Here is a 72,089-nt window from a genome sequence, read left to right as displayed (position 1 = left end):
CTGAATTATATTTACATAGAAGCAATTGTTAATCCTCAAGGGTAGTTTTTGTAATCCAAAATGAATTAATTCGCTAAGGAGAGGAGGTGATTAATAATATGTCCGTGCCTACCAATACTTATTATGCGTAGTGTATTGTTATATGCACTACTTCATTGAACCCTGTGCAGATACTTTCATCTTGACTGTACTCCAATGTCAATAGGGGTGGAGTTGTAACGAATTACAGTGATTATCTAAAAAAAAAAAAAAGTACTGGGACAATTAAATGATTCCTTTGCCTACCAAAGACCTGGCTGTGACCTCATGTTTCAGTACAGGAATGCTAAGGACAGTATTTTGAGCCTGGATTTAAAAAAAATGGCTAGCTTGATGAAAACATTTACTAATTTATCATACAAGATTATCTTAAAGCTCCAAATAATCTATATTTTACTAAAAAATACTTGTCAATGCAAAACTCCCTCCCCCCACCCCTCTTTCCCAGCCTCCCAATTATATAAACCCAGGGATCATTATGCCAACCATTGGCTCAATATCTACATTACTGACTGCGACCATGTGATCAGTCATTATCCATCCAACTAAAGGACATCCCCTCGTTTCTTAACCTTGTTCTAGATTTCACACATGTACTGATAGAAACAATTCTGATAAGGATTCAAGGATACCTCCACCACACACAGAATTCAAGGGTACTTCCACAGCACACAGGATTCTAGGGTACCTCCGCCACACACAAGATTCAAGGGTACCTCCGCCACACACAAGATTCAAGGGTACCTCCACCGCACACAGGATTCTAGGGTACCTCCACCGCACACAAGATTCAAGGGTTACTCCCCCGCACAGAAGATTCAAGGGTACCTCTACCGCACACAGGATTCAAGGATACCTCCACCACACACCACAAGGGTACCTCGCCGCACACAAGATTCAAGGGTACCTCCCCCGCACAGAAGATTCAAGGGTACCTCCACCGCACACAGGATTCAAGGGTACCTCCACAGCACACAGGATTCAAGGGTACCTCCACCATACACAAGATTCAAGGGTACCTCCAATGCACACAGGATTCAAGTGTACCTCCACCGTACACAGGATTCAAGGGTACATCCACCGCACACAGGATTCAAGGGTACCTCCACAGCACACAGGATTCTAGGGTACCTTGCCACACACAAGATTCAAGGGTACCTGCACCGCACACAAGATTGAAGGGTACCTCCCCCGCACAAAAGATTCAAGGGTACTTCCACTGCACGCAGGATTCAAGGGTACCTCCTCCACACACAGGATTAAAGGGTACCTCGCCACACACAAGATTCAAGGGTACCTCCCCCGCACAAAAGATTCAAGGGTACTTCCACTGCACGCAGGATTCAAGGGTACCTCCACCACACACAGGATTCAAGGGTACCTCCACCACACACAGGATTCAAGGGTACTTCCACCGCACACAAGATTCAAGGGTACCTCAACCGTACACAAGATTCAAGGGTACCTCCGCCGCACACAAGATTTAAGGGTACCTCCACCACACACAGGATTCAAGGGTACCTCCACCGCACACAGGATTCAAGGGAACCTCCACCACACACAGGATTCAAGGGTACCTCCACCGCACACAGGATTCAAGGGTACCTCCACCACACAGGATTCAAGGGTACCTCCACCATACACAAGATTCAAGGGTACCTCCAATGCACACAGGATTCAAGGGTACCTCCGCCGCACACAAGATTTAAGGGTACCTCCACCGCACACAGGATTCAAGGGAACCTCCACCACACACAGGATTCAAGGGAACCTCCACCACACACAGGATTCAAGGGTATCTCACCGCACACAAGATTCAAGGGTACCTCAACCGTACACAAGATTCAAGGGTACCTCCGCCGCACACAAGATTCAAGGGCACCTCCACCACACACAGGATTCAAGGGTACCTCCACCGCACATAGGATTCAAGGGTACCTCCGCCGCACACAAGATTTAAGGGTACCTCCACCGCACACAGGATTCAAGGGTACCTCCACCACACACAGAATTCAAGGGTACCTCCAAAGCACACAGGATTCAAGGGTACCTCCACCACACACAGAATTCAAGGGTACCTCCACCGCACACAGGATTCTAGGGTACCTAGCCACACACAAGATTCAAGGGTACCTGCACCGCACACAGGATTCTAGGGTACCTCCACCGCACACAGGATTAAAGGGTACCTCACCACACACAAGATTCAAGGGTACCTCCCCCGCACAGAAGATTCAAGGGTACTTCCACTGCACGCAGGATTCAAGGGTACCTCCCCCGCACAGAAGATTCAAGGGTACCTCCACCACAAACAGGATTCAAGGGTACTTCCACAGCACACAAGATTCAAGGGTACCTCAACCGTACACAAGATTCAAGGGTATCTCCGCCGCACACAAGATTCAAGGGCACCTCCACCGTACACAAGATTCAAGGGTACCTCAACCGTACACAAGATTCAAGGGTACCTCCGCCGCACACAAGATTCAAGGGCACCTCCACCACACACAGGATTCAAGGGTACCTCCACCGCACATAGGATTCAAGGGTACCTCCGCCGCACACAAGATTTAAGGGTACCTCCACCGCACACAGGATTCAAGGGTACCTCCACCACACACAGAATTCAAGGGTACCTCCACCATACACAAGATTCAAGGGTACCTCCAATGCACACAGGATTCAAGTGTACCTCCACCGCACACAGGATTCAAGGGTACCTCACCGCACACAAGATTCAAGCTTACCTCCACCGCGCACAGGATTCAAGGGTACTTCCACCGCACACAAGATTCAAGCTTACCTCCACCGCACACAGGATTCTAGGGTACCTCCACCGCACACAGGATTCAAGGGTACCTCCACAGCACACAGGATTCTAGGGTACCTCCACCGCACACAGGATTCTAGGGTACCTCCACCGCACACAGGATTCAAGGGTACCTCCACAGCACACAGGATTCTAGGGTACCTAGCCACACACAAGATTCAAGGGTACCTGCACCGCACACAGGATTCTAGTGTACCTCACCGCACACAGGATTAAAGGGTACCTCGCCACACACAGGAATCAAGGGTACTTCCACCGCACACAAGATTCAAGGGCACCTGAACCGTACACAAGATTCAAGGGTACTTCCACTGCACGCAGGATTCAAGGGTACCTCCACCACACACATGATTCAAGGGTACCTCCACCATACACATGATTCAAGGGTACTTCCACCGCACACAAGATTCAAGGGTACCTCAACCGTACACAAGATTCAAGGGTACCTCAACCATACACAAGATTCAAGGGTACCTCCACCACACACAGGATTCAAGGGTACCTCCACCGCACACAGGATTCAAGGGTACATCCACCGCACACAGGATTCAAGGGTACCTCCGCCGCACACAAGATTTAAGGGTACCTCCACCGCACACAGGATTCAAGGGAACCACCACCAAACACAGGATTCAAGGGTACCTCCACCGCACACAGGATTCAAGGGTACCTCCACCACACAGGATTCAAGGGTACCTCACCGCACACAAGATTCAAGGGTACCTCCACCGCACACAAAATTCAAGGGTACCTCCACCGCACACAGGATTCAATAACTAATCATTTTAATGTTGTCATCTTTTTATTTGAAGGCCAACAATTAGGGCACAATGTGTCTGGGGAGGCTGCATTTGATGAAGGGATAATTCCCTTAAATTATCGTTCCTTAATTGTACTTAATTTTGATAATCTCTGTAATTCATTACAACAGTTCCACCCCCTTTGTCGGCAGGTTTAATAATAATCTCCTGATTGGTGCTAAGATTTCTGATTGTTTTTCTTTCATTAACCAAAATATTTGGCTGTAGTCTACAATGTTTTATTGCTGTCAGTAACCGCATAAGAGCTTTGATTTATTGTGGGGGGGGAAATGCTTTTAGTTTAGGTTGTCTTTGGAGTTTATATAGATCTATATTCAACTCAAAAGAATTGTGTCCAGTCATTCCTACGTCTCACCTGTCTCCCCTACAATCTATCCTAAATGGAACTCAGGCCTAGAGATGGGCAATTTATTTGGGGTATTTGGATTCGCAGCGGACCGTCCGGTTCCTTTAGTCCATGGATTTCAGCGGATCAATGTCAAAAAGGGCGATTCGCATTTTGCGGATTTGTTGTTATTTTCACCAATACACCCCGCGGATCCTGCACCCCGCGGATCCTGCAACCCGCGGATCCTGCAACCCGTGGATCCTGCACCCCGCGGATCCTGCAACCCGCGGATCCTGCACCCCGTGGATCCTGCACCCCGCGGATCCTGCACCCCGCGGATCCTGCACCCAGCGGATCCTGCAACCCGCGGATCCTGCACCCCGCGGATCCTGCAACCCGTGGATGAATTTGTAGAATCCAATCCGCGGATACAGCAAGATTCTTAAGGAACCGCCAACAGATTGCTGAATCCGTGGATTGGACCCTACAAAGCCGTCCACGGGTTGTATCTAATGGCGGATTTTGATGAATCCACGTGGATTGAAACCGACCAAATCCGTTTGCGGATTTTACACCACGAAACGGACTTTGGGGGTAACATCAGCGAAAATCCAGGAAACTTACTTGGGCGGATTCCCCCATCTCTACAAGAATATAGAGGGGTTACATAGCAAACATTTAAAAATCCATAATACACTGAGATTTGATCAAATGTGTTTCTGTTTCTGGATAAATTAGATGTTATTTTATTAGAATGAGCTACTGTATTAGAAAGGATTATCCTGAAGATGTAATGTTTGAGTCGTTTTTCTCTTTAACAAAACCTTGCCTTTTTACTGTGTAACAGACAGGCATTTATAAACTGTGTCGCCTGCTGTGCAGCCAAATTGCTATAATTAAACAAATAATATGCAAGGTCCATTTTGGCATGACTCAATTCTCCCATCGACTAAAATTCAAACTCTACTAAAGTTTAGCAAGCAATAATAGATTGTTCAGTTATCAGAACAGAAGTGACATTTATCCTTCACCTACAGTACTTGCTTTACCTTCTATTCAATGGTATAATTCCATGTGAAACATACTCACAAAACCTAAGATTAATTCTTTAAAATGCCAACAAAGAATACATAACAATGAATACAAAATATAAAGCTGCAGTCACAAATATATTGAATTGCAACGGAGAACATTAGCATTGCAAAGAGTAAGCCCGAAGATTGACTGTTCATTAATACTAAATATGTTTTGGTACTGATCTACATCTCAGTAACAGTTATACAAAGAAAGCTGCAATTTATAAGCACTACTCTTCTGGAACCAGGATCACATGTGGGATGTGAGAGAGTCCAGTGGTTTAAACTCATCCCCTTTTGAGAGCACACAGAGTCCTTTTATTTTCTTCAACTTTAATGGGGAACTCAAAAACAAATATAAAGGGTACTTGCAGATGGTAATGTGTGGTGGGAGAGGGCTTCTCTATGTGAAGGTGCTCTGTTACGGGGGGACGGTAAAAAAGGATGGCCTTGCAGGGGTGTAATGGAGGAAGCATGTACCTGTACTCACTAAGCCAGCTAGTTAGATCTAAAAGCACATGTTTCTGTCACTGGCAGGAAGGGTCTAAGGACCAAAATAACTGCTGTAAAGGCAGGGGAGCAAGCTGGACTAAACCACCTTTCTAGCTAAAGAGATTGGAAGGTTGCCAGGACTTGTCACTGTCGCACACTGCACATGTCATAGCTTCTTTACAATCTTTGGCTAGATGGGTTGTGGAAGCGCAGCACTTAAAGCAAACTCCAAACTCTCTGAGTAGGTTCTTGCGTTCCTCTATGGACTTCATCCTCAACCCAAAGCACTTGTTAAGTGGGTGTGGCTTCTTGTGTATGGGGCATTTCCTGCTTGGTTCCCCTGTCTCCCTGCTTTGAGCGGTAGAATGATTGGGTCGTGTAGATGTTTCAGGGGACATGTCTGTCCTGTAGACTGAGATAGGCGTTCTGGTGCTGCCGTTTCTTGTCACCGGTCCTTCATTCTTTAGACTGCTTGCGCTGGGTACAGTTGATGTTGATGTGCCTAGGATGAAGTTGGGATCGTTTCTCGTTCTTGCTGGACTAAACCACCTTTCTAGCTAAGGAGATTGGAATGTTGCCAGGGCAACCAACTAAGGCTGTGTAAGGGACATATGTGGCAATAATGTTGCCTTTACACATACAGCTAGATGCTGGAACAGGAGAATTAGAGGCAGCTGAACAAGGGAGACAGGAATAGTCAAAACTGCAAAGTGAGACAGAAAATGTGCAATCATGTTTGTATTAAAAAGGATTATCCTGAAGATGTAATGTTTGAGTCGTTTTTCTCTTTAACTAAACCTTGCCTTTTTACTGTGTAACAGACAGGCATTTATAAACTATGTCGCCTGCTGTGCAGCCAAATTGCTATAATTAAACAAATAATATGCAAGGTCCATTTTGGCATGACTCAATTCTCCCATCGACTAAAATTCAAACTCTACTAAAGTTTAGCAAGCAATAATAGATTGTTCAGTTATCAGAACAGAAGTGACATTTATCCTTCACCTACAGTACTTGCTTTACCTTCTATTCAATGGTATAATTCCATGTGAAACATACTCACAAAACCTAAGACTAATCCTTTAAAATGCCAATAAAGAATATATAACAATGAATACAAAAATATAAAGCTGCAGTCACAAATATATTGAATTGCAACGGAGAACATTAGCATTGCAAAGAGTAAGCCCGAAGATTGACTGTTCATTAATACTAAATATGTTTTGGTACTGATCTACATCTCAGTAACGGTTGTACAAAGAAAGCTGCAATTTATAAGCACTACATTACAATCTTAATCAAAATAATTTTCAGCCACTCTTTGTTCTTTATTTTTCTTTCCTTTCCAAAAACAATGGTTCATTGTTGTTGCTGCCACTTAACTTTTTTCATTAGTGAAATATGAATAGAAATAACTACTGTATTTACCAGAAGAATATGACATCCCGAAGTCCGGGTATTTCAGTCTGCTTACTCCCTGACCATTATTTGTTCAGTAAGCTTCATTCATTTACATTGTTCTTTTTTTCTTTTCATGAGCTCATTTTCAATGTCACTTTCTGCAAATCTGACAGATACTGTATAACAACAAACTGTGACTAAATGCTATTATTTGATGCCTTCACCATTTCACTCAGAGACTATTTATGTACAGAGCCACACTGAATGTTCCAGTCACTTCTGGAATGCTTGAACAATATTTGTGGACCTTCTGACCTCTGCCGAATGAATAGTTCTGTGTTAATTTTTAATATTAGAGTGAGAATTGCTAAATGACAATGGGAATACCGCTGAGTTCTCATATAAAAAGCCAAGGATTAGACATCTCCCATTCTCTTGTACAATTAATAGCTAACTTCATTTAATTAGATGTTTACAGAATTATAATTGTCACATACTTCTACTTTTCTCGTCACAGCAATAGCATAGTATGTATATGTGTTAAAAACATCCAGTTATTTGTAGAAATCGGCAACACTGGGTTTGTGAAATCAAAAGCTACCAGAGCCTTGCATTTCAAATCCAAAACCCTTCATATTGCTAAACCATCAGCAAAACATTATTTAGAAGCAAAACCAGAACACCAGCCAAGTATTCATCCTTAGGTTTTTTATTGATTGTTTTTAGTTATTTGAAGTTTTTTAGGTACTATACATTATTTTAGTTTCCTAATAAAATTTTTTTATGATTTTATACCTGTACAGTATTAAGCATTTTCATGCTTTATTGTGCTAATTTAGCATTTTCGTGCTTATTTTGAGTTTTCCAGAAGTTGATCCATGGATTGGCAAAATCAGAATCAAACACACAAAAAAATCCATTAGTGTATAATGCATGCAAGTCCATAGGACACATAGGACGATTGGTAAAAACAGCAAGGTAGACAATGAATGACAAAATTGATGGCGATTAAACCCCTCTGCTGCTGGTGACGCTTCCCCACCAGCAAAGGTGTTCAAACTAGTAAACCAAAATTAAAAAAAAGTTGTGTGTCCTGAGCACGCGCATTTTAAGTGACACTTCTTTATCTTTGGTCACTGTTTTGTAACAGGAAGAGGAGGATGGCAGAGAATGGCCGGGGCAAAGTCAGAGTCTGACCTGGAAATCAGTGAAGACATCCGGTGTCTACCACCCGCCAGGAAGGACCAAGGTGAGCAGAGAATAAGAGAGGAGGAGGGAGGAGAGGGAATTAGAGCGGGCAGAGAATGAAAGAGGGGGTGGGAGAGAGAGAATGGGGAGAGGTGGGGGAGAGAGAGGGAAAGAGAAATGGAGGAGGGGATGGGAGAGAGAGTGGGGGGAGGGAGAGAGAAAAACTTGGAAAGGGGAGTGTGCGAGGGAGATAGGAGGTAGTGTGTGCGAGCGAGAGAGGGGAAGAAAATGAGAGAGGAGGGGGGAGAGAGAATGAGAGAGGAAAAGGGAGAGAGAATGAGAGAGGAAGAGAAGGGGATGAGAGAATGAGAGAGGAGGAGAAGGGGATGAGAGAATGAGAGAGGATGGGGCAGAGAGAATGAGAGATGGAGGAGGGAGAGAGAGAATGAAAAGGGGGATTGGGGAGATGTAATGAGAGGGTGAGTGGGAGAAAATGGGAGATGGGTGGGGGAGAGAGAATGGGGACGGGGTGAGAGGGAGAGAGTGGAAAAAAATGGGGAAAGGGGGGAGACAGAGAATGAAAGAATGGTGGGGGAGAGAGAGATAATGGGGAGAGTGAAAATGGGGGAGAATGGAGGGGGTGAGGGAGAGAGTGAGGGAGAATGAGAGAGGCGGGAGGGGGCTGAGAGAGAATGAGGGAGGAGGAATGGGAGAAAGAATGAGACAGGGGGAGCAGAGAAACAATGTGAGAGGGGAAGGGAGAATGAAAGAAGGAGAATGAAAGAGAGGGAAGAGAGAGATTGGGGGAGGATGGCAAAGAGAGAATTGGGGTAGGTGGAGAGAAAAAAAGGGGAAGTGGGGCCGTGTAGTTTGAGGGAGAGAGGGGTGAGTGTGTGTGAGGGAGAGAGAGGGGTAGTGTGTGGTGGGGAGAGAGGGGGGAGTGTTTGTGGGGGGGAGAGAGGGAATGGGAGGGAGAGTGAAGGGGGTTGGGGGGGGAGAGACGGGGGAGGGGTGTGAGGGAGAGAAGGGGAGTGTGAGAGAAAGAGGGAGGAATGAGTGTGAGGGAGAGGGGGGAGTTTGTGAGGGAGAGAGTGTGTGGGGGGAGAGAGGGGGAGTTGGTGTGAGGAACAAAGAGGGGGAGTGTGTGTGAGGAAAAGAGAGGGGGATTGTGTGTGAGGGAGAGAGGGAGAGTGTGTGGGGGAGAGAGAGGGGCAGTGGGTGGAGGTAGAGAGAGGGGAGTATGTGTGGAGAGAGAGGGGGAGTGTGTGGGGGGAGAGAGAGGGGGAGTGTGTGTGAGGGAAAGAGAGGGGGAGTGTGTGAGGGAGAGAGGGGGAGTATGAGGGGGGAGTGTGTGAGGAGAGAGAGGGGGAGTGTGTGTGAAGGAGAGAGGGGGGAGCATGTGTGAGGGAGAGAGGGGTGGAGAGAGAGGGGGAGTTGGTGGAGGTAGAGAGAGGGGGAGTGTGTGTGAAGGGGAGAGGGGGAGTGTGTTTGAGGGAGAGAGGGGGGAGTGTGTTTGAGGGAGAGACGGGTGAGTGTGGTTGAGGGAGAAACGGGGGAGTGTGTGTGAGGGAGAGAGAGGGAGCGTGAGGGGGGAGTGTCAGGCGGGAGTGTGTGGGGAGAGAGAGGGGGAGTGGATGGAGGTAGAGAGAGGGGGAGTGTGTGTGAAGGAGAGAGGGGGGAGTGTGTGAGGAAGAGAGGGGAAGTGTGTGGGGGAAGAGAGAGGGGGAGTGGGTGGAGGTAGATAGAGGGGGAGTCTGTGTGAAGGGGAGAGAGCTTAGTATGTGTGAGGGAGAGAGGGGGTGTGGGTGTGAGGGAGAGATGGGGGTGTGGGTGTGAGGGAGAGATGGGGGTGTGGGTGTGAGGGAGAGAGGGGGGTGTGGGTGTGAGGGAGAGATGGGGGAATGTCGGGGCGGGGCAAGTCCTACCAACGTACAACAAATTCAAAAATACAGTTACTAATGACAGAATTGTTTTGCCTTTTTTTCTATAAATTGGGGAAGGGGTTGGTGGAACTTGATGTGTATTGTGTAATTGTGTGTAACAATGCATGACATATACGCCACTCATACATATTTCATTTGTTATACACAGAAAAAAATCTATTCGGTATAAGATTTACATTTTTCAGTTTACGTGGCATCACGGTAGATACATTCGCCCCCTGTAAGTTTAATGTGTAATTTCTTCATGAAAAAGATGTTGACGCACACACGACACATATAAAAATTGATTTTATACTTTGAAGCACAAAGACACACTAAGTTGTCATTCTCCTGCGCATCTTTTTAACAACAAAATCTAAACGTAATAGCTACTCTTTATACAAAGCTCCCAATGGTGGGGTCAGGCCAATTCCGTAGTAAATTAGTATTTTAGACCACGTTCTAATATATTATAAAATATTAATACTATTTCTATAAAGTACTACTATTATCAGGCATTGTTTCTTTGCATCATTCTTACAACTGTTTTCCTTTGAAATAAAACAGAGCTGGAATATCTCATGCTTGAAAACTATTAGGCAAAAGCCCAAAGGATATATATCACAAATGAAAAATTTGATGAAAATGTGCTAACACAGGAAAGTAAAAACGAGAATCTAAGGTGTGTGAAGCATATAAAATTACTTTACATGTGTCCTTCAAAAAAAGTGTAATACATAGTCAGGTCACATTGGTGCATATCAAATTCTCCAGGTCTCTAGCTGCCAGTAGCAATTACTTGTAAAAGAACATGTTTTCCCTAATGACTAGCTATAGGGAATTTTTGAGTATACCTAAGCATAGCCTTTAGCAAAACTCATAAGATGCACATAGAGCATACATTAATGCATTTGGATCTAATATTAACACAATCAATGCAATTGTTTTTTGTACGTGTCTGTTGTTTCCATCCACTAAATTTGTGTATATTTTTCCAGTGAATAACCAGTAAATATTTCTAGTTTTCACTTTGTTTAGCACGCCGTTACTGGTTAGACCAAAGGTAGCCAACTCCAGTCCTCAAGGGCCACCAACAGGTCAGGTGTTCAGGATATTCCAGTTTCAGCACAGGTGGTGCAGTCTTTGACTGAGCCACTGATTGAGCCACCTGTGCTGAAGCAGGGATATCCTGAAAGCCTGGCCTGTTGGTGACCCTTGAGGACTGGAGTTGACCGCCCTTGGGTTAGATCATTAGTATCATGTGGAGGAAACTATTGGTTTGCATAGAGATAGTATAGAATAATAGTCCATGAATATCACCGAAACGAAAAAATACTACACTGAATTAAACTTGAATATTTGTGGAGCATTCATAATAAACTATTGAAGTTTAAAGAAGTACGTTCTAGTCACGTTGCCAAAAAGTTCGCCAGCTGCTGTTTAAAACCAATTCAGAAAAACAAAACCTATTAAGGTGTTCTGAAAATATTTGTGACAGCTTCAGTGACATTTTGTTTCCAGTTTAAGAGAGGTTCTGTACACGCACTTTTGATGAATTTATAGTTTGGTGAACTGTGATAAATATTCACACTACAAGGTAGACCCCGAGTTGCATTATAAATTGTGTATACAGACATTGGGGCTTATTTAATAAAGAGCGCCAGTGCCATTTCAGCACTCCTGCACGGAAAGAAACATTCACGTCAATGGCACTTTCAGAGCGTTATTGCACCAGCACAGAATTGTATAAGTCCCATTATGGTAAATTATTGTAGCATGAATAGACTATCCTATTTAGTGTAGCAATTGAACAAAATGACATGATTATGATTGCCTGACTGGCTGTAAGCAGGAACTACTTTAAACAAGCAGCGCAAAATATTTAATTACTTTATTGCCACAGGTAAAGTCAGCAGCATCACAGGATGACACCACAACAAAGACTCTGCACTCCCGGATATCAGGGTGTGTGCTATAGGCACTGTGAATGGCACACCATGCTGCCCCCACTCTGGCCCAGCAAGTCTGATAAGGAATAAGAAGGTTCAGCTTCTCCTATTGTTAGGCTAAGCATTCGCGGTCTGTAAACTGTGCCCTGTTGCTTTCATTATTTCCGTTGACTTTTTCAAACCTAAATCTAAACCTGTCTCACCCGAATGAAAGAAAATAGAAACGGCGATCACCTGCAGGATGATGGCAGTGGCAGTACGCGAGTGTCCCCAAGATACATTGCAGTGTTTGGGCTTCAGGCAAAGAGGCAGGAAAACAATCAATTGCTTGCAAAACACATTGCATATTTACACAGTAAAACAGTATTTTAGTCCTGAAAACCCTTCATCGGGGATGCAAACCTGATCGCCTGTTCTAAATGAATTATGTGTTGGCTAGTAAACTCAAGAGAAAGAGAAGATTTATTTTGGTGAAAGCTCAGCTTTTTGTAAAACTTTTATTTTGTCATCACAGTAAAAGTTATTTTTTGTTTTCTCTCGGTGTTGACGCACCTTAATACAACAAAAGACAAAAGTGCCCAATGCTACATCCAATGTGACAGAAAATACATAGTAAAATACTAAAATGATTGTATTCTCATATGTAAGGGTCATTTAGTTTAACCCTTTGGCCACACATAGGATGTTGTGGGTGCTGGGGTTAGAGCCTGCAGGCGTTGTGTGTTCATTGATGCACCATCCCAAAATACTGGGAAATTCTGTGACAGCGCATGGTGCTAATGAATGCAATAAAGACACATAATACAGGGTATCCTTTGTCAGCTGTTACAAAAGACGCGGTATTGCACAAATGTATGTAACCCCCATTCTGGGATTTAATATATTAAAGTAAGGGGTTACAGAGGATTTAAGGAGTTAACTCTGAGTAATGCCCCATTTGACAGTATGTTGCGAAGGGGCCTGATTACTGGATTGGTCACATGGTTCAGGATGACTCAGCAGAGACTAAGCTCCGCCCCGGTTCTGCCCAGAGACAAGGAGGTAGAAGAGAAGTTATAAATAGGAGTGGATTAGAATGTATCCTCAGATCAGAGGAGGGGAGGCAGAGGAGGGGAGGCAGAGGAGGGGAGGCAGAGGAGGGGAGGCAGAGGAGGGGAGGCAGAGGAGGGGAGGCAGAGGAGTGGTCTCACCTGTAAATATGCAAGTAGGCTATGTACTTAGTTAGAATAGGGTAAGAGCCTTTTATTGTTTTATAAGATAGGGAAGTGCCCTTGTAGTCAGGCCACCTAGAAATATAGGGACCTAAGTACAGGCTCTCAGATGGGAGATATGTCCCCAAGGAGTTCCCCAACATGTAGCTCTGGGACTCTGATATACTGGTACTCTGATATACTCTGGTATTCTGATAGAGAAGAAGGCAAACACCTGAAGGCCTGTGTCTGTGGTGAGCATCCCCAAGGGAATGAGGAGGGCCAGGATATCCCTGTGATGAGCACTTGATGAGTGAGCGAGTGTAAGTGGACCATGATCTATGTTACCCCATTCAGGAAACATAGCAGAGAGAGTAGAATAATGCAGAGTGCAAGAAGTCAATTATCTACAGACAGGATAAGCATGGTAGCCCAAGTTGGGGCCCTGAAAGAAGTGGGAATACAGCAGCTAAACTAAAGCAATCACAAATGTATTGTTTGTGTAACCTGTCAAAGGATCTGCCTCTTCAGGGATGCAGCAATGCACCTTGAAAATAAGTTGTAATCAATGAATTATCAATAAAGCCTGTCCTGTTTACAACTACAAAGTTCCAGGCACCCATCTTTAACATCTACATATACGCTAAGCCTGCAGAGTTCAGCACCCCTGAACAAAAGGTAATGCACCCCGAGTATCCTACATCACAGGCAACCATGTAAAGTCCCTTATAGCCAGGCAGGGAGGGTTACATACTGTATAGATTCCAAAGCTGATGTCAAAGACATGCAGTGTTCAGAACCAGAAACAAGTAAGTGTTCCAGCAAGGAAGCAAGCCGGTGAGAGGCAAGAATGGTTAAAGAAAAAAGCACAAGACGGGTATCTTCAGGTACATGGCAGGGAATTTAACAGGTGAATGTTGTCACACAACTGGCTCTTGTATTTTCAGGGATGAAGAACGAGTCCTCAAATGCAGGCATGACCCATGAGAGCTAATAAGAAAGCAGCAGGGGTAAGTATTTATGTATAATATCCCTGCAGTAGTAACCGCCAGGGGACTCCGTATCTGATTTGTAGTTATAAAACCTCAGGTTGACATTCCTGCTAAACTATAATTAAAGGAAATACTGTAGATAAATGGTTGTTCTACAATTCCAATGAGTAAGATAGCTATATGCTGTGTTGGGGATTTAGGGAAGTAGCACAGTAGGTCTTAGAAGAATGTAACAATTTTATGAGATTTTATTCTATTCAGATATTTACTGTCCCTTGCTATTGTGAGAGAAATATTTGGGACCAGATCTTCTAGTATATTTTATGGCCCATGCTCCATCCTCTTGAGGTGCGCTAAGGTTGGGTTTAACAGAGAAAGAAGCACCAATCCCTTGCACAGAAGGAAATAAGAGAGGGTTATAGGAAGCGAATGTAGCAGCAGCCCGAAGCATTACAACATTGGGCAGAAAGATAGCTTAGTGGTAAGAACTAGAAATGTGTGTAATTATGTTTTTATTTGCTGAAACTATCCAAAATGCAGTCACAAAGACCAATAGGCTCATTTTTTTTTGCAAAGATTGCACTGTTTAGTAGAGTACTAGTTGACGTATACTGTATACACGTAGCTCCCAAAACACTTCTCTATGTGACACATACTGTAGAGCAGAGGAGTAGCTATATCCCGGGCTCTTGTGGGGAGGCCCGCGGACAGGAGCAGAGAGCCGGGACATTTGGCCCAGCTATGATCAAACCCTGAAATCAGGGCCCCTTCCTCCTTCTGGCCTCTTAACAACCGCCTGGCGGTGACTTAGCTTCAGTCGGTGATCAAAGCTGGACCGGGAACGAAGAGGGGGGATGTTGCAGAGAGCAGGAAGCAGAGGCTGGGGAGGGGGATTGCAGAGAGCAGGCAGCAGAGGTTGGGTGGGAGGGGAGGTTGCAGAGAGCAGGCAGCAGAGGCTGGGGGGCGAGGTTGCAGAGAGCAGGCAGCAGAGGCTGGGGGCAGAACTGAGTCAGAGAGCTGCAGAGCGCTGCCCGCCCCTGCTCTCCATCACATCAGGGAGAGGAGTTACTATGTGCTGCTGTGGGAAGGTATGCTGTGTGTATTTGTGTGTCAGTTTGCTGTATGTGTATTTGTGTGTCAGTTTGCTGTGTGTGTCTCAGTGCCTGTCAGTGTGTGCCTCAGTGACTGTCAGTGTGCTGGAGGGGAGGAGGGGCAGCTGGTGAAACTTGCCATAGGTGCAAAAACACCATGTTACTCCCCCCATTTACATATATTTACATTATCAGACAGCAGCAGCTCGGTCAGACGTCCACTCCTCAGATGCACAGTCAGAACCTAACTCTGCTCCTCAGCTGCTCCCCCCCCCTCCCCACTCCTCCTCCCAGTCAGACGCCCCCTCAGGGGGCTATTGCAGTGTGCATGTGTGTGGGGGGGGTTATTTTTAGTGTGGGGGGTTTATTGTAGTGTGTGTGTGGCTATTGTATTGTGGGGGGGAAGGTTATTGTAGTGTGCATGTGGAGGGTAGGTTATTGTAGTGTGTGGGGGAGGAAGGTTATTGTAGTGTGCGTGTGGGGGGAAGGTTATTGTAGTGTGTGTGGCGGGGAGGTTATTGTAGTGTGCGGGTGTGGGGGGGAGGTTATTGTAGTGTGCATGTAGGTGGTTATTCTAACTTGTGTATTGTGGGGGGGTTCTGTATTGTAGGGGGAGGAGGGGAGGATTGAGGGTGCTGGATTGAGTATGGAGGGGGGTTACTGAGTTATAGCGAAAGGGGGGGTGAGAGTGTGAGGGAAAAAGGAGGGAGTGAGGGGGTGAGAAATACATGAGGAGGTGTAAAAGAGGGGGGATCGCACGGGCATAGGCATAAGCAGTCTGACAACAAAACAAAGGCAAGGGAGGAACAGGAAACAGGAAATTTAAGGACAGAGGACAGGAGCAACAAGAGGAGACAAACAGACAGAGGAACCCCAGAGCAGACAGAAACCAACAGCACACCCGGTGGACAGAGAAAGGAACTATGGCTAGGAGCAGGATGTCTAGGAGACCCTGACAGAAAGAGAGAGACAATTAGAGTATTCTTCCTTCTTTATATACGCCTGCAATAATGAATTTCTTCAATACTGTAAGGAATCGGGGGCCACGACCCTTGCGGCGTGACCCCTCCTTACCAACTACCAGTACTGCAGCGGCTGCTGCCCCTGCCCCCCGTCGCTACCCATCCCGCCGCCCAGCGCATACCTTGAACTCTGCCGCGGCCGCCATCTCGGATTCTGGCACTGGTGTTACAGACTCTCAGCTGTGCTCTACTACTTCCTGGTCTCTAAGCCATTCACGAGCAGCTCCTTGACACACCCCCGTCATGCCCCTCGTCCGGATTGGTCACTGTCGCTTTAAATATCCTGCTTTGCCTTCACTTCCTTGATCTGCATAGCGCCTTGCTACCTGTGTTGCCTGGAACCTGTGTCGTGCTCGCTTGTGTTTATTCCTTACAGCTACTGACCCAGCTCGTCTGTATACCCCCTCTGTCTCCTGAACTCGGCTTTCCTACAGACTACTCTAACCTCTAAGACCCTCGGACTCTGCTACGGATTTTGACTACGGAACTTTCTATATCCTCGGATTGGCAAGTACTTGCCCATTCTTTATCTACATCCAGGCCTGGCCACGCTACTACGCCACATCCCGGACACGCCCCCTCTGCTGTCGGTGCGTATAATCTACATCCCACCTCAGTACAGGGGACTGGTCTGGTCTGTGGGCTGCACAACGTGACAAATACAGTACATGGAGAGACATAGCAAAATAAAAAATTAGATATTTAAGCATTATGCAAAAATAATAAAATAAAATGTGCACATTGACATTAGTGGACTTTAGAAATATTGGGTAGTTCTTACCAAAAGCTCAAGAGATAAACTCTTGCCGGAGCTATATACATACACTCAGTAGTAAATAATAAGAATCTGTGAGACATAACACCCGAATCATCCAAAGGCAGCCCACTAAGAGTCTCCTCAATATGCCTTCACTGCTCTACCTCCACATAATCCCATTTACTTCTTCCCCAACGCCAACTCCCTCGCACGTTACCTGCTCTAACAGCTCTACCTTTGCACACTCCCACTAACTGCTTCCCCAACGCCAACTCCCTCGCATGTTACCTGCTCTAACAGCTCTACCTTCGCACACTCCCACTTACTGCTTCCCCAACGCCAACTCCCTCGCACGTTACCTGCTCTAACAGCTCTACCTCCGCACACTCCCACTGACTGCTTCCCCAACGCCAACTCCCTCACACATTACCTGCTCTCACAGCTCTTCCTCTGCACATTCCCACTTACTTCTTCCCCAAAACCAACTCCCTCACACATTACCTGCTCTCACAGCTCTACCTCCACACAGTCCCACTTACTGCTTCCCCAACACCAACTCCCTCACACATTACCTGCTCTCACAGCTCTACCTCCGCACACTCCCACTTACTGCTTCCCCAACTCCCTCACACATTACCTGCTCTCCCAGCTCTACCTCCACTCACTCCCACTTACTGCTTCCCCAACACCAATTCCCTCAGACATTACCTGCTCTCACAGCTCTACCTCCACTCACTCCCACTTACTGCTTCCCCAACGCCAACTCCCTCACACATTACCTGCTCTCACAGCTCTACCTCTGCACATTCCCACTTACTTCTTCCCCAAAACCAACTCCCTCACACATTACTTGCTCCAACAGCTCTATCTCTGCACAATCAAATTTACTGCTTCCCCAACGCTAACTCTCTCTCACATTACCTGCTCTCACAGCTCTACCTCCACACACTCCCACTTACTGCTTCCCCAACACCAACTCCCTCACACATTACCTCATCTCCTAAGGTTACAAAGTGTTGGCAGCAGGGTTCTAATCGGGTTCTTCCATTCCTAGTTGCCACTGGTCCAATGCGTTTTCTGTGATAATATCATCCCAATGCTATTTTATAGAACATTCTTGGAAGTGACAAACAACATATATTGCATTTGTGAAAGAAAAAAAATATATATATTTCAAATAAATCCTGAATAGTTATTACACAGTATATAAAAATCTATTCAGCAACCATAACCTTTATGAAGGTTGCCTGTGAGTCAAATTATTGACATATAGTAAGATGATGGGTACACTGCTAAATATATGTTACGTTCTTTTTGAGATGAATTTGGTTTGGTTGTTGAATTACTGTAACTTTTTCGAAATACTTTTTAAAGTTTACTTTCAATGCTGAGCCCTTATCTGTATTACCCCAGATATTTTTTTTTTGCTTTTAATAATGCCTTGCATTATACTACGTTTTTGAATAACATGAATAACAACCATAAAAACAGAAATAATGAACTTCATTTGTCAATATTACAGTATTTTTCGTTAACACAATGTAAATACATTTTATAGAAAAGGTGTCATAGCTGTGAAGAATCATTTATTCTATTCATCTTACTTTATCTAAGCCATTAAAAGGATGTATTCTTTTATATTGTTTCATATAGAGAGCCTGGTCCAAAGAGAAATAAAACATTTTGTAAATCTTATAATCTGCGGCAGAAAATTCACATACCAACAGCTAGGATTAAGTATATTTAAAATACCCATTAAAACAACATCATGAACTCCATTATTAACTCAACAATGTCTATTTTACTTTCCCTGGATTGTACCAAAAAGATTCAATTCATCTAGTTGTATTTATTATATCCCATTATTCTACATATTACAGCTAATTAGTACCCCCTGATGAGAAACAGCCCGCTGATGGAAAAGGCATTTAGATAAAATCTAGATTAACAAATGTAGCTCATTTAATATCATTTCTACAGCTAGATTATTAATAACACATCATTATTCAGAATGGGCTGTGGGGAAAAAAAAGAAATAAAATGTCTCCATCATATTTCAACCTTTTTACATCAGTGTTTTTTGACACAATAATGCAGAAAATGTCCATATAATCCCATTCTTTGCACAAATTAAGGTTTCACATTTATTCCATACACTTTGATACACACAGAATATTTTTTTAAACGGTTCAAATACTTATATTTGTCAGTATTTAAGTGTCTAATTAAGAGATATATTTGCAAAGGTACAAAGAAGAAAATACAGACTTTTTTTGTCAACATAATGCAACTTATCCAAGCAACATCACCACAAGATGTTTTCAGCATCGGAAAAATAACACAGAGAAATAAAACTATTACACGCAACCTTTCTAACATCCTGGACTCCAATACAATTATTGAGGATTCCTGTCATGCAAATCAGGTTATTATTAAATAAGTCTGTAACGCAGGGAGGGGAGCCATGTTCTGCCTTCCGTCCATGTGGTAAAGTACCGGAGGAGGAGGAAGGAATACTGTACGTAGCGTGAAACCTTTTATTGGACCAACAAATAGTTGATATGCTACAAGCTTTCAAGCCTTCATCAGGTGGGGCAGAAATATAGAAATAGAGGATTTATATACAGTTTTGTACAGAGATTTCTAGGTACAATGGACATGAGCAGGAAGTGAAATGTCATAAGAAGGTGTGAAAATGAAAAGAAGGCATAAGAGCCGTGGCGGATCTATAAAGATGCCGCCCTCAGGCACTTACCTGGAGACGCCTTCCTACTCCAACGTCATTGGACACACGCCATCCCATTGCTATGGCAACGTGACGGCATGTGATGTCACATTGCTTGCCGCGCATACTCGATCGGCGCTTGCGCATGCCCACGAGTGGGGGTAAGTGCCGATGTGCGACCAGCACTTACCAGCCGCTCGTACGTATGCATGAGCGGCAAGCGCGGATTATTCAAGTGTCGATCTATGCCACCCCAAAACTTTCCTACCCCAAAACTTTCCTACCCCAAAACTTTCCTACCCCAAAACTTTCCTACCCCAAAACTTTCTGGCCTAATGGGAAATCCACCACTGTATAAGAGGCTACACTCTATGGTCATTTAATAGCAGCCAGTGTACAAGGCAGAGTACAGTATGTGTAAACACACACACACATACACCAATCTATTAGTGACCCCAGCTGCCATGCTTGTCATTTTTTTACTTTTACAGGATCAAAAAGGACAGATATTTATGGAATGGGTGGAGCCCCAGATATTAGGGGGGACTATAAAGCAGCTACGCCCTGCCCATTCAGGTAAGATTACAAAACAAAATCAATATCTGGCTGGATTGCTTCTACTGTTAAGCTTTAAATCTTATAAGATCTATCATGTTATCTCCTAAAGGAAACAAATGCCAACAAGTTCACTAAAGAGGGTGGGTTTTTTCTTCCTTCGTTTTTATGCTGTCCTCTCCCGTAAATTCTCTAACACTGAAAATATTAAAGTCTTTCGCATTATAATATTTTGTTCTTCTGATTTTCATCCCAGGGCATACATGGAAAAAAGAGATACACATCTGTGACGATCGTGAGGGTTTGGCACGGGATTAACGGTGTTACCCCCCCATTTGGCCACCCTCTAACCTCGCCGGGGAGACAAGGGGTTAACTGGGCTGAGGCCCAGAAATGTGATTTAACCCTTGTTATAACATGAAAATGCTTATTCCCCTGTTCCCCCATGTTTTATTGTTTCTGGTTTAATCAGTGTCTGCATAACACACCCACTGGGACTTAAGGGGTTAATATTATATGCAGTGCTGAATAAACGGTTCCCTGAAAACTGGTAATTTGGGAACAGAGTGCGCCAGCTCCCTGAATCTGGGGGTGCAGCCTCCGGGGAACCCCCCAAGTACACACATATTAAAAATATAACTTTGTCATAAGGGGAACATATATTTTTGATAAAGTGCCTTTCTGGGGCAGTTTTTGAAATGTACAGGCAGAATGCTAATGGTGTGCTAATGCTAATGTACAGGCAGAATGCCTGCCCTTTTGTAATGCATGAAGAACCAAATGGTCTTGACACCTTAAAGCTGGGTTACCTCTGTATGCTAGATAGGACATCTTGCTAGAATTTACATAAGCCCTGATCAAGGGGTAATTACCTAATTGTTTATGCGGGAGGCAGGCACAAGGAATAGTTAAACGTAACAATTCACACTTACAATGGAAGCCAAAAGCCTGCTTCAAAAGGTTTTATTGATGGGGCCAGGGTGGGGTACCCCAAGCAGGATATCTGAATGGGTGTCCTTATTAAATATAAGAATATTATGAGATGTCCTTGGCTGAAAATTATAAGAATTACAGATTTGTATTCGTGGGATGTAGCATATCTTTTGGAGTGTAAACACTGTATATGTAACCGCTACGAAATGCCAGATATTAATATCTCTATTAATTTTCAGATTACACTGTAATGTTTGGTCTCTCTGCGAGCGTCAGGTGTGACGGAATGTATTAATATAACTCACCTGCCTGTATGTATTACTGAACTCAAGTTAGGGAGTGATTTGCAGTAAATATGAAATTTTGGTTGAGTTCTGAAACACTGCAACCCCCCCCCCCCCCCCCCTGTTATGATAATGAGCAGGGACGAGGATGTTTTTGTAAACGTGGTAACTCACCCCAAGCTGGAAGTCCAAAATGAGCTTCAAAAGCTTCAAAGGGACTTTTGCTAGACGGCACGGTGCCGTATCTGGGAAAGAGGGGGTTAAAATGATATATAAGTCAGAACCACCTTTTACCCATTGTTCTTCATGCAAATGTTCTTCATGCAAATGTCTTCATGCATGTGTCCTGCATGTATTGCTGTGATGTCAACTGAAATATGGGAGAAGTGGTCCAGTTTGTATCCTGATGGCCTTCTGTCCTAATCTTTAAGTAAGTGTCTATATTTTGCTGTTATTTGTACATTTTTTGTGTGTTCACCTATCCTAAGGAATAAATACAATTTGTTATATCTAAGTCTCGTCCCAGTTCAAACCCAGGTATATATATATTTATATATAGTTTTGGTGTAAATTACAGCCTGTCATAAGCTACAGTGACAACATCTCTGTGTATAATTCCTAGCAAAATGGTGTATGAATAAGTACTGGTTTCTGAATAATATATTTTGTTGTGTATTGGTAATTTTAGGAAGCGGCTTGGGTTTCATCTCAGTTTAACATTGTTGTAGAACGTGTACTTAAGTAAATTTGTGAGACCACTCCTCCTGTCTTCACCTTTGTATACTGAAATAATTATTTTCTGAAGGTTAGAGGCCAGATACTGTATCACATTTTCACTTCCTAAATCCCTTAAAAGGAGCCAAAGATATTACTTTATTATTGCCACTAACACAACCAAAACAGCTGACAATCAGGCTCCGCTGGCATTTCCTATCTTTTTACTGCCCATTCTATTCCACTAAATCATTAACTGTTATTGTCATTCTAAAAAATATCCTTTTGAAATTGACATTTTATGGCCACAAGATAGTCTCTCAAAATCATTACTTATAAAGACAAGATATATAAGTGACTATTTATATGTTGCACTTACAGTACTCCCCTAAGCCCAAGGTTGTTGTCGTTGTTTGCAAACTCACAAACACAGGTTCGTATATAATGAGTAGTTTATTGCCTGTACAGATTCAGAGTATCATCATACACACAAAAATCAATGAGACTCTCTACTAGGGAGTGTCCAAGCAGGACTTATCTACAGTACACTTGATTTCCTTTGTCTAAAATGGGTTACTAGGCAGAATATAATAACCACTCCTTAATTCTTAAACCAAACATTTTACAGATCATTAAAACCTGGTTAAAACTGGATTAAAACAGATCTCTATAGGAATCAGGTACTTCTTGATATCAGGAATGTGGGCATTACTTCAGGCACAGTTGTAAATCTACTGTGAGCGAATCACTTTCACTCCATACACACATTCTTACACACAAAATGGACACTAAAGACATAACAGACAAAATGGAAACAGGACATTGCCTTCAATTTCAGAGACCCCCCCACCCCCCAAGTCCATTTCAATAATATATCATCCATTTCAACAGTATATTAATTTTTTTTTGCCCCCCCAAAAAATGGAAAAAAATACGTCCAATCTGGCAAAAAAACTGCAAACGCGCCATTTCTGCCAGTCATGATTCACTAAGCAGTGATAAGTGAATCGTACTTTAAAAGCACGCCAGATTTTTGCACCACTTAAAGGCTGGCACAAAAGAAATGAAGCCATGAATAAAATCATTGTTTACGTTTTTTCACCACACAATTAATATAACAGGGGGTGATCCCCGCGGGTATCTGGGGCCCTCGGGTGATCCCTGCGGGAGTCTGGGGGGTTCCCGCTGGCCTGCAGTACCAATCGTGTGGCCAAAAAAACATAACAGCCAATACTTTGAAAAAAATGCACCCCCTCCCCCTGCCCCCTAACACATACAGTACTATAATATGCAAATTACTATTATCCAGATATGGATTATAGTGCATTTGTCCATTACAGGCAGTCCTCAGTTATCCAACGGAATCTGTTCTGGAAGTAGCGTTGGATAGTGAAAACGTTGTAAAGTGAGTCCCATGTTAATCAGTGCCGATGAGTGTTGGATAACGCATTCACGCATTGGATAGCGCATTCCGGCGTTGAAAAACGGCCTATAGGGTTGCATTGTAAAGCGTGGGATAGGCCATTTGTTGTAAAGTGAAACGTTGGATAGCGAGGACTACCTGTACAAATAAAACATTAAGCTGCAGAAATAAAATAAATAAAACTTGCTCTCACCCCTGCCAGGCTGCCACGATGAAGGCCGTCCTCACCACCATCCATGTCCTCCATTGCCACAAACAATACAGTACATTCAAAAATACAATCTAATGTACCCTAACCCCTTAATCACCTTAGCGGTTAGTAACCGCTATAGTAATTAAGGTGTTAACCCACCCCCTCCCACTACCCACCCAGGAGGCCTAACCACCCTCCCCAGGCAACTACCCCCACCCTTCACCCATTCATTGGTACAGTGGGTACATCATGCTCATATACTATGGGCATGATTTACCACTATAGCAAGAAATTGTGAAGGAATAAAAAAACAGGCCCAAATAAAACAACATTACATTGCAAAGTGAACATATTACTAATGCCAATCAAACAATTGAATGGCACAGTGGGTACATCATGCCCATATAATATGGGCATGACTTAACACTATGCCAGTCAATGGTGAACCTAAAAAAACAATCGCAAACAAGAACCAATGCATTCAAAATCTCAAACTAAAAACAAATAAAGAAGTAAACCGAACAAAATGAACACCAATCAATTAATCAAATCCAAAATAAAGACCAGAATAAACAATTAAAATACCAAAACAAAACCATGAATAAATAAAATAAATATCTAAATAAACTGCATCATTCCAAATCAAAAGTAAAAAAATAATCCAACATTAAAAAGCAAACACCAATCAAAACCCAGAAATAAGCAATTTAAAATACCAGCAAAAATTCCTGAACACTACATCAATATGCACTATAAATAGCATACAAATTTAAAAACAAAGAACCAATGTACATTTAAAATACATACAGTACAAGCAAGCATTTGCCAAAACAGCCATTGCTTCTTACTGTATGTATGTATGTATGTATGTATGTATGTATGTATGTATGTATGTATGTATGTATGTATGTATGTGTGTATGTATAGCCCTAAAGGGCCATACCTAAAAACATTTGGAATGAATGTGTAAAAAAAAAAATGGAATCACCAAAAAAATACAATAAAAAAAACCTATAAATGAAAAATAACACATTCAATTTTTTTCTTAACTTTAGATATCTTCACCCTCCGTTTGCCTAATGGGTTAACAATATATGTGAAATAAATATATATACATGGTGTGCAAATCTATGAGATAAAGGAGACTTTTAGTTACATCATAAAGTCTCCTTTATCTCATAGATTTGCACATCATGTATATATATTTATTTCACATATATTGTTAACCCATTAGGCAGAAGCGCAGGGATTCACTTTCCGTTTTTCACTATTGTATGGCCAATTTTTTCGCCTAGCTGCATGCTCCTTACATGGATGAAGCACAGGTGATCATATATTTGTTTCACCCTCCATTTCCCATGGTTACCGCAAGCTCTCGAACCAATCCACAATCCCAAACAGCAACAGGCCACAGGTAAAAAAAAAAACAAAGTCCTTTTCTTCTTTCTTTTTCTTCATCGGTAAATTGTAATCCAATTTTGGCTCTTTCGGGGTCTTCTATCTTCTTCTTCTTCCATCTTCAGCAGGCACGCCCTTGTATTCCTATTGGAGGAAGAGGTCCTCATTCCTCGGCTTCTTGCGTGAAATGAGGCTGCACAGGCTTTTATAGGCCTGGGACGTCACATTTGAGTGAAAATGATTCACACGCCTCTGGTCACGTCATGTAAAGGAAGTGAAGCCAGCCAATCAGAATGGCTGTGCATTTCCATATCCCCAATCTGATTGGTTGTAGTAGACCATACAGTATTAAACCATATGTAACCATATATTTAGACATATCAGCCCAGTATATTTAAAGCGTGGTGCGGAGTATCGAGCCCAATTTAGCTGTAACTGCCATTGACTTGAATGTCAGTTACCCCAAAATCCGGCATGATATCCCGCATCGCGCTTCTATGACTCCCCGGTCACTCATATTGTTACTACGAATCAGCATTACCGAAATAGGTGATATATTCCGTAAAAAAGGCTACATCCTATGTGGAGGTTTCATAAAATCATTCCAAACAGATACGCTGTGTAGCACTTGTTTCCCCGCCCCCTTCCTATGGGAGACCATGTAGCTACCTTGTAGCTACCATGTACCTTGTGTATTCTGGTGCTGGTGCATACCTGTTTGTGTGACAGAAGGCCTGAGGGCTCCGGGATGTTGTGGAGAGACATCAGGTCAGGCTTTCAGCTGCTTGTTCCTCCTTCAACGCAGCGCGTCCATCCCATGAGGATCCTGGGTTAGCCAGGATGGTCCTCACAGGCAACTCTTACTCTGGTTTCAGAATCAGACATCACACCGATGGACGGTACAAGGTTCTTTATTAAGCACAACACAACATGGCATGACTTGTTCCATTTCCCTGAAGGCAGTACCCAGGGCTTGAGGCCCGAAGTACCCCTCCACAGCTATCTTACCCCCTAACAGGGTCAGGCATCAGCCCACTCCTATCCAGGAGAAGCTTTACTGGAACTCCCTACATGCAGAGAGATCAGCACAGAACTGCCTCCCAGAACCACACTCTAACTTTTAGAGGAAACCCCAACCCTTCCCCAAGGGGGTGGCTTGTAAGCCGCCTCCTACTAGGCATAGGCCCTTGTAGTACCAGGCTAATCCTGAACTGTATTAACTAACAACTTATGCAATAACATAACCAGGACCTGAATGATCTACTCCCAACACTGCCCTCTCTTTACTAGGACTTACGGTGCTGGAGGGGCCAGAGAAATTAGTAGCCAGGGATACCCCACTACATCTGTAGCGCTATCCTGGTTACAACGTCTGAGGTAACAGACATGTCTTTAATGAGTTAATATGATGCATTAAGAAAGTAGAGCCTTCTATGCCTTCTCTTCTCACGCTAGATACATCCAAAATATCTACCCTTTATATAAGCTCTTCCAACCAGGGATCTCTTTATCTTTTACCTTGGATTTAGATAACTAGTTTTACTTTGTGTTTCATTGTATCCTTACATTATTCATTTAGTTTATGTCATCTCCCATTGTGCTGCGGATTATGCTGGAGCCTTCTAAATCGTAATAATAATGTATACCAGTGACAATCATTCCTAGCATTTAACAACATTAATTCATTGCAAGCATATTATTGTGTCAGCTTTCTGAAGACACAATTACTAAGTAAAACATATATCAGCATCATAAATACTTTTTAATTTCAGTTAACAATGTAACTCATCATGTTGTTCTGTATACAACATAATTCTAATGGATATTACATAGAGTATTTCATTAGAATACAAAAAGGGGTGTTGATGAAAGTTGCAATGCAGTTTTTTGCATTACAGAATTGACTCCCAAGACAATGATATCATATAAAATATTGATATATACAGTACATCTCTCACAAACTTTGCAATAGTTCTATTTCTCTAATTTGCTTCTAAAAAAACACAAATTCTATTCAAGTTCACAGTGGAAAAAGTTCTTAGATTTCAGTTTTTGATGGCATCATGTAAATAGTGCTATTTTCATTCTCTTGGTTTTCACTTCACGGGTGTCCAGTCTTTATCTTTAATCATAGAATACATGGCAAATCACAGCTTTCACTGCCGGCGTGCGACGGGGCTCTCTGACGACAGCGCACGGCGCGCCGGAAGCTGGGTCAAGCTTACTTACGGTGCGCTGACATCAGAGAGACCCGTCACGCGTCAGCAGTGGAAGCTCGGCGGCTTTGGGCAGAGAAAGGAAGAGGCTCATAGGCAGCTGAGAGTCGGGGCCAAGCCGGGACCGGCCTGGCCAGAGGTTGGGGAAATCTGCAGTGTCGGCCGGGCCCCCTCAGCCAGCGAACCCCCGCAGACACCGGGTCTGGCCTGACCCAAGGTAAGTCTGTATTTTGATATGTATTGTGTGTGTGTGTATTTATATTTATACTTAGTAAAGTAATGGTGGGAAAAAAAGTGACAAAAACCCTCCAATTTGCATACCGAGTATATCCAAACCCACATTGAAGAGACCCATTTAGGTCGAAACAGCTGTCTGTGAGTGGGTTTACTGGCTATGCATCTTAACTCAGGCTGTGCTCAAAATCTATTAAATGCAGCAAGCTTAAGCTTATAGGGGACCATGTATAAAATTGTTTTTGAAGCAAAAGGTGGCACTGTATGATCATTTGCATGTCATTTCCCAGAATGTCTTGCTGCAGTGGAAGTGCTGGGTGATAATGGTGAAAGGCAGGGTTGCAGACCTGTCTAAGACAAGCAAATGTGCATACAGTAATATATTCTCTCTCTCTCTCTCTCTCTCTCTCTCTCTCTCTGTGTCTCTCTGTGTCTCTCTGTGTCTCTCTGTGTCTCTCTGTGTCTCTCTGTGTCTCACTGTGTCTCTCTGTGTCTCTCTGTGTCTCTCTGTGTCTCTCTGTGTCTCTCTGTGTCTCTCTGTGTCTCTCTGTGTCTCTCTGTGTCTCTCTGTCTCTCTGTCTCTCTGTGTATTGGGGGTGGGAAATTTTTTGGTATATATCTTGTGGGGGGAATTGTGTGACGAGGGAGGGAATGAGTGAGCATGGGGTAATTGACTTGACGGAGGGAGAGAGGAGGCGAATGAGGAAAAGAGGAGTAAGAGTGAGACGCATGGGAGAGAAATACATGGGAAGAGGGGGGAGAGAGGGGGCTCGTGAGGTGTGAAATGGGGGTGGGGGGCGGCTCGCAATACCGCCGACACGGGGGGGCTGCTTAAAATGTTTGTCCTGGGCCCTACGATTTCTGTTGGCGGCCCTGAGAACAGAAAAGGGGATGGTAGGGTCTGAGTGTCAGTGGCACTCAGACTAGGCCAGAGAACCCCCTTAGGTTCCAGATAGACCCCACTCAAGGGAGTTTGTGGTTGCTTCAGGGAAGGCCCCTAGTTAGGGACTCTTCCCCATTTTACTGTCTTGTGTCAGGGACACAGTGAAGACGCAGCGCGGTGATTTGCGGCCCTGTGGTCTGGGACCAGACCACCCTCAGCAAAAGAGACTCTATATGGTGATACCATCAGACGGGAATTCACCCCATGTGGAGGCGGATCGCCATCACGGACGATGACATCGCTGGATCAGCAGATCCTCATCATTAAGTCGGCCGCACTGAGTACTGGAGTACTCGGCAGGTCCCTCAGCAAAGTGCACCAACAACTCACAAGATAGCGCTACTACCTTCACTTTTGGGTTGGCCCTGACATTGGGGAAAAGGACATCAGTATATTGGTGCCTAGCACCTAATGTACTTTGGGGGCACTCATTGGTGGTACTGAGTTGAGGTTGCTATACTGTGTGGTACAGGGTACTGTTTATGGTGTATAGTAATATTTGTGATCTTCAGATAACAAAACTAGATACTCAATGGGATGGTAGGGAATGTCTGGCCAGCAAATTAAAGGTTTAAGTTTCCCCTGCCTGTCAAATGGATGCCCTGGTTACAGGCTAAATGACCATGTCATGATAATATCATGAGATAAGATTAATTTTAATCCATCTGGTGCTTCGGGGGTAAATGGTGCAAAAATGTGAGTTTACAAATACAATATATTGGGTTTATGATATGTCGAGACCTTTTTGGGGTCTATGTGGTTTTCAATGCGAATTTAATTGGGGGGGCCTAGCATGGATATCCCACTAAAAGTGCATGTGGAGTTTAAAGGCTTGTAAAAACTAACCAGATACTACTCTGTCAGCATCAAAGAATCCTCAATGTTCGTAAATAATTACTGGTGCATTCCAGACAAGTGACTGGAGTCCGTAAAAAAAATTAGAATATCATGTGACATAATCTACTATACCGTACTTTATTTTGTTAGAGTTATATGTGGCTGCTCATGGCACCGAGTGGCATATAATGTTTACAGACATGTCAGGTCTAGCAGGTACTAAGGGACAGACATCCATTTGTAGCTCAAATGTCATACTTCATCTCGTTACGTCTTCCGTGAGCGCCTGAATCTATTGATGTAGCTTGCGTGTTTGTGAGTATTAGAGATGGGAAGTTATGAGTGCGGGTATATCCTGAGGGAAAATGTAAACGTCATTTTCCTACTCTATCATAAAACTGTCAATCTCACAATTGATTTAGGACCGGGTTTGGTTTATCAATGAGGGGAAAAGAATACATTTGGACCAAAACACGTCATTTCTAATTTCTTCGCCAGTGACCTCTCTGGGAGAATATCCTGATATATGGTAACGTAATGTTATAGGGATTTCTGTGTTATGTTTTATCCTGTTACTTTAAGAAACTGTACTGCATTTATTATAATTGTATGTTCTTGTTATCATTTTTCTATAATCTAAGCACTATATTTTTATATATATTAAAACAATTAATAAGTGATGCTTTGGGCTCTGAATGAACTGATTTCACACTCTGGAGAGAGTATTTATATTTTCTGACACATTTTGCTACAACACATTTTTATGTGTTAAGTGCATAGTTTTTCTATAATAAACATGTCAGATCATTTTACATCTTGTATTTGCATTTCTCGGGTGGTGGCAGCGTATAGATATTGCAATTGCGTAAGGGGTTAATATTAACTCATTGAAGGTATCTTGCGCAGGCAAAAGGCGAGTTAGCTAGAGTAGCAGTGTGTATTAACCCTGATGGCATATCTAAGTCACATGCTCACTTGTGTGCTGTTCGTGACAGATGGCATATGGGGACGGAGTTAGGGAAGATATTGCTAATTTGATGGACCTTTGTGAACGTGATTAGTGGGACCACTTGCGAGCTGTGAATTAACCTTTGTCCCATATGCAGGTCACGTGCTCACAGGTGTGCTGTACATTACAGACCATTTCATTGCAGCCAAAATGGCTCACCAATGTGTTTCTGTGTATCCCCCTGTAACAATATAATTATACAGTAGGGTTCTTTAACCAAAATAAGGTTGAAAACCATTGCTCTAAATAACCATATTCTTTAAAACTGTTGCCATTTTAGAAAAATATTACGTTTCAGAATAAGTTTTTACTTATCATGAAACAGGTGTTTCTATATATCAAAGTTCAAATGATAATACAGTGCTTTATCATTTTACAAAAACAGATTCAAAGAGGTGGTTTTAGTGTCAAATAAGGTAGGATGGAGAAAATACAATTTATACACTAGCAGTGTGTAATAGTTTTAAATGGAATCTTAGACAAAGCATGCAGTATGCATGCTGTGTTTACATTTTTCATTCTGATAAGGGTATTTCGGCTTTGAGAGAATAACTGAAAGTTATGAGAACATTTGCTGAATATATCAGATATTTTTTACTTTCTACAAATTGTTCTGCTGGTTACAGTATTTTTATGACGGGGAGTATGCACTGTGCAGCCACATGAAGTAAAAAAGAAAGGTTCACAGAATAAAAGTAAACTCTTTATAAAAGATCCAATTTGACCTACTGTAGTTGAGCTTATTTCAATCTCTTTTAAAGCTGTGCACCCCTATGGCAATAATATGTGTTGGAATTAGTAAGAGTAATACAACAGTGGGTACCGCACCAGCAAATTGACAACCAGGATACTTGTAGCTCCATTAAAAAAAATGTATTTAACTTATTCAGGCAAACCCATATTTTGCACTGTTGCACAAGGTATAGATGTTTTAAAAAAATAACCACAATGGATATGTAAAGAGGAAAAGTATTCCGTTCCAACTGCATCTCATTTTTCTACAAGAATTAGAAACAAGGTAGATTTAAACTTACAGTATTTATCTGTATTGAAAATCAGTAAAATATCTGGAATCACTGCTCGTATGCCGAATATCACTAAAGGAGTAGCTAGTGCCGGGGTGGCCAAATCAAGGGCCACCAACAGGTCAGGATTTAAGGCTATCCCTGCTTCAGCACAGGTGCCTCAATCAGTGGCTCCATCATTGAGTTCGCCACTCATTGAGCTGCCTGTTCTGATGCAGGGATATGCCTAAAAGCTGTTGGTGTCCCTTGAGGACTGGATTTGGCCACCTCTGCACTAGTGAGTTTTACCATAAATTATTGGATCATTTGTCTGATTATTCTTTATCCGCTTGGAGCTTTGAAGGCATGTTAAGGATCAAGAGTTGCTGAAAATTCAATCATATGACATATAAAGATACTAGAAGCTCATGAATCCAAAACAAAATATTACATTTATGGTGTCAAACACACGCAAGACTTTTAAAAAGTAAATTTACTTCCTATTGTAATAACGACGGTGCTTAACATAGATATCCTTTCTAAGAGATACACACGATATCACCGTAGATAAACCACTAAAAATAATTCAACAAAATTACATTTTAGTCTCATAACCTCACTGAAAGGTGTTTTGTGCTTTGGACCATTTAGAATTTGCAGGAAAATGTTAATAAGAATTCTCAATAAGGGTTGCCACTTTTACTGGTGTATTTGATTTTGGTTGGGGAGGAGATCGATTGGTTTTGGCTTGGTATAAAAAAAAAATGTAAAAAAAACAAAATAAACAAAAATAGTATTTGAACAATTTTTTTTTTTTTAACTTTTTACAAAAGCTGGCATGTTTTTTTTAATTTTTTATTTCATAACTTAAAAGTTCACCCAGTTTTTTTAAAATAAAACCAATCAAAAGAACAAAAAACAAGGGGAAAAAATGAATTAAAGTATGAGCCATTCTGGGGTTTTGGCTGAAACCTCGCAGAGATTTGAAGGTGTGTTCCAAAGTTTGTTGTTCCGGTTCTGAACCAGCGAAACCTACCCATCCTTTTTACTCGTATTTCTAAAGTTTATAAGGAAACAATACCGGCCTATAAAAATCTTACCTGGGAATGCAGAAACGTTATCTAAATTCCAATTGATAATCAAGAGGAGTTTGAAATGCAGTTTAATATGTCAGATTTATTATTATTACATATTATTATTTATATAAAGAAATTGATTTATTTTGAAGAGACTGTAAACGGGTGAAAAGCTTTGATACATTCTATCCAATTTGTTTAGTTTTAGGCAGCTTGCATTGAACTTATTCGAAGAGACTTTCATATACATATTCTGCTTTCATTAGCTGCCAGAATAAAGATCCCAGGGGGACATCATGTTTTTTGAGCCTTTGCTTCAGATACATATTTCCTTGGTAACAATTATTCCCAGACTTTGTAAAACATAGCAATGATTTTACTCTCATAATTGATGAAAGCTGCATATTTTGTGATGTGGTTACTTCCATACCATTTGAGTCAACATGTTTCTTTTCCATTTTCTATCTATCCTTTAGAAAAGGGCTGCTCAACTTCCGCCCCCAAGACCCACCAACTGGGCAGGTTTTCAAGATATCCCTGCTTCAGCACAGGAGGCTCAATCAGTGGCTCAGTCGAAGATGTACTGAATGGGTCGGGGGTCTTGAGGATAGGAGTTGGGCCCCGCTGCCTTAGTGACTGCAGCAATATTAGTCTAGTGAGAGCATTTGGATGACAAATGGAAATAAATGTATTTACAACATTCCTATATATGGAAGAGATAAAACCTTCAGGGGATGCCAGTGTGGATTTCTTACATATAAAAGATTATATTAAGTAAAATGTAACTTTTCAGTTCAACTAAAGTTAACAAGCCTAATAACTAGAAAATCTGTAGTTACGCAGTACATTAAACTGGAATATAATGTATCTTGCTATAGCTATTTAGCGAGTAACTCAATATTTCTATTCAATTTAACTTAATAGAAATAACGTGTATGCATTTATTTGTATGTATGCATATCTTTCTTTATATAGCAACATCCAGGTGCATAGCGCTGTACAAAACACGTGACGTAATATTATAACACAATGGGAATAAGTGCTTCAGACAAAACAGTATAATAAGGAGTCCCTGCCCCGAAGAGCTTACAATCTAAGAGGTAAGTGGGGAGAATTTACAGAGAAAGTAGGAGGGTGTTATGGAAAGTGCATCTGCAAGGGACCAAGGTCAGTGCATCTGAGATGTATAGTATTGAGGGGAAGGGTATTCCAGAGGTGTGGGGCAGTCAGTGAGAAAGGTTTAACGTGGGAGAGGGCTTTAGATACAAAGGGGGTAGGGAGAAGATATCATTAAGCAGAATGCAAGAGTCGAGATGGTGTGTAGCGAAAAATTAGGGCTGAGATGTAAATTGCAATGCACCCCCATTCAAAAATGATCGAGAGTGATTTAAAAAAATGAAAAATGTATTAGATAATGTTAAAAACAAGGCAGAACAGGACCGACATGTTTCGCGCAAAGCGCTTTATCAAGGGAGGAGTCCCGTCATGATCCAGAAGACAAGGAGAGGAGGAACACACTTTCAGCAACCGTGAGTTAATCTAACTGTTATAAGGATCACAGTCCTCACTGGGGGGCTGAATGATTCAGTCAATTATAGACGGAAAAGAATATTGTGCGCTATACACTTTGCAGGGAGGTTGCGGGCTCTCATAGCGAGTGAAGCTGGGTAGGCGCTATCTTTATTACTTCGACAATTGAAAGCCCCCCCGACTGTCTCTTCAAAGACTACACAGAATTGATTGGGATACCTCTTGATATATATATTTAGGAGACAATTATTGAGATTAGTTTGTGTTGAACATTGTAACCTTGTCCCACTGTTGGAATACCCTTGAACCCCAGAATCCTTTCTTGGACTTTTCTATATGAGATGTAAGGAGGGGAAGAAGAGAGCCTTAAAAAAAGAGAGGACTTAACTTTTAGGAAGCCAGGAGTGGGATTTCAATAGGAGCGACGCTGAGACCGATTTAGGAAAGTGTAAAATGTATGTAGCATGTTACTGACTGGTTTCTCTAAGCTTGCATACTGTACATGTTAACTAGAAGCAGCAGTACTGTTCACATGGAGGTGTGTTTGAAAAATCAGGATATTTCTTCAGGACATTTGAACATGCAAAAGATAAAATGTCAACATAGCATAATACTGTAAACATTTTATAAATAAAAGGATAGATAAATCAGTACACTCACAAACTGGGCATCGATCACAAGCATTTCAAGCTCACCGACTCCAGCAGCTTAAGAATAGTTAGTTCCCCCGTTAGACCATCTTTACTGTTGGATCTGCAGTATTGATCGCCAGTCTCGGGGGGGGGTAGATGTTTCAGATGGGTAGCTCGCCCAGAGCCATTGAGATTTCCCGGATAGGAATATGCCTGCATGATGGACGGAATAAACACCTTTTTCTTCCACTCCTTGTGCTGTGCTGGTATTTTGATCACCATCACATCATTAATGACTTCTGTTTTTTACCTTACACCACTTACCCCTCAGCTGAAGTATTCTATCTAGTGTGTGCCACCATTTTGTTTAATATATATACATATACTGTATAAAAAATGTTTTAAATATATTCACGTGGCCTGGGTTTCCTGGTTTGGCTTTTACATCCACTGCAGCTTGGGAGAAAAAAAAAAGGGGGGGGGGGGGCTGCGGAGTCAGGTGACAAGGTCTGGCCAATGGAGTGTTAGGATTCTTCTGTGAGGCATTTGGAACTCTGAGGGTTGTTGGCAGTTGGAGCTGGGACACCGCTAGGGGAGGTTGTATAAGTGCAGGTGTCTGTGACCCTCTGCACTAGGCCAGAGATCCCCTAGGCTCCAGTTAGGCCTCAACTCACCCTTGATTGTGGCTGCTTGAAGGCCCCTTCAGTTAGGAATCCTGCCTTTTAGTGATTAGCCAGCTTAGGGCCACAGCGGTTTCCTTTGAACTATTGCTCTGGGACCAGCCTGCAAGAGAGGGAGCGACCAGCCTTGCAGCGGTCACTCCAGAGGGAGGCATCCCATCCAGTGAAGAATATCGTTGCATCGGCAGATCCCCTGTTTCTCATCGTTTGCTCACCCGGATGTGGACACACCCGGCAGGTACGGTTCACCAAACGTGCACCAACATCTGTACAGTAAGGCGCTGATCACGCCTAGAGGGGTGGGCATCTTTTGGGGACACGTATTGGGTGAAGTGACCAAGGGACACCTCTGGTACTGTGGATATGGTGTGGGGATACACGGTGGTGGGACAACGCCCTGCACGGCGAGGTAAAGCTATAACCATTAGTATTGCTATTGCCTGTATGTGGTTTATGGTTATTACTCACAGTAAATGTTATTATTGTTATTCTTATGATCTGTGGAATGGTATTATTAGTTCCTGCTCGGGGTTATCCCATCCGATTGGGATCCCATGCAGGTGGAGGCGCTGCCACTCAGTATATTCGTTACCCCAGGCTCCCAGTAGCGGAGACTCAGATTCCTGTGAGCCAACAGGTACCGCCAGCACTAGTAGACCCTTCACAATAGAGGGAAAGAGGGCAACATTCAGATATGTAACATAAAGATTTCATTCAAGAGGTACAGGAATTAGAGAGATATCATCTTTAAACTACCCTAAATTGCGTATATGTTTTTTGGCAGAATGCTTATATTTGTTCTCAACATATAATTGCCAGCGTTGTTTGCATGCTCTGTATAATACAGGGTAATATTGGGTTTCTTGTAATTAAACACATATTTCCAACACCTGATACATTAAGCACTTACTGTAGTTCATTTGCAATGCCTTATATTTCTATGTAGGCATCTGATTCTCTGTCCCATCATTTAATTTCCAGCAAATGCCATGATACCACCCTGAGAACCAGTCTGAGAACCAGTGAGAGGAAAATGTTCTCAGCACTCTTATTTTAAGAGGTCATAAATTTAGCAACAGGGTGATAATCATTGGTTAGGACATGAAATAGAAAAATAAATAAAAGAAAGCCATATGTTATGTCTTTTCTAAATCCCCAATGCAAGCGGCATGTGAATTACTGTAAGTACTGTTTTTTGTGTTGAAAAAGAAGAAGAGATCCTTATTCGCATGGATCTGACGAAATAAACATGGAAGAAAAAAGAGAAGGATACACAATAGTGTGATACTGCTGTAACAAATAAGATAAGGAAGTGGTGGTGTAACATTCACTCACATTTAGCTTCTTCTTGTAATCCCCTTATATAAAGATCTTTTTTTTCTCTTCCTTTAAGGGTCTCCGTGCCGTTTAGTTTTTTGTTTTTACAGGATTGAAGTAGGGTGTCTCCAGAGCTGAACCCCATTAATTCCAGCTGCGGGGACCCGCTGCTTCCAGAGATACTTACCTCTAAAGGGGGCGCCGGTATCTCTCGCGTCACAAGGGCTAATAAAATGTAGCACCCGATGACGTCGCGGTTTCCTATCGCCAAGTGCAGGAGCTTTGAAAATCCGCCATAATGAGAACCCTGGAGTGGCTACCGGCCCCAACTGCAGAGGTAAGGACGTCCAGAAGCAGGAGGTCCCTGGAGATCCAACTAATGTGGTTTAACTTTGGAGACAGAGGATGAGACACGCACTCAGTCACATAGGTAACAGGGGTGGGGTACTTAGCTGCCAGTGCGCTGGTTCTGGGGAGCTCCTGAGGTCCCAATATGATCCAGTATACAATGAAGAAACAGGCACATGGTCTTAATCATCAAGGAGGTTTAATGTGCCATATAGACCAACGTTTCGGCAATCTAATACTGAAGGCCTTCATCTTGAGAAAGGCAGCACTAGACTGCCGAAACATTGGTCTATATGGCAGATTAAACTCCTTGGTGATTAAGACCGTGTAGTAGATGAGATTGAAAAAAGACATGCGTCCATCAAGTGCAACCTATGCCATCAAGGGACGTGCAGTCAATTAAAAAGGATGTACTGTAAACCAGGAGATGTCAGTGTCACGGAGTGCAGTAGAATGGAGGGTAAACAGAAGGAGGGGGTGATCAACTGTATCAAAATCAGCAGAAGGGTCCAAAAGAATAAGTAGGGAGAACTGTACAGTAGGTCATTAGTGACTTTTGTTAATGAAGTTTCAGTGGAGTGGTAAGGATGGAGAGTATCAAGGAGACAATTCTAAGAGAGAAAGACCAGCATGTTGTTACAAATGAGTTATTCAATAAGTCTGGATGCAAATGGGAGAAGGGAGATAGGACGGTCAGTAGAAGGGGAAGCAGGATCGAGAGAAGGTTTGTTCACGATGGGTGTGACAGAACGACATGCTTGAAGGATGAAGGAAAGGAGCCTGTCTTCAGAGAGAGGTTATATAGATGAGTCAGTGTAGGAATAATTGCGGTGGAGAGTGAGTGGAGGAAATATGAGGGGATAGGATCGAGAGTGCCGGTTGTAGAGAGGGACGAGGAGAGAAGACAGAATTCACCTCCGTAACCTGTTCTAAGGAGATGATAATTGCTTTGTGAGCATATGGGAGCTGTTTTGTGTAGATGTGACTGGACAAAGTCGAATATCGTCTGCTTTAGGGAAGGCCCCTTCAGTTAGGAATCCTGCCTTTTAGTGATTAGCCAGCTTAGGGCCACAGTGGTTTCCTTTGAACTATTGCTCTGGGACCAGCCTGCAAGAGAGGGAGCGACCAGCCTTGCAGCGGTCACTCCAGAGGGAGGCATCCCATCCAGCGAAGAATATCGTTGCATCGGCAGATCCCCTGTTTCTCATCGTTTGCTCACCCGGGTGTGGACACACCCGGCAGGTACGGTTCACCAAACGTGCACCAACATCTGTACAGTAAGGCGCTGATCACGCCTAGAGGGGTGGGCATCTTTTGGGGACACGTATTGGGTGAAGTGACCAAGGGACACCTCTGGTACTGTGGATATGGTGTGGGGATACACGGTGGTGGGACAACGCCCTGCACGGCGAGGTAAAGCTATAACCATTAGTATTGCTATTGCCTGTATGTGGTTTATGGTTATTACTCACAGTAAATGTTATTATTGTTATTCTTATGATCTGTGGAATGGTATTATTAGTTCCTGCTCGGGGTTATCCCATCCGATTGGGATCCCATGCAGGTGGAGGCGCTGCCACTCAGTATATTCGTTACCCCAGGCTCCCAGTAGCGGAGACTCAGATCCCTGTGAGCCAACAGGTACCGCCAGCACTAGTAGACCCTTCACAATAGAGGGAAAGAGGGCAACGTTCAGATATGTAACATAAAGATTTCATTCAAGAGGTACAGGAATTAGAGAGATATCATCTTTAAACTACCCTAAATTGCGTATATGTTTTTTGGCAGAATGCTTATATTTGTTCTCAACATATAATTGCCAGCGTTGTTTGCATGCTCTGTATAATACAGGGTAATATTGGGTTTCTAATAATTAAACACATATTTCCAACACCTGATACATTAAGCACTTACTGTAGTTCATTTGCAATGCCTTATATTTCTATGTAGGCATCTGATTCTCTGTCCCATCATTTAATTTCCAGCAAATGCCATGATACCACCCTGAGAACCAGTCTGAGAACCAGTGAGAGGAAAATGTTCTCAGCACTCTTATTTTAAGAGGTCATAAATTTAGCAACAGGGTGATAATCATTGGTTAGGACATGAAATAGAAAAATAAATAAAAGAAAGCCATATGTTATGTCTTTTCTAGATCCCCAATGCAAGCGGCATGTGAATTACTGTAAGTACTGTTTTTTGTGTTGAAAAAGAAGAAGAGATCCTTATTCGCATGGATCTGACGAAATAAACATGGAAGAAAAAAGAGAAGGATACACAATAGTGTGATACTGCTGTAACAAATAAGATAAGGAAGTGGTGGTGTAACATTCACTCACATTTAGCTTCTTGTTGTAATCCCCTTATATAAAGATCTTTTTTTTCTCTTCCTTTAAGGGTCTCCGTGCCGTTTAGTTTTTTGTTTTTACAGGATTGAAGTAGGGTGTCTCCAGAGCTGAACCCCATTAATTCCAGCTGCGGGGACCCGCTGCTTCCAGAGATACTTACCTCTAAAGGGGGCGCCGGTATCTCTCGCGTCACAAGGGCTAATAAAATGTAGCACCCGATGACGTCGCGGTTTCCTATCGCCAAGTGCAGGAGCTTTAAAAATCCGCCATAATGAGAACCCTGGAGTGGCTACCGGCCCCAATTGCAGAGGTAAGGACGTCCAGAAGCAGGATGTCCCTGGAGATCCAACTAATGTGGTTTAACTTCGGAGACAGAGGATGAGACACGCACTCAGTCACATAGGTAACAGGGGTGGGGTACTTAGCTGCCGGTGCGCTGGTTCTGGGGAGCTCATGAGGTCCCAATATGATCCAGTATACAATGAAGAAACAGGCACATGGTCTTAATCATCAAGGAGGTTTAATGTGCCATATAGACCAACGTTTCGGCAATCTACAGTAATACTGAAGGCCTTCACCTTGAGAAAGGCAGCACTAGACTGCCGAAACATTGGTCTATATGGCACATTAAACTCCTTGGTGATTAAGACCCTGTGCCTGTTTCTTCATTGTATTTTAGCTTCGGAGACCCCAACTTCAATCCTGTATTAAAAACCGGTAGAGAACAAGAAGATAAATGTGAGTGTACCTCTCACCACTTCATTATTGTATCTGTTCCAACGGTATTACACTATTCTGTTTTCGTCTATGTTTATTTCTTCAGTTCCAGGCGCCTAAAGATCTCCTCCTTTTTATTGCTATACCAAAAAAAGGGGTTGGAAACCCCTTGGACACTGGTTTTAGGATCAAATAAACTATTCCTTTTACATAGTTACATAGTAGATGAGATTGAAAAAAGACATGCGTCCATCAAGTGCAACCTATGCCATCAAGGGACGTGCAGTCAATTAAAAAGGATGTACTGTAAACCAGGAGATGTCAGTGTCACGGAGTGCAGTAGAATGGAGGGTAAACAGAAGGAGGGGGTGATCAACTGTATCAAAATCAGCAGAAGGGTCCAAAAGAATAAGTAGGGAGAACTGTACAGTAGGTCATTAGTGACTTTTGTTAATGAAGTTACAGTGGAGTGGTAAGGATGGAGAGTATCAAGGAGACAATTCTAAGAGAGAAAGACGAGCATGTTGTTACAAATGAGTTATTCAATAAGTCTGGATGCAAATGGGAGAAGGGAGATAGGACGGTCAGTAGAAGGGGAGGCAGGATCGAGAGAAGGTTTGTTCACGATGGGTGTGACAGAACGACATGCTTGAAGGATGAAGGAAAGGAGCCTGTGTTCAGAGAGAGGTTATAGAGATGAGTCAGTGTAGGAATAATTGCGGTGGAGAGTGAGTGGAGGAAATATGAGGGGATAGGATCGAGAGTGCCGGTTGTAGAGAGGGACGAGGAGAGAAGACAGAATTCACCTCCGTAACCTGTTCTAAGGAGATGATAATTGCTTTGTGAGCATATGGGAGCTGTTTTGTGTAGATGTGACTGGACAAAGTCGAATATCGTCAATGTTATCTTTAAAGTGGTTATCGAGGACTTGAGCAGTAAGGGAAGTAGTGGGAACTGCCGTAGGCGGCGAAGGAGAGAATTGAAAGTGCACACAGGTGTTGTGCATTGGAGGACATGGAAGATATGTGGTACAAGTAGTTTTATTTAGAAAATAATAGGGCAGCATTATAGGATTGATTTGTTTTGTGCTCTTGCATTTGTGTATTTGAATTGATTGTACCAATATTTGCAAAAAATTTGTATGCCCTAAAGTCATAAAGTGGAAAACAAAATAAAGTACCTTTTGCAGTAAACCTACATTTTAATGTAACATAATGAAAATCATTTATGTACGTACATTTCTTTTAGAAATAATAAACAGCTAAATATACAAGGCAAGAAAAAATAATAATATTGCAAAAATATTTTTAATTTACCCATAAAAAAAACTATGTACTGTACATAAAGTCACTGTATGGAGAACAGGCAAAATCAAATATGTCATGCCCCAAATTATAACATAAACCCTAGATACAGTGTAGTAATATCAGTATATAAATTAGTGTATAGTTCCATGCAAGGTACTTACATGAAATATAATCCTCGTTCAAAACCACCTGTATTTAACCACTTCAGTGCCAAGTGTGGTTTATCATTAAGTATGATTCCTGTACATAGCTTTATATGGCACTATAAAAACTATATGTTGTTTTATTCAGCACAAGTTCAGCTTTTCATTGCTACCTGTCTTGGGTGCATTGCATATCATGTAACCAAGATATGATGTCCTCAGTATGAAAAAAAACCTACTTATTTTCTTAATGTCCCAAATATTTCTAATTAGTTCAATTATTTAATTAAAATGAGTATTAAATATTATTTCCCTGTATCCCCTGATTACACTAGTCAGCATGATCATGGACTTAAATACAAAAAGGTATTGACCTAGGTCTTCTGATTGCATTGATACCACATATATATATAGATATAGATATACATGACATTTTTACAAAAAGATGCCCCAAATTAGTGAGAATGTGTAAGGATCTTCACACCTGAATATTTCAGGGCTGAACACAAAAGGTGATCGCCATTACTGACCGGGAAAAACTACTCTCCGGCAAAAAAATACCCCCCTAAAAGTATACATTATTTTAGGGCACACACCACAAGCTGTTGGGTACGGTACACAGAGCAAGGAATAGCAAGAAAAGGCCAGACTGTGGAGGCAGAGAAGAGGTAAACACAACGCAACTTTGATTATGCTCAGCCAATGTGCCAGTGGCACAGCTGGGCATATATGAGGGAGAGGCACCAATGGGAGGAGAGGCGGAGCAGGGGTGGGTCCTCAGAGCAAGCGGGGATTGGGCATAGCGGTGCAGGAGACAGGTGCTGGCTGAATCACTGATGAGACAGTAGGGGGACCCCTGCTGCAGCCTAAGTGAGATGATACTGTGAACGGTGCTTAGGGTATAAACTGTAGTGAGTATCGGAGAAAAAGGACCCAGTGTAGCACTCGAGTTCACATTCTGGGGATAAGTGATTGACTTAAAAACATAATCTTTATTAAACAACATATATAAAATATTGGTCCAACGACGTACTGAGGGTGAGTTGATCCTAAATATAGGAAGCCATATTGGCTCTGGATCAAAAATAATAAATATGTGCCAGACGGTTTTAATAAACCACTGGTACAGTACCAGTGGTTTATTAAAACCGTCTGGCACATATTTATTATTTTTGATCCAGAGCCAATATGGCTTCCTATATTTAGGATCAACTCACCCTCAGTACGTCGTTGGACCAATATTTTATATATGTTGTTTAATAAAGATTATGTTTTTAAGTCAATCACTTATCCCCAGAATGTGAACTCGAGTGCTACACTGGGTCCTTTTTCTCCGATACTCACTGAATCACTGATGAGGCCAGTTGATGCGCAGCTTGCTTGCGCTGTGCACCCGTCACGTGCGCGCGCTGACGCAGTCTGTGCGCGGGCGTAACCTGGAGGTGGGACCTTCCCCTTCAGTATTAGGCAGTGTGTTCGATGCACGCATGCGCGCAGTGCTGCTGGTGGTGGCCGCGGGTCCCAACGGAGAGTGGCAGGGAGCGGAACCCCTGATTGCGGGCAGAGGTAAGGCGGGAGCGCGCCAAGGGCGGCGTGACAACCGGATCCTTACACCCTTTTCACCCGTTATATTGTATAATTGTACATTATATTACATCACCAGTGATACCAATATTATATTATTGATGTATCATAAGAGGTAAAAGGTAGAAATCAAAAGCTGGTTCTGAAAAAGTAAAAGTATAAGTCTATGCCTTGGAGCGAAGTTGGTACCCACCCCCCACCCCCCCCCCCCCCCCCCCTCCCCTTCCCCTTTTTTTTTGTGTCTATTCATGTGAAATACAGTGTATTGGAGTGTACTGTAGAGTATTGTCCTGAACGATACCATTTTTTTATTATCATCTGATAGGAGTGTTTTATGTCTTTATGTGTTTTATGTTCTTATCTGTCCTTTCTTTTATGCTATTATTGTAACTGTTATTATTGTTTCATGGAACTGAAACCCCAATAAAAACTATTTGAAACAAATACTTAGAAAATTGAAAGGGAGTCAGGGCATAAGCCACCCACTAACCATAATGATCCCATTGATAGGGTTGCATGCATTATTTATACTGCCAGAACAACAGATATGATAGATAAGAATAACCTCTTCTTCAAAAAGGCAACTAATTGTTCTAATGACAAAGACTAATAGAAGATGTCTGGAACTTTCTTACTCACTGTCTTCACATTACCATAACAGCACAAAATAAATAAGTACATAAATATGATTTAAGATCGTTTCTCATGTGATTCCTTTTTAGAGATAATGTCCATCTGTAATATTTGTTTGTTAGCAGTCATATTATCATAAGTAACCAATATATCCTGAAACCACCATCATCACACGTCATATATATTTTATCATAAACTCCCAAAGTTATCCCATGAATCAGAAAGATACTAAACTGTGCCTTCGTTTAAAACAACAACAAAAAGCAGCAAATCCTATGGTATGCCCTTTGAATTCTCCTCAGGCATAAATAAGAGGCAGACAATATAGCAAAAGGAACAAGAATTGCAAACCTCTGCTCCGTGCTTGTGTTTAGTTTTCTACATTTAAAATCATTCTGCGTCAAATAAATCTCGACCTCCTGTTTGGATTATAATTTTAGCTGTAGAATTCATAATACAGCTCAACCCCGTTATAACGCGAATCCGCTTATAACGCGATGCAAACGTGGCTCCCAATTTTTGTATTTATGAATACTTTTCAACACGATTATTGGTATCGTAAATACTTTATTGTACAATGCATTCAATTGTACATTATTTCTAACGCGATTCACTTATAACACGATGTAATTCTTTGGACCCCAAGCACAGCGTTATAAGGGGGTTGAGCTGTATTGTTTCTACCGTTACATTTCGTGCTGCTTCTCCCCAGACAGAGAAGGCATCCAGTTTTGTTCACCTGCTTTTTAGTCTGACATATCTGCTCGGTAGTCACAGAAACTCCTTTAATACAGCTGTAGCTCTGCTTCTCCCCCCCCCCAACCCTCCCCCCCCCTCTGGGAGATTTTGCCTAGGCTACAGGTCCGTGTGGTGCTGGATACCTGTGAGGGTCCGGGAGAGATGAGCGTCCACGATGTAGTTGGGAACAGGACAGGCTTTAGGTGATCCTCGGGTTCTTTTCATTCAGTGACAGTGCCTCCAGTCACTGTAGGCTACTGCAGACAGTCCCTACCATGACAGTTCTTTTCTCCTATACTTCTGTCCAATAGACTGCGACTTAGCCAGAAGTATATAAAAGGGTCTTTTATTTGCCACTGCAGCTGGTATAACATGGGGGACCAGCCATGGCTAGACAGCTCTTCAAAACACCTGACCCGATTTGGTTTATTCACTTGCCATATTGGTCCTACCCACCAAGTCCTTTTTTGGAGACGATTATATTAATTTATAAGTATAAAATGTATAGGTAAAATCTGATATAATGTTATAATGTTGTTTGCTTTGTGCTAACAAATGAAACTATATCTGATGGAACTAAGTTTAGCAAATAGGGACCATTGTGTCTGTAGAAATAATGTAATTTCATGCAGTTCTGACAGTGTTCACAGCACTCTAACTTATATGATTTGATTTACCTACACATTATTTTCCAACACCAAAAAATGTACATTATAGAATATTGTTTCCGTTGCAGAAGAACTTACCAGTTAGACGCTTCCACAATAAAACTAATTTGTTGCCACTAAATCACTTTTCTCCTTAAGAATTCACAATGTTTTTGCATTGTAATGCAAAAAAGATAAATGTTTATATATCTGATAAATGGAAAAGATTTATTGAAAATTGAAAATATATGGTGCATTTGTGAAATTCAGCTTGTAGTACAAGCTTGTAGCTTGTGAAATTCAGCTTGAAATTCAGCCTGTAGAAAGGGGAGGATTGCGATGACCTAAATCAGAAGGAGTGCAGTGCTGCATCTGACTAGAATGATTGATTTTGTTTGACCCCCAAAGTGCTGGGGCCACACATTTGAACATTTGCCTCAATGTACCGATAAAGTAACAAGTGCCCAACTTGAATTCTTGATTGATGGCTGTGACAAGACAGTCTGCTTTCGATATGTTCCATACACATTCTGTTTATTGTCTACCTGTTCACAAACAAAGGCATCTTTTAATATTACCCCAGTACACACTAACAAAGTCAAATACTCTGGTGATCTAGAGATCAATCAAGTTACCCTAACTGGGCTGACAAGTTGTGAGACTGAACTGGTATTTATTATGTCTAGCATAGGCAGCAGAAGGGTATTATAAGGGGGATTATAATTCTACTTATAAAGAAAATATATTTGTTAAAACAGCTTTTGAGGATTTTAACTTTTGATTTTCTGCCAAACATAATGAATTAATTTGTTAAACAATATTTGAGATACTAAGTTGATCACGGTCTGAGTGACTTAGTGAGTAAAGAGTCTGGGATCTGTTCTAGTGACCGCCGAGGTGCATATTCACGCAGAAAGAGCCCATTTCGCTCAGATATGCAGGTCACCATATTCTAAAAGCACTTCTCACAAGGCCAAACATGCGATTTCATTCTGGGTCTGCAAAACCATCCGATATAGCAAAAATGTCTCAATCTCACAAACGTTGCCAATTCGCTGGTATTCTAATACCTCCGTTAAGTCCAAAATGCAAAACCGGGAGGAAATACTCACAAATTTTGTCTCATCGCCTTGATTGCCCCAATAGATGCAGGATTAGCTGTATTAGCTCTGTTGGGAAGGGACCCCCTAATTTAATAACTTTCATTACCCTTTCACTTTTCTAACATTTCCCTATACTATCTACATAATTATGTACATTACTGCAAACATTACTCGTCAATAATGCCCAGGCTGGAGGAGTTGAAGGATCAACGTCAAGCTGAGGGCCTTGAACCCAGCGGGGGCGTTAGTGGCCAATAATGCCCTTCTCTATGTGGATTATTAATATAATAGAATAAATGTCTGTGTTGTCTGATTTGTTTTTAGCAATAAAAGAATCCCTGCTCTGTCGAATTTACAATCCAATTCCGGCGTCACACCGAGGCAAATGGAGATAGAGTGACTTGGCCAAGGTCACAAGAAGCTGACACTTGAATGTGAACCATCCAGCCAGCTTCAAAGGCAATGTCACTGGGTTTGGACTCTTTAACTCACTGAGCCAGTTCACATATATATGAAGCACAGCCGTGCACAAAACAATCTATTGAAAGTGAATTAAGTGTTATAATATAAATCTATTCCTATATGTTTGCTGCTGAAAGACCAAGGGCCCCACAATGGATCCCTGCAGTTGACAGTATAGAACCTGAGCACAAAAAAGGGACAACAATGTGCAGATGGTCTTATAGTAAGTTAAAAAAATTAAGTGTACTACAGTAATATTGCACACTCACATAAGGGGAATAAATACCCTGTGAATTGTGATCAGGGAAGAGGGTATGTGAAGAGAAGTCTCCGTGGATATGGTAAGAATAACTCCTATAATAAGGAGCACAATGTGTGATACTGGTAAAAAAAAAGGTATATTGTGCAGTATAAAATCAAACGTACAGAATTTCTGCAAACATATGCGAATACGGGGTCCTGTCCAGCAGGACTTTTCTCCGGCACTGCTCAGTATCCGTCTCTGTCTCGTGTCATGTGATTACGTGAGGTGGCGGCGTCCGTGGGAAGTGTCTGATACGGAGTACCCAGTTTTCCCATGTACCCTAATTTACTGAGGATCAGTTGTAATTACGCAGACCATCAGTGTCCATTAGGAGCTGACCTATCTGTAGCCCCAGTTCCAATCTGAAGTGTGGATCATGAGGAGTTATGACACAATACCTTACTCAGGATCCTGAAAGAATCACCCTCTGCTACTTCAGTACCAGAGTACTGTATGTGAGGTGAGCAGGGTAGGATGCAGAGTAATGACCCATTACAATGACTACAGTGAGGAAGGAGATGCCCTGCTGGGGCCCTGGAAAGAAAGGTTTAAAAATTACACCAGAAGCATGGTTACCCTTGATAAGTGATGTAAAAAGCGATGTACCTTCTCAGGATTGCAATGTACCTGTCTATAGTATGAATAAAGACTGTTTTGTTTAAAACTGCAAAGTTCTTGGTGCCCATCTTTACCATCTGTATATATGCCTAGCCTGCGCGGATCAGCACCCCTGACAAAGGTAATGCACCCTGAGTAACCAACAACACAGCCATTTATGTAACCTCCCTTTTAGCCGGGCGGGGAGGATTGCAAATACAACTCAACCTCGCTATGACGCAATCCGCTTCAATGCGGATCCGCATATAACACGGTCTCAGCGTGGCTCCCAACTTAAAAACATCTCCAAGGGATTCTTTTTTTAAATAACATTCAATACTTTATTGACTTACCCGGTATCTGCAGCTCTCTCCTCTCCCTGCTTCATCAGGCTGTGTCAATGCTTGCTTTCGAGCGCAGAGGAGGGTCACATGACCCTTCTCTGACCAATGACAGCCCAACAGTGAATACATACACCACAGGGTTGGTGTGATTAATCTAACTCTACAAATAAACTTAACATCTACCAACCCTGTGGTGGGGCAGCTAGAGAATTGTACTAGCATATGAAGGGTCATGTGTCCGATTCCTGCATGGTATGGTATAATTGATAAATTATTATTTTATTTATTTTACTATATAAAACAAAAATTTATAAATTACACCATACCATGCAGGAATTGAACACAGGACCCTTCATATGCTAGTACAATTCTCTAGCTGCCACACCACAGGGTTGGTGTGATTGACCTGACTAGAAACAAACTTAACATCTACAGTAGCAGTGCAGTGCAGTGCAGTGCAGTGCAGTGCAGTGCAGTGCAGTGAAGAAGTGCAGTGCAGTGAAGAAGTGCAGTGAAGTGCAGTACAGTAGATGTTAAGTTTATTTATAGAGTGAGACTCATCACACCAACCCTGTGGTGTAGTAGCTAGAGAATTGTACCACCATATGAAACATCATGGGTTCAATTCCTGCATGTGAATTATATAAAATGTATTCACTGTTGGGCTGTCATTGGTCAGAGAAGGGTCATGTGACCCTCCTCGTATGTAAGCACAGCGCGATCCTGGTTATAACACGGACTCATTCGGTGGGCCCCGAGGACCGTATTATAACAGGGTTCAGCTGTACAATGTAACGTTTTTATGGGAAAATACATTTACAAGTTGGAGTTAGGATGTAATCTTGTGAGTGTCAACTAAGGCCTAAGTCAGAACAAGCCTTCAGACAGTAATGCTGAGGCCTTTATATTTCACAACTGCATTGTCCATATCCTGAGTTTCCAAAGGATTCATTGGCAGTGATAACGCAGAATATCACAATATATCCCACCATAATAGATTAGCAGGAGCTATAACCCTTGCTACATCTGTAGTGGTCTGACATTGCAGCTTCCTATTGGCCCGCAGACACCGCTAGATTTGGTGACCATTTTGTTTCCCTTGGAAGGACATTTAAAACTGGTAACTACATTTAGTATCTCAAAAGCCAGGAGGTTCCCTGAGCTGAGGTTAGTGTGGTTCAGCTCAGGGGGATCCCTGGTTCCCATCCTGTAACAAAAAAGGGGGTGTTAAAAAATAAAAAACAGGACGGAGTACTGCTTTAAGATTACAGAGATATTTTACAACATTGTTATAAACTATTTTTATAATGAACAGCTGCTTTCTGAAATGATGCATTATCCTATTTTTCCACAACAATTTCATTTCTTTATAAATTGCAGCTGTCGTTCTGTATCAGTAACTTTATGGTGCGTGTAACTTTGAATTATTGTGCGTTATTTGCAATGTGGCAATTTGTATTAATCATAATAATAAAATGACACCGCAAGAAAATAATCCTGACCCATGCAGGCCTTAAAGTTTCCCTCCCCTCACATTGAATGACATAAACATAGTTCTATAGTTAAATTATATTAACAACCAGCCGACCTTGCCAGGTGGATCCTCAGTGGTTTTGATCCTACAGAAGATGTATTATTGATAAAGGGGAACAATCCGCAAACAGAATTTCCCCAAAGGGAGATGATACACAATATTCCGACCGTTACAATTTAAGAAACTAGGATATTTGACCCCTAAAAATGGCCTTGTACTAAACGGAACACCTTCACTTGACCCTCTTGTCAAAACAGTTTATCAAGCCACCCCCCCCCCCTCTTGTTTCAAATGTTATAGTAACTGCTATATTAGCCATGATCTTGCCTCACCATTACCAATAACACCTTCACTGTTGGGTAACGAGCATTCACAGTGTTAACAAGTAATCACTTTATTCCACACTTTAAAACTAAATACAGGTCATTTACATTCTCGCAGCATAAAAAAGCATGTTATACTGCAACACCATTGTATGCTGTTGTACCAATGACTATTGGCTCCCATGTGGGGCAAAAATATTAGGAGGAGCTTCCTAAGACTTAGGATCTGTGATTGTACCTTAACTCCTAACCACTGACCTACAGACGGGTAGGAAACTATAAATTCATTAGGGTGAAACAAGATCAAGTGTCAATAAAGATAGACCAACACTCTGCGACCATCCCAAAAAACAAGTGATCACCAATGAACTAAACCAAAGCCAAGAACCTGACCACCAGAAAATTATCCCCACATCAGGAGTGTGCCGTTAGGATAAGTGGGGTGAACATTTTACACTGAGTTATGGGTTCTTTGACCGTTCTCTGACTATTGCCCCAGAAACCAAATCTGTAAACTGAAAATAATGTGGAAAAGCAAAACGTTCTTCTTATAAAATGTAGACAGACTTTTTATAGCTTAATTAAACCTTAAAAATTGGAGAGACTATATAAGATTAATAAATAAGCTCCACTTATCATCTTTATATACTTTGTGCATTTATACTGTGCATATTTTCCCATTTTATAGAATCCAGAACTATACCTTAAAGCTCTTGACCTATAGTTTTCCTGAATTTGTAGATATAAACCCCAAAAAGCAACCTCTTCCCCCAAAAAATTAACTGAAGGAAGGTCATTTTCATGGCATGCAAGATTCCCAAAAATGCAAGGTGTGCTTGAACAGCTTGGCTCCGAATTCTGAAACACCATGGAATAGAAATGGAATTGTCACGATGACATCAACTTTTATCAACACATTCATATTTCTGGGTACTTGATTGAACAGAACAAGTTGCAAAATAAATTGTGATTTATTTCCTTAATAGACAAACACACGACATCTGCAGAATACACTTAAAACAGCACTCACGGGAATCAGGGAATGAAAGAAATTGTCCTTTGAAACAAAAGAAATTGTCCTCTGCTTGCAAGCGCAAGAAATGCAGCCTCGGTTTTAAAAGTCCTGTTGTTATGTGGTTATTAACCCCTTCACTCCTGGACTGGTTGCTGCTGTACTGGAACAAAGTCTTGCATCCTTACATCATGGATTAAAATTCAGGAATCACACTGGGAATAAATGGGAAGGCACATTTATAGACTGCCCAAAGCTATCTTTAACATGTGGATCCAATCCCCTCGTGGGAACAAAAAAACCCACGAATAGCCAAGTGACCCACAGTTCATAAGACCGGTCAAAAGGGCTGTCCGGTGGGCAGGGCGCATGGGTCAGGTTTACGCCCATGCTACTTAGCATACCTGGGCTACACCCATAACTTGGGGCCACTAAGTCTGATTTTTGACCCGGAGGGGTCACTAGCCTGACATCTGCTTTGCATCAGTATGTCAGTTTTGTATACATTATGAGTCTCTGGGTCTTGTCATAATTGACACTCTTTTAGACAGAGGGACTCTAAATCTGTGGGAGCCTTTTGAGTCTCCATCATAAAAATAATTACAACCCTTTGAGGCTTGGTCATAAAAATACCGAAGCGCATTCACCCATATCACAGCTAGATGTCCAAGTAATTCCTGCTTGGACTTACAAAAAATACCTACTGCCTTACATTTTATATCTGCTATCATGTGTCGGTTAGAGGGTATAGCAAACAATGCATCTTGTCTTTTAACCTCTCAGTCAGGGAATGGCCTGCACACGGGGAATAAAAATGGCGGGGACAGGGCAACCACAGTAATGCATGGCAAATCAGGTATTATCCCTTTCCTCCCCGTCACAGGAATAGCCTAGATATGGGATGACAGAAGACCATCCAGGTTAAATGGGATGACCTGGCCTTGCAATATCTGCCTTCTCCTGGAGCAAAGATGCAGCCGATTCGAAGAAAGTATGGCTGGTGCTATCATTCATTTCATTAAAGCAGTAATCCCGGCAGCGCATTTCTAAAGCCCCTTTGTGTGCAGCATGTGACCTGGGACGTCCCCAGGACCTGAGCGGCACTATTTTATGCTTCGAGGACCCCCTGATTCCCAAGAGACTTACAAGTGACATTACCGGTGTCTTTGCCATCCCAGGGGAAACAAAATGACCGTTCAAATCTTGCGAGCCAATAGGAATCTACTTAATCCTTTGTGACTTCCGAATACACCGCTCCTTAAATCCCAGAGAGAAGCCAGGAAGTAGCTTCAGTAAGTATCTCATGAGCTGAGAATACTAATGTAATCTGTAAAGAAAATTGGGGGTGAAAATGGCTGGTTAGAGGCTGATTTAGGCAAACAGTGTTCATGTTGATGGCAGAGACAGGTCAAAGGTCCTATAGGGTTCCCCTGATTCACAAACTAGAGCTTTGTGTTCTCTTTTTCAAAATACATTTCCAGGTTTATAATCGTGGTTTGTTTTTTTTGTTTGTTTTTTTTAAAGGATTCAAAAATAAAACACAAGCTGAGGACTCAGAACTGACTTCTTATTGTTCCTAAGAAATTACAGGGCCAAAAGCAAACATAGTGAGACCCTTGGGTTGAATATCAAATTTTGTACCAAGAGGATTGCTTTATAAACAAGCTTTTAGGTACTGCAAATAAAAAGCTGAATAGTACTGTGGGCGCTTGAGAAGACGAAACCATAGAAGCAGCTTTAGAACAAAGAATCTGAAATGGCTGTTTTCTCTTATTACTTATTCTCAAAAAACAAAATAGGCAGTGATGCAAAAATCTCCATAGGAAACTCTGACAAACTTAGTGAAAGTGTTGCAGGCATAACAAAAGTGGGGTGATACAGTATTTATTATTCTAATTTTGGATTTATATGGGATCAATAAATCCCTCTGATTACATTTACCTGTTGGGGATCTGTTAGATGTTAGTGTTTTCTTGCAAACTCCTCTGAGAGTAAACTGCTAAAACACACTTTCCTATAGCTAACATTCTTGAATGTGCATTGTTATCACATGTGATGTTATTGCAAAACAAATCCAAAATAAGGGGGTAATTCATTTGTAGCAAGGTCATCCCTGACTACTATTCTGCCCTAGGGCTGGTACTATCAGGTTGCCAGTAGTTGGTATGGGGTTTCCCCCTCACCGTTGGTACTGCACTTGAGTGACAGCAGAGGGTGGTATATCCTGTTGTAGCTGGGACAACGGGGTGCCCACCTTCTGGCTGTACTTAAGGGCTGGACAGCCCTAAAGTTAGCAGTGTGGCTTCCCCCACTTGAGGAAGGCAGGTCACACATTGGAGAGGCTGCATTTTGGGCCTACTCTTTTCCTCTTCCCCTTGGGGGAGAGTGAGTGTGACCATACCTCTGCCTCCACTAGGGAGGTGGGGAAGAGCTAGGACGGCTGCGGGTGCCCTTGGCCTGTAGTGACGGTCCAGAGACCATCTTCAGTGATAGCTGACCTGACGGACTGTATCCGGCAGAAGACTGCTGTGTAACTGTTACGGCAAAGTGTAGTAATAAACCCGTTCCTGTTTGCATATACCTCCTGCCTGGTGCGTGACCTTACTGGGGGGAAATAATAAGTTCTACCGTGGGAGATCACCTTCAGGTCCTGGAGCCTATGGCAGATGGAGGCGCTGCACTGCTAAGGAGATATGTGAGATATGAACCCCAGAAGCCTTATCCTGTGTCCCCATTACCATCGACAGGCAAATCAGCCCTCCTGTTGCCAGCAGGTATATGCACCATACACCCTGTAATGGCCCCTATCTGTGATCGAGTGGGGGAAACATCGTTACACATTAAATTGACTTGCTTGGGAGTCTCTGTATGGATGTGCTTGATGGGCACTAATGCACTTTAATGAATAACGCCCAGCAGTAAAAAGTTAAAAAAAACTCAAAAGGGCAACGCAGGCGTTCAAGACGGGCAGGACTGACAAACTGACAAGACTCGGGTTGAAGACAATATCTTGCGTAGTTTAGTTGACTCACTATTTAATTTCAATGTTAAGTACGAACACAGTTGGAAGTGTTAACAATTGACAATATATACCGTAGTTAATATGTTAAAATATAAAAAAAAATTGAAACTTACAGCGATATGAACATGGAGCCAAAAGGTTTAAACTGACTCAAAATATATGCAGACGCGAACGCATCCATGTAAATGTAAAAATGCAAGAAATGTACATTGCTGTAAGATTTCCAATAAAAGTATACACAAAAAAAATAACATTTCTAAAATGAAATACCTTCATCAGGTTTGTTGAAAACACGAGTTGAAACACTGTTTACTTACTGTGCCGTCTGACTAAGGCCCTTATTGCTGGAGAACAGGAGAGCTTTATTAAAACATGGGGAAGTAGTTTTACATTAAAGCACATTGAAAAAGTGTCTGAAACCTAAGGCCACGTTCAGGGTGCTGGCTTCGGAGGGAGGGCGTGCTGCCGTGCGAGCTGCCGTGGGACACAATGTATTCAAATTGAATACTGGTTGTCAGGGTAGCAGCTGCCCTGTCTCTGAAGTACGGAGTTGACGCTGACTACAGTTTCAATAAACAAGCCAGGTTGTTTTTTGAAGCTGCAGCAGCGTCACAGGGACCTCAGCAGCCAATGAAATCATTCTTGAGAAGGATTTCAAGACTGCAACTTGGATCCCTAACCTCAGGTCTGTAGCCCCGCCCCCTCCCCGCCGCCTCAACTCCTGAAAAAGTCTGCTGGGGAGGATGAACACACATCGCCCAGCAGACTGCCGCCCGCCCTCGCGAACGCCCGCCCTCCAACTCCTGCCTCTGGCACCCTGAACGAGGCCTAAGAAATGAAAAGTCTTAAAACTGTAAGTAACTTTTTTTCAAGCTGATCAACTTGAAGCTTTATTGTGATATCAGCCTCAGTATATCTCTTCTCCCCGTTTAGGTCCCTGAATAAGAATGATGTTACTGTACATACAGCTATTTTACACTGTACGTTTCCCAGACTAATAGGAACACGCTCGTAGTGTGTGTGCTAATGAGTGTGTATTCAGTCGCTTACAAAGAGAACATGACATGCATTATCTAAGACTTTGTGAGTATCACGTCTGTTTTATATGTAGTTGGATTCCCTGTTTAGCTGCCAGTATGTTTAATGTCACTTCAAATAAACAAAGTAATAGCTCCACGATGAATGGCAGCTTTTGTTTTGATTGTTTTCTTGCCTACTTCAGATTCTGATGAGACTGTGTTTGTATCTTTTCTATTCTTCCTTCCCTCCTCTGCTCTCCTGGCACGCTGACACCTCCAAGCTGTTACACTCTTCACATGACGAGTGCAATGTCGGACAGGAGAGTTGGATACAGTATACAGGGGTGCTCAATTCCAGTCCTCAAGACCCACCAACAGGTCTGGTTTTGAGGATAGCCCTGCTTCAGCACAGATTGCTCAATCAGCCCCTGCTTTGGCGCAGGTGGCTCAATCTGTCCCTCAATCAATTGAGCCACCTGTGCTGAAGCAGTGATATCCTAAAACCTGACCTGTTGGGGGTGTATTGAGGACTGAAGTTGAACACCCCATCTATATCAGAAGCTCTTTTTTTCATTTTTAGATGCGAATGGGAACTTTTTATGATTTTGTTTTTTAAACATTCTAAAAGCATCTTTAATAGCGCTCCTCCTCACTGGTGTTTTGTGTTAAAATCAATTCTATAGTTTTATTGCAAAATATTTTCTACACTAAGCAGAGGCCGTCCTACGTATTCCGTCTCTGACGGTCTTGCTGTGTTTTCTCACATTGGGGCCGATTTATATTTGGTCTGCGGCTCACTGCTCTGCGGCTCACTGCTCTGCGGGTTACTGCTCTGCGGCTCACTGCTCTGCGGCTTACTGCTCTGCGGCTCACTGCTCTGCGGCTCACTGCTCTGCGGGTCACTGCTCTGCGGCTCACTGCTCTGCGGGTTACTAGTCTGCGGCTCACTGCTCTGCGGGTTACTAGTCTGCGGCTCACTGCTCTGCGGCTTACTGCTCTGCGGCTCACTGCTCTGCGGCTCACTGCTCTGCGGGTCACTGCTCTGCGGGTCACTGCTCTGCGGCTCACTGCTCTGCGGGTTACTAGTCTGCGGCTCACTGCTCTGCGGCTCACTGCTCTGCGGCTCACTGCTCTGCGGCTCACTGCTCTGCGGCTCACTGTTCTGCGGGTTACTGCTCTGCGGTTTACTGCTCTGCGGCTCACTGCTCTGCGGTTTTCTGCTCTGCGGCTCACTGCTCTGCAGCTCACTGCTCTGCGGCTTACTGCTCTGCGGCTCACTGCTCTGCGGCTCACTGCTCTGCGGCTCACTGTTCTGCGGGTTACTGCTCTGCGGTTTACTGCTCTGCGGCTCACTGCTCTGCGGTTTTCTGCTCTGCGGCTCACTGCTCTGCGGCTCACTGCTCTGCGGCTCACTGCTCTGCAGCTCACTGCTCTGCGGCTTACTGCTCTGCGGCTAACTGCTCTGCGGCTCACTGCTCTGCGGGTTACTGCTCTGCCGCTCACTGTTCTGCGGGTTACTGCTCTGCGGCTCACTGCTCTGCGGCTCACTGCTCTGCGGGTCACTGCTCTGCGGCTCACTGCTCTGCGGCTCACTGCTCTGCGGCTCTCTGCTCTGCGGTTTTCTGCTCTGCGGCTCACTGCTCTGCGGCTCACTGCTCTGCGGTTTTCTGCTCTGCGGCTCACTGCTCTGCGGCTCACTGCTCTGCGGGTTACTGCTCTGCCGCTCACTTCTCTGCGGCTCACTGCTCTGCGGCTCACTGCTCTGCGGCTCACTGCTCTGTGGCTCACTGCTCTGCGGTTTTCTGCTCTGCGGCTCACTGCTCTGCGGCTCACTGCTCTGAAGTTTTCTGCTCTGCGGCTCACTGCTCTGCGGCTCACTGCTCTGCGGGTTACTAGTCTGTGGCTCACTGCTCTGCGGTTTTCTGCTCTGCGGCTCACTGCTCTGCGGCTCACTGCTCTGCGGGTTTCTAGTCTGTGGCTCACTGCTCTGCGGGTCACTGCTCTGCGGCTCACTGCTCTGCGGCTCACTGCTCTGCAGGTTACTGCTCCGCGGGTTACTAGTCTGTGGCTCACTGCTCTGCGGTTTTCTGCTCTGCGGCTCACTGCTCTGCGGCTCACTGCTCTGCGGGTTACTAGTCTGTGGCTCACTGCTCTGCGGGTCACTTCTCTGCGGCTCACTGCTCTGCGGCTCACTGCTCTGTGGCTCACTGCTCTGCGGTTTTCTGCTCTGCGGCTCACTGCTCTGCGGCTCATTGCTCTGCGGTTTTCTGCTCTGCGGCTCACTGCTCTGCGGCTCACTGCTCTGCGGCAGATTCGAGGCAATAAATACAGTGGCATGATACACATTGCAATGTTTGGGCACGATCATACCGACATACAGATTCTTTGATTTATATTCCCATTTTGTCTACCATATGCCATGTTTGGGTGCATGAAAGGCTGAACTGATTTGGCGCTCATTGGAATATTATTTCTACAATAATGAGGATTTTTTTTCTTCTTTAGAAACAAGGTTATTAATCCCCCCCCCAGCAACGGCTTCTGCCTGGGGTCTGGAATGGGAGATTTGCCAAGATATATCCCCTTCACTCAGTGCATTTGGGTACAATGCACAGAGCATATGGAAGGTAACTGCATGTGGAGTGAGGGTCCTTTATTGAAAAGCAAAAATAGAAAAACCTGGAAGAATATCAGTCTTTCGGGATAAAAAGGAAGCATATGCCCTGTGATTATTATCTTCATTCCACACGCAATGTTTTTACTGGTATCAATCTCTCAGTAATAACATTGCTTGTGGAAGTGAGTGGCACGGGGCAAAGGGATAAACAGTGTATTAAAGGCAACGGAGCACATAACTCAATGCACACATGTATTAAGTATCCTAACACATGCACAGCACTATCAGTAACAAACACAAAGCCTGCTCGGTTTGAAAAAAAGTGTGAAGTTTAGAAAAAAGACCTGCATTGAGTAGTTAGTGAAATCAGTTGCAAACTAATAGCATTGTAAAAGAGATCCTAAAATCTCTATAAAGACATGTAATTGGCAATTTAACAACGTAACTAGGACCTATTAAGCCCAAGCTTTAATAAGTAAAATAAAAAAAAGTCAAATGAGTATTCAGTTCCATGGCATTCCCACATAAAATGGTAACGTTGTTATTTGTGAGGTCCTGTATCGTGGGGTGACAAGATGAGCCAGAGGTCTGTGTGCTGCACAAGGGCTGCGACGACTGGGCTAAGCTGGTTTCAGATTGCTATGGGGAGTGGGATGGGGAGGGGGGAGGGGAGAGGGGATGGGGAGAGGGGATGGGGAGAGGGGGTGGGGAGGGGGGATGTGGAGGGGGGATGGGGAGGGGGGATGGGGAGAGGGATGGGGAGAGGGACTGTGGAGGGGGGATGTGGAGGGGGGATGTGGAGGGGGGATGTGGAGGGCGGATGGGGAGAGGGGGGATGTGGAGGGGGGATGGGGAGAGGGGGGATGGGGAGAGGGGATGGGGAGAGGGGCCAACTGCCACACCAGCCAAGCTCAGCAGGGATGCGGAGGACAGGTAAAGATATGGGCACCTACTGTGCAGCCCCAAGAACTGATTGGCAGGCTGGAGGCGGCAGGCCTGCTATGCCCAGTCAAAGCATGGGACAGCGGCCACTGAGGGCAGGGCCGGCTGGGACTTTTGCGGGGTTTGTGCAGGGAATTTTGCAAGGCCTCTTACCTTGTCCGGTGCGGCATATCCTCGCTAGACGACACCACGTCATGATGCTGTGGCATCATGTGCCGTTGTGGCGCCATGCGGCATCACGTTGTCATGGCAACGGTACACCATGTGGCGTCGCAGCACCATGAGAATGAGACGCCGCAGGAAGAGATGCCACCAGACAAGGTAAAAGACAATTACAGAGACCCCGCACTCTCCCCTGGCAATCAGTTTAATTGTAACCGCGGGGCTCAGTGCCGCGGCACCAATGGAAACTCCATCATGCCGGTCCTGGGGCTTAAGCATCCAGGGCAGCCAACAGGGAGGGAGTGCCGCCGATAGGTGGCGGGCACGGATCTCCCCCTTCACTATAGTAGGGATGGGGGAAGGAGCCATTTGCTAGCCGGCGACGCCCCCCCTTATGCATTAGGGCTGTCAGGCAGTTTAGGGTTTTTAACAGATGTTATTAAAAATATTTTTCTACTAGATTAACATTGTTGTCTCATTTATTACTGTGTTGGGGTATTTATTGCAAAGCAGGATTGGAGCATTCAGTCATTATTTTTCTTAATGTTATCCAAATGGGATAGGAGATTTTGACTGAGCCTCTGATTGTGCCACCTGTGCTGAAGCTGGGATATCCTGATTACCTGTTGGGGTTGGGGTGGGGCGGGGAGGATTGGCGTTGAGCACCACTGCTATAAGGTACCAGCAAAAGGACGGAGACCTGCAGCACTGTACAGGGGAGAACCCCTGGAGGGGTTTCCACAGTCACTTTATTACTGCTACTCTTAATATGTTTGTGCAAAATATGCTACAATACTATTTGTGCAAGATGTCTGTCCAAACACAAACCCACATGCCCTATTCCTCTACTGAAGGTAATATTTTGTAACCTTTTTGTCCCGAGACATCTTGTGTTGAAAACTTCAGAGTGAAATCTCTGCTCATTGAGCACTTTATGAAGATGTATTAAAAGCAAAGCTCCAGATGCCGTTCTAGAAGGTTCTTAGTGGCTGCTGTAAACTAGACACAGCCCAAGCCCTGAACCTGCCTTTTGATGTTTGTTGTGATAGAACCCATACCCCGCTCACACATACTGGAAACCCCAGCGGAGCAAGTTACATATACATTTTAGATACATAGGGTAGAACTTGGAACATTGACTTTCGCCATATGTTTATAATAGTTACTACACCTTTAAAGCAGTAATTGATGTTCAGGGTGAATGCACGGGGTGTGGGGCTTTCTGTGTTAGACCTGTGGTTATGCATTTCATCATGATATGACATGTCACTTCTCTAGAGACTAGAAATTTCAAAACCGTAGTCAATTTAATGTTTGTTTTTCGTTGATGTCTGCTTAAGATCCTGTAGTCTTCTGCTGTAGATCCCTTTAACATTTCCCCCTTCACAGTTAGCGAGACCCAGAGTGCAGTGCATAAATCAGCCAGTGAAGTCACATCACGGAGTAATAATTACTGTGAAAACAATTATATCATTTCCTTTGTTTACACCTTTCTGAAAGTAAAGGAAAAAAAAATCTTTTGTTAGGCACCATTGCCCAGACAGCTGCTGAATGTTAATTACAACAAGCACTTTCATATTACTTTTTATTACAATGCATGTTCATCATCTTCTGGGACTTGCACAGAACAGTAGGTGGGGTCCATTTGTCAATCTGGCCCATCTCACCCTTCTGCAAATAAGTTCTAGTGGAGATGCCGAGATATAAGGGGAAAAGAATACACATCTTGGATTCTGACTGGTAGAAATCTGATAGCAGCCATGTATGTATGTTGACATTTAATCCGGTAGCATCAACGCTTGAAAGCATATGCATTTAACATCAATTGTTTGCTTTGACTTGTCTTTTATCTATCCGGGTACGTTTTCTGCCTCCTTTATAGGAAGAATTCTATTAAGGCATAATGCAATTCTGTATTATTGCATTTGCTATCATTTAATGTTTGTTGATATTGTATGGCAGGGGTTCCCAACTCAAGTTCTCAAGAGCCCCTGACAGGTCAGGTTTCATGGATATCCCTGCTTCAGCACAGGTGGTTCCATCAGTGACTCTGTTGGAGACTGACCTGTTGGGGGTCTTGAGAACCCCTCTTCTAAAACATGGCGTAACCACAGCAGAAGCAGTAAACACTTTACGCTCAATTGGAGTATTACATACATCAGAGGTACTAAACTCCAGTCCTCAAGCCCCCTCAACAGGTCAGGTTTTCAGGATATCCCAGCTTCAGCACAGGTGGCTCAATCAGTGGCTCAGTCAAAGACGGAGCCTCTGATTGAACCACCTGTGCTGAAGCACGGACTGATTGAGCCACCTGTGCTGACGCAGGGATATCCTGAAAACTTGACCTGTTTGGGGATCTTGAGGACCCCTATTGTAAGGTATTTCATGAAATCAATTTCATTCTATGTATTTCTTCACCCCATTCTTCCTGGCTCTGCCCAAAGCTCATAGTGGCAGAATTCCATACCGGAAAACTTTTCATAAGAGGTTGGTATTTTGAAAATAAAAATAACATGTGAAGACGGATCAAACTTTGAGAAGTCAGCAGGACTTCATTTTATGTATGCAGGTAACGGCACAATATTTTGGGGAGAAACCCTACGTCAGATACAAGAATAGTATTATTTGACCTGATGAAGGGGTTCTCACAGAAACAGGTCTCCTGGGATGTATACAGAACGTTACAGGTTCCCTTTGTCAATCTGGGGGATCGTTTATATCAGTGTGAGTATGATCTAGACGCGGACATACCCTTTAATAAAGGGCGTTTGCCTGAAACGCGTCAGAGTTGTTACCATGTTCCCTACATGCCATACTATTAAAATTTAACTTTTTAACCTTCCTTTTTTGGTGTTAGCCCCTGCATTTTTACAACAGTGCTCCGTCCTTGTCCCTGGATGTTCGTTTTCACTACTTGACTGGCGTAATGCACGCATTAGGACAAGCTGCCATATGTGAGTACTGTTTTTCCTATACTCATTGACTGTGGAGGAATTGACCAACACTGGTGTTACTCTAGAGGTTTGTCCCGTGGAGTACTCTCACTGAATTATGCTATGTATCTCCACTACATGGACAGTTATTGCTATTAACTCCTCATATGAGATACAGATACTCTGGGTCTATCAGTCTCACTGGGCTTAATTCAGAGCTTATCCTATACACAATCATACTTATGATTAAAGACTCTATTGGAATACATGTTTCCTGTGGACACTGAGCACCGTTATTTGGAACTTGTTTCTATTTCCTGTCCACCAACAGGTTGAAGTCTCAGTGCTTCTGTATGAGGGATCCTGTCTTTCACCTTGGTATGTGCGTGTGCATGTGCGTGTGCGCGTGTGTGTCCGTGTGTGCGTGTGTGTGTGAGTTTGCCCCCCCCCCATTTTTTTTTTAAACGGGAGCCACGCTCACACTGCATTATAATCAGATCCGCGTTGTAGCGGATCGCGCTCTAACCAGGTTGAGCTGTATATCTGATAGCAGCCATGTATGGTGCATCTGGGAGCTCTTACTGAAACTCTGAGCTGTACCTGCATTAATAACATAAACTCAAAATATCCTTAGGACTTATCAAAGGTTGTCTAATTGTGACAGGTTTCGTCTCCACTGTACAAAGGGTTCCTGCCAAACCTGTTCCTGCACCAGCGTACTACTAACAAGTGTCGCGTCCGCCATCTTCTGTTCACCCAGCGAATAAATATTCTGTACCATTAGGTTTTTCCCTGTAGGAACCGGAGTTCTGTCTTTTCTTATGAAAGTGATATGACAAGGAGTAAATGCTGCACACCATAATATAATAAAGAGATTGATACAGTTACCTGTGCTCCCATCAATGTACGATCGGCTGCGTCCAATCTTTTCTTATGAAAGAACACAGAGATCTTTCACAAATACTGGAAAATCCTGTACAATTTGGTGAAAAGGGAACATTTGGTGATTGGAAGTTAAAATCTGTAACACCGAATTTCTCAAATGTTTTATATGTGCAAATAAGCAATAGACAGATTTTAACGTTTCTACATGCCTATTATTTTCAGAAGATCCTACTGATTGTGCTTTACATTTTTTACTAACTATGTATATATAAAAAAATGCCTACAAAAGCAGAAAATTAATAAAAGTTGGAAACCCACTAGTCATGCTGTGTGTACTGAACCAAAAACACACACAGCCCCTCATTTGAAAAGTGTTAGACATGCTAGCATTATCAAGAGAATGTTTTATGTTCAAAGCAAGTTTGACATATTGTAGTTTCCAAACAGATTTAATCTCTAGAAGACTTGGCAAAATACTACAAAAGTAAGTTAAAAAACAAGTTCAGGATTAGATATCTAGATAAAATCAAAATAAGGGATGAGTGGCAGAAGGCGAGACAGAAGAGAAAGGTGACATAGATATCCCATTCTTTTATAAACATTTATACACACAGAACATGTTATTAGCTTATCACAATACAGTATTTGCATATCTGCCACAAATGATTAAGTATTTTGTCAGGCCTGAATACAGACTGGAGAAAGTAAACCTCTTGTTACTTGTCTATGATGTTATAAATCCAATCCTAAAATAGGACATAGCGGCACTCCCGAGGACTTTATTAAAATATCAGGAGAGCTTAGAGGAAGTTGTAGAGATACTGTATTCTATGTAATTTATCTATACTCCAACCGGCCTAGAACATGTGTATATCCCCACTGATCTATAACTACACTGAGTACCTAAGGTGATGGAATCAGTTACTTTGCAATAACTGAGCCACTTTTTGAGCCACTTGTGCTGAAGCAGGGATATTGTGAATCCCTGACCTGTTGGTGGCCCTTGAGGACGGGAGTTGGCCACCTCTACCCTAGAGGTTATTAGTACCACATTCCACAACTTCTTTAGCAAAGTGGGAATTAAAGAGAATGACTGACTGTTCAAGGACACACAATATCAATAACCCAATACAAAGACAACAATTCTATTATTTATTCAGTATTAAGAAGTTGTTTCAAACTCAATAATATGATTATGGTGAATGAAAAAATAGTGACAAAAACCCTACATTGTATAATAAAGATGTAAAACCCATTTTCATTTTTTTTGTACTGGTTTAGACACAAAAAAGCTAACAATATAATGCTGGTGTCACACATAGGAAGCTGCAATGTTATCTCAACGTCCTATCTGGTAACATTGCAACTTTCTATTGGCTGACAGAAAGAGCCCTGACCCTGCAGCCATTTTGTGTCCACAAGGCAAATATTTTTTCTTCGGGGTCCCTGAAGGTCGGGGTTTCAAGGTCAGAGGATCAGGAAGCAGATCGTGGAAAAGTTGCCCAATACAGGTAAGAAAAAAGGAAATACCCCCGCAAAAAATATTGAGCAGTGTGGATTGCTGCTTTCACTGCTGCATGAAAACACGCTCACGTACTGTACAATTTAGGAGCTAGTAGAAAGCCACCTGTGCTAAAGCAGGGACTGATTGAGCCACCAGTGCTGAATCAGGGTTATCCTGAAAACCTGACCTGTTGAGGAGGGGGCATGAGGCCCGGAGTTGAGCGTCGCTGAGCTACAGTACTGTTCTATACAACGGTGCAGATAGTTTAGAACATCTTATAAATGTTAGTTTACACAACTCATGTCTACACAAATAATGGGTATATAAATAACCCACAAAGATTTTTTAACATACCAGCGTTCTAAAATGGAATGCTGTACAGTTAATTAGCAAGCTAGAAGAGAGAGTAAAGTGTTCCTATATTCGGAATTCCTGATACTGTACTTGTGTTTCTAATATCTCCAGAGAAGTGTATTTCAAAGTAAGCTGTAATGAACTTGAAAATTTGACACTTGTGAAAAACAAGTGGGTAATCAGTATGAGTGAGAACACATTTATTCAAGTAATCATTTGTGATCAAATTAATAATCTCTAGTATTCTTGTCCTTTTTGCTAGAAACCTTTTGACACAGAAAATTAATGTGTTGATCATTACCAAAATAACAGATTTGCTCATCGTTATTATAGTTCAGAAATGTATTATAAATTGATTTGGTATTTTATTTGCAATATTTTGTTTAGAGCTATTGATTATTGTGGTACTAGTTTGCCTTTGATTTCATTACTATTAATACAAGATCACAATATATAACATTGAATTGTTATTAACAATTGACTATCATCCACCCAGTAGCCCAAGCACGCTACCTAGGGGTCACACTCAACTCCTCTCTCACATTCAAAACGTATCTAAAACCTGTCGCTTTTTCCTCCGCAATATAACAAATATACGCCCTTTCCTCTGTTGCTCGACTGCTAAAACTCTGACTCAGGCCCTCATTCTCTCCCGTCTCAACTACTGTAATCTCCAGCTATCCGGCCTTCCTGCCTCTCACCTGTCTCCCCTACAATCTGTCCTAAATGCTGCTACCAGAATCGCTCTACTCTTTCCTAAATCTGTCTCAGCGTCTCCCCTGCTGAAATTACTCTCCTGGCTTCCTATCAAATCCCGCATCTCGCACTCAATTCTCCTCCTCACTTTTAAAGCTTTACACTCTTCTGTCCCTCCTTACATCCCAGCCCTAATTTCTCGCTATGCACCATCCTGACTCTTGCGTTCTGCTCAAGGATGTCTTCTCTCTACCCCTTCTATATCTAAAGCCCTCTCCCACCTTAAACCCTTCTCTCTGACTGCATCACACCTCTGGAATGCACTTCCCCACAATACCCGACTAGCACCCTCTTTCTCCACCTTAAAGACCCACCTGCTTAAAGAAGCATATGAGTAGCACTGTGGCTAATACTATACACCTCATACATAAACCTTGGCCCCATGCACATGCACTTACCAGAATGCCCTCCTACTGTCTATACGTTCTTCCTACCTACCCATTAGACTGTAAGCTCTTCGGAGCAGGGACTCCCCTTCCGAAATGTTACTTTTATGTCTGAAGCACTTCTTCCAATTATGTGTTATTTATATTATTACTGCTGTGACAAACATAAATTGACTGAGCCACTGATTTAGCCCCCTGTGCTGAAACAGGGATATCCTTAAAACCTGTCCTGTTGGTGGCCCTTAAAGACTGGAGTTGGCCACTCCTACCCTAAGTGATGCTTGTACTGCTCACCTATATATTACAGAGACTGAGCCATCATCCGGTTCTGTGGCACTTATCCCCAAACCCATGCCAATAGGCTTTAACTTATCTGTCTTATTTAAGATGTACACTTTACAACCGAAACACATACTCAGGGCTGGCCTTAGGATAAGGTGAGCAACACCTTGGGGCTCGCACCTTTAGAGGCCCCTTTGGGGAGCTCACGCTCCTTCTCCCTCCACCTGTCAGCGCCGGCACCCAACTTCCACCCAACCAGAGGGGGAAGCTAGAGGAGGGAGCATGGTTCCTATCCTCCTTCAGCTCCTCCCTCCGGTCGGGCGGAAGTTGGATTTCGACGCGGAGCCCCTGAACCAGCAGGACCACTTCTCACTGAGAGGTAGGTGTGTGTGTTTTTCTTTGTGAGAGGGGTCTTATCTTTTCCAGAGTGGGCCGCCTCCTGTAGCTTCACGTTGACATGGTGACCGACGTCATATGCCGCCGTGACATCATGACACTGCGACGCTGCTGTAAGAGGGCCGCACGTCAAGGTAAGACCCCTTAACTTTTTTTTAAAGGGAGGGCCCCCACTGCCAGCGTATCACCTAGGGGCCCTGCAAAGCCTAAGGCGGGCCCTGCCTGCGTTGTGCTAATAATTGAATAAAGCATCTTCAACTTTACGAGAAACTGAATTTATTTTGTTTTTATGCAGGAAAAGTTACTGTAGGCCACCAATTCCTTCAACTTTTCCCATTCTGTATGTCAATGAACATAACATTCCTGCTCAGAGATGTTCTACCTTTTTGCAATACGTAATTGTGTGTTTAACACCAAGATCGTCCGTGTATGTGATACCCAGATTTGTGCAGTGCATGCTTTCCCTGTGAGGCTTTCTTCTAAGGCCCATAAGTGCTGAGCCTTCACGATCTAGCAAGGCCTAAAGGTGCGTAGCCTTCCAGTTCCCGCAGAATACATGCTGCTCAGGTAATTGTTTCAGGTACTAATACACTTATAGAAAAGGCCATGTAGTTTTAAGTTGCTTTTAGTTAACAGCATTTCTACTACTCATTGATTTGGCTGATGCGGCTTACAAAGATAAAAAGCATTTGACGATACAGTGTATTGTTTACACAGATTTCCATGGAATGTGCTAAATATATTTCATATGTGAAAATTAGAACCAACATACAGTAGACATGCGGCCTGTCTGACAAAGCGCACAATGCTGTAGAATATTATTATTCTGCAACGCGTATAACAAATTATTTAAGAGGAATTGAAAGGAATCGTCTTTTAATATTTTAGCATTTTTCGAATAGCTTAGGAAAATGATGTTGTCTTAAGACCATCAGAATCAGATAACTAACAAAGATGAATTGGGGATTACTCTTCAATTACTCTTCAGATTGCTGTACTTATACTTGCATAGAATTTATATCAGATCTGACATGTGCTAGACAGAAGGTGTACACTACATATGCAAAATATGTTAATTAGATAAAATGCTAAATACTTTGGAAGTTTAGAAGTTTACTTGACTAGAATCTGTTTAGTGCGATATCAAACGCTTATCAGTTACAAAATACAAACATGCTAAATTATGTGTTTACCAATTTTTCTATGTTATGTGCAAAGACAATACAAATGAGTTTTAAAGTGCCACAAAACACTAGTGACTCTTTAACCAATAGTGTAACCATGTTCAGCCCTACCAATAATTTATTTCTTTATTTATTGCACATTTACTGCTAGAAGTCTCACAACTTGTTTAAACACATTCCCTCAAATAATGGACATCAACCGAAACTCCGAAAGAACATGGCAAGTTATTGTGCATACATATACTGTAACTACTGGAGTTACATAGTATCTCGTTCACACTTTAACTTCAACAGAGGTAATCATCTTAAAGTCCAGCAGCATGAGCCGGATCGTGATACATTGCAATGAGGAAGCCTAACAAACCCCAATGTATTATTATTCAGCATTATTATTAACCTCACACTCAAGCTGCATGCGAACGAGAGTCCTATCTAGTGGTAATGTAAGTGGGATGACTTAGCTGATGCCAACATTGTCACTGCTGACCAGTACTATAAATTTCTTACATGGCTTCATTAGCCCACACAGCTTCCCAAACAACTAGCACTGCTTGGGCAACAATTACTGTATGCTTCCTCTACGAGACTGGTATTCTCCATGATGTAATCGTTCACTGGTTTAGCCACACTGGCATTACGGGGTTGAGTTCCACTGAGTAGATACCTGTCTTTTGAGCATGGGCTGTGGCAGGTTGTTAAACTGCTCAATGCTCAAGAACCACCTGTCATTTTATAGGAATATCAGGTGCTTTGTGGGCATTCTGATCAAAACCCTACATACATACTGTAGGGTCGCATGCCTCCCATAAGTGTTACTGCTGCAGCTGCTCACTTCCTAACTCTCAGTACCACCACCATCATCCTCTGAGTCAAGTGGGAAATAAACAGGTCCCATGGGAAGTAACAGGGATATAGTCTCCTCCATCATATCCACTAGTCCACGTCTGTTATAATGTGCACCTCTTACTGTGTGAACTATCAAGAGCTCGGCCCACTACTTTAACACCCTCTTGGTACAGGTGTGGAACAGCCTTAGTGGAAAAATAGACCCAGTGAGGCTCAGCATACTTTAATAGCTTTTTTTTAAACTAGAGACAGAACATGAAACACATACAGAGCTCAGTGCACATCCAATGAAACTTATACACGGTACAGTGCCTAAATATATATGTACAGGCATACCCCGGTTTAAGGACACTCACTTTAAGTACACTCGCGAGTAAGGACATATCGCCCAATAGGCAAACGGCAGCTCACGCATGCGCCTGTCAGCACGTCCTGAACAGCAATACCGCCTCCCTACCTGAACCGAAGCTGTGCACAAGTTGGGGAACTATAGAGCTTGTTAAAAATGCATTATTTACAACAGTTATGGACGTATATGACGATTGCAGTACAGTACATGCATCAATAAGTGGAAAAAAGGTAGTGCTTCACTTTAAGTACATTTTCACTTTACATACTTGCTCCGGTCCCATTGCGTATGTTAATGTGGGGTATGCCTGTATAGATATCTTTTGAATAAAATGTTCTTTTAGTTTAACATTTTGGCCAAAGTGTTGTAAGCCCTTGAGCCACTACACGGCTGGCAACATCTCAAGGGCACCTAACACTACTTTAATAGCTTCCTATTACGTTCTTGCCCTCTACAAAGCTAAAATGTAGCAAATCAACTGCAAGCATTTTGTCCACTTTATTATTCAAGAAAGGGGCCCTACTGTATACACGATGTTCCTGCGTACCCTCAAAAGCTTAGAAACAGTGGCTTGGTGCTTTGGACAACACATACCTGGCCCACCACGTATTTCTCTAATCATGCCAGATGGCCCTTTATTAACAGGTAGTCGTGCTGGAGCAGCCCCCTCCTCATCATTGTCATCACTACTATTACCAATTATTATTATTCACAACAACCATAACACCTTCTGAGTCACCTGATCGCCTAGAACAAAGAATTCAGCCCTCCCCCAACTGCTCCCTCCCCCCTGCTTGCCCCTCTGATTTCTTTGCCATATAGGCTTATGGAGATGGGTCGCGTGTCCTATAAATTTAGAGGTAATTAGATAGGTCTCCAATATCCCCGGCCTCACAATGGACTGGCGCAAACAACGGGTGACTGCACCCTCATACAATTAACTTGAAGAAACCGGATGAGAGCTGCCCTCGCTAGACCTAAATGTTGCTCCTAGTGTCACTGGTGTGGCATTGGCTACGGGTACCTACCAGCTTCTTCTCTTTCTGAAGTGGACAGTAAGGGTGGTGGTGAGCTTGTGTTTTTTTTAAGCTTTGGAACATAGAATATATATGCATACTGTATAAAGTTGGCTTTTCAGTGTAGAGCTAATAACAGGAGCTCTAGTGCTGCTTGTTGTTATGGCCAAGGCTACATGCTGCTCACAGAGTGAGTAACGATCATCACCTTCACAGCTGCTACCACCAACATCACTGACCGCCGCTGTAGCAGTAAGAATTACATCCTTAGCTCCTACACTACAAGTACCATGAGACCTGCTTCCTTCCCCTGCTTGTGCAGTTTATGCAATTTGTGCACTACACACACTATCGACACCATATCTATCATCATCATCTTCACTATTATCATAATCTACCTCCTCCATCTCTGCCACAATCCCTCCATCCGGCAGTTATACTCCCTCCTCAACCGCTTCAGTCTTGAAATAGAAGAACTATTGCCCGTTCAGCATATATCGTCCTACTCTTTGCTCATTTTGCTGAGGAAACTCTGACTCTTCTCTCACATGTAATTCTCTGGTGACCTTGCACAACGAGGTCAAAGTCTGTCCAAATTCAGAAAAATACAAGACATAGTCTGTGACGACAGGGGCAATGCGGCTCTTCTAATAGAGGTAAAGCTCAGCCATTGCATCATTGTCTGGATGGACATACAGGGTAGCCCTGTACATTCATCCTATCGTGACTTATCTAGTCACATTTGTACATGGAAAATAATTGTACCATTTATTATTGCTGAACTATTGGTGTTGGTGTTGTGACAGAGTCACTGACTCAGTAAGCTGGAATGGAGGATGTGTGTACCTTCCAGCACTAAACCAGTTAACCTATAGTTGGAGAACTGCATAACCTGCAGCCTAATTAAGCAGGATGCCTGAGAGACTGCAGGTTTAAAAAGCAGGAAGTAGCTCTCACAAGTTGAGCTTGTTTTTCCACGTGAGCGTGGAGGGACCTCTCCCGGCTAGGAAGCCGGGAGCTGTTGCTCTGGTCCCCCAGTCCTGCGAGGAGCTATGCTGCTGGGAGCAGCTGGGACCCCAACCCAGGATAAAGATTAAGATTGCTGCGAGGCTGGACACCGCCTGCTCCCCAGAACCGTGTTCCTGTTTGCTGTTGGAGCTGCATTACAGATAAGACTTTGTTATGATACTTATTGGTTATACTTTGTGGAGCTCATGTTTTGGGCATAACAAGATTAGCTGGCTGCCCTGTTAGTAAGGGCTCAAGAAGTGAGTTCGTTTCCCTAACGGGAATAGGCTTTAATTTCTAGAAAGTAGTTTTTAAAGGGACAGTGCACCCGTACTTTATTTTGTTTGTGGCTAATAAACCACTATAGTTTAACATTTCCCATCGTGTCTAGCGTCTTACTGACCCCGCCGCGAGGCTGTCCTGCCAGAGTGTATAACTGTGTTCTGGATGCCCTGGGCATATAGACTGGTAACATACTTTCTCAACCTGCATGGCCAAGGATCCAGGTTCAGAGGGTCCCACGAGGAGGTTGTGGACAATGGAGGGTGGGGATGGGCCATCCTCCTATCTAGGAGCGATTGGTCTGATGAGCAGAACCATTGTCTGCCCAGCCAGAGAGGCACCTATCTCATCAAGAGATAGCGAGACAGCCTTGGAAAGAGGAGGAGGTATGCGCTGTTCCCATTGGCTGGTTCGTAATTCCCATCCTCTTTGCCTCTGCCTCTATGTCACGCCCAATGGCCCGATTGGCCAGCACAGATGAGCCTTCGACCTCTAATTGGTCCACCAGCTAGCATCAGTGTAGTGATTGGTCGCTGCCCCATTCTCCATGTTTGGCTTTGGAGACGGGGCAGCTATAAGATTGGCAGCCAATTTTAGTACCAGTCTGATTGCTGACACTGTCGTACGGATCGACTAAGTGCAGTTCTCCAAGCTTGTGCCAGAGCGGCCCAAAAGCGAGGTTGTGTGCTCCGCTACAGCGGGAAATTTAAACTTTCTGCTCCAGGAATTGCAGCCAGCTATACTTACGGACTTTAAACTGATACAAGAGTGGAAGCTGCACCGGGAAAGGCCTCTCGGTATTCCCAGGCATGTAGACTGTTTAGGATTCCTATTGTATGGACCAGAGACTATGAGTAAAGCTCTATTGTGGTTTGTGTTGGGCCTGCTGGGTCTCGCCAGAATAAAAATACTTTTATTTGATTTCAGTGTCCTGTCTGGTGCTTGATCTCATGACAGAGTCCAGGTCTCCCGTGACAGGGTCCTCTTCCGTCTCACTCACACAATCAGTATCAGTAACACGTGTGCTTAGTTTGGAATGGATGACAACTCTCTCCATGTCACTTCAAGTGGTGCCAGTAACTTGCACCGTAGTTCTTTTCAGACATCCTGTTCCACCCTGGTGGGGGTGAAGTCTGTGTCCCACCTGAGTAGAACGGTACTTATTTGTTTAATAATTTCGAGAAAAAATCAATTTCAGTTA

General features: G+C 43.0%; 1 long non-coding RNA gene across 1 annotated transcript; it reads left to right on the top strand.

The window, feature by feature from the left end:
- The first annotated feature begins 35,385 nt into the window (after positions 1–35,385).
- On the top strand, positions 35,386–47,806 carry LOC142503353 (uncharacterized). Its single transcript, XR_012803968.1, has 3 exons — positions 35,386–35,722; positions 36,878–37,138; positions 46,694–47,806. It is a non-coding gene; the product is annotated as an uncharacterized LOC142503353 (long non-coding RNA).
- Positions 47,807–72,089: the final 24,283 nt, after the last annotated feature.

This window comes from Ascaphus truei, chromosome 10 (assembly GCF_040206685.1).
Source record: "Ascaphus truei isolate aAscTru1 chromosome 10, aAscTru1.hap1, whole genome shotgun sequence".
In the NCBI taxonomy this organism is placed as follows: Eukaryota; Metazoa; Chordata; class Amphibia; order Anura; family Ascaphidae; genus Ascaphus; species Ascaphus truei.
Note: the sequence above shows the minus strand (reverse complement) of the source record. Positions and strands in the feature narration are given on the sequence as shown.